Genomic DNA, 64,177 nt, shown 5'->3' on the forward strand with positions numbered 1-64,177 from the left:
AGCTGTAGTGGTGTGTGATCAGATGTGTGTGGGTTCTAACCTTCATCTTCTCTTGTGTTTGTGTGCAGTGAACCGGTGGGGAGGAAGAAATCCGGTACGGAACTTTAATGATTCTTTATTATTAATGTAATGACGTGTTTATGGAGCGGGCGTGGCTCATGGCAGTCTGGGAACTTCAAACATCTCTGAAGCTCCTCATGAGAAAAATGTCACAGTTAATTATATTTATTATTATATAAATATACAAACAGCATCTGTATAGTGGTACAATTTAGTCATATCCAGTTTTTCAATCATATTCCCCCTGTATCGCTGCTGCAGACCTTCACTCCTGACCGAGGAGGGTCGTGACTAACACCGGCCGCTTCTTTTCACCTGCACCGGGCGGGTTCATACGAAGATCCGTATCGCGCACTGATCTCCGTTATCCCCCGTCCCTGTGCAGCACCATCGATCAGCCAGCGGAGGGCGTAACTGCAGCACTTATGAGGAATCCCATTGTTTGCATTCAGTTTTGTTTTTGTTATTTCATCTGACATTCTGTAATGCAGTAATTAAACAGTCTCAGTGTATGATGCTACCACCACCACGCTTCACACTAGGTACTGTGTTTAGATCGAGACACAGCTTCTAGATGAAGGCCGACATGATTTTGATGATTCTGGGGTTTGACCGGGCCGTAGCTGTGACGCACATCGTGTTTTTTTTCCCCCGACCTTGACAGAGAGACGACTCTTCCACCTATTCAGGAACTGTTGAAGTGCCAGAACTGCCATGAAACCCGCTGTTGTTGTTGTTTATTTATTATAAATGCTGTTGGTGTTTGATGTTTATCGGATCTCGTGCTGTCTCCACTTCTCGTGTTGATCTGCTCCCCTCACGCCCCCCTCTCTGCTCCGTTTCTCCTCATCAGGCCTCGTGAGGAGATCCACGTCTTTCCTAAAGCGAGGTAGTGACGCTGGCGTGTGTTTGATCGTGTGCTCCGGTGTCCGAACCCTAATAATAATAATAATAATAATAATAATAATAATAATAATCGTATTAACCCTCCTGTTACGTTCAGCACAGCTGAGTGTTTTAATTACAGAGCAGTACAATTATTACAATATACCACCAAAAGTATGTGGACGCCTGGTCATGAGCTTGACGGACATTCTGGAGTGTGTCTGTGGGAATCGCTGCACAAACTTGCTAAACTTCACTATATGGCCAAAAGTATTTGGACACGACAACGAGCTACTGTAGCTGTGCATCCGTTTTCAAATCAATTGTTGTCATAATCGAGTGATATTATAATCTTTTCAGCTAGAACGGCTTCTCACACGACTTTGAAGTATGTCTGTGGGAATTTGTGCACAAACTTACTTGAGTATTATCTGGTCGGACGTCCTGTTTCAAAATGATATTAAAGCAGAGTGAAGGGTCTGTTTGATCTTTTGAGAATGAGACGCTTCTCACAAGACTTTGAAGTGCGTCTGTGGGGATTTGTGCTCGTTCAGTAGTAGAAAAGATAGACAGCATTTGCATTCGTACGGCTGGGCGCTGATCGATCAGTCGGCGTTCTGGTTCATCCCAGCACAGGAGCCACATACTGAAACATGCTAAAAGAGAAAAGGCCCTTCCCTAAACTGTTGCTGCAAAGTTGGAATCATCATCGATCATTTCCTTTTAATATGATTGATTTATTCCAGCTGTTAGCGACTGTCTTGTCTGAAACACATGAAACTTTGGTCTATATAGTGTGTGACTTTATAGTGTCTGCTTCGTGCACATGGGTTCAGTCCTGAGCTCAGTAATTGAACAGGGTGTCTACATACTTTTGGAAGGTCACAGTGAGCACAATAAACGGGGGGGTGAAGGTAGCCGTGATCAGACCTGGTGATCAGGAGACCTTTAATTTCACTAACGCTCCTAACGGCTGGTGTTCAGATGAGGATCAGATTGATCTGGGTTTTGGGTGAGGAGCCGTGGGGTGGGCGTGTACCCGCCGTGGGTGCCCGGCTGGTGATCTGGTGTTGGGTTTCTGTCCTTCTTCTTCTCTCTCACGTCTTTCACACTAAACACGTCTCTGGTTTCTTATCTAACACGACGTTTGAATCACCTCGGCGCGTTTCTGTTAATCTGTCCGTGTGTTTCCCATCCGAACCCGCAGCCGGAGAGTCGAGCGCCACCGACCCTCTCCTGCTGGATCAGTACGTGGCCGTCACCGACTACGAGAAGCAGGAGAGCTCGGAGATCAGCCTGCACGTGGGACAGATGGTGGAGGTCATCGAGAAGAACGAATCAGGTGAGGTTTTAAAACATCTGAAGTAGCTCAGTGTTAACATACTGGACTAGAACCCGGAAGGTTGGGGTTGCCACTGTTGGACTCCTGAGCACGGCTGTTAACCCTCAATTGTTCAGATTGTACTCAATCACACTTGGCGTCCACTAAATGCTGCAAATGTAAATAAGTTCAGGTTTTTCAGCCACACCACCAATAACAGGTGTATACATGGAATAACAGTATGGGGAAGGTCCTTCAGATTCCTACAGACAGGTGTGTGGAGGCAGGGACAGGTGTCCACATATTTGTGGTTTTAAGTTTGGCGCTGTGTTAAAGAGACCTCTGTGTGTGTGTGTGTGTGTGTGTGTGTGTGTGTGTGTGTGTGTGTGTGTGTGTGTGTGTGTGTGTGTGTGTGTGTGTGTTCCAGGTTGGTGGTTCGTGAGTTCGGAGGACGCTCAGGGTTGGGTTCCAGCCACCTGTCTGGAGGCTCAGGACGATCCTGATGATTTCAGCCTCCCAGCAGAGGAAGGTAGGGGGCGCTCCTGATTCACCGACGTTCTCCTGATCTTCTCTGTACTGAACCTTCTCTTCTGAAACCTGTCTAACATCTCAGGTCCTCCTGACGTCCTTTAGAACAGGGGTTTAGAACCGTTTGGAGCGTTTGCCCCTGTCGAACTGCCGCTCTCTGGATGTTTTCTGTATTATTTTGTGCTGAATCAGGAACCAACCGTGTCTTCTGCAGAGTGCTTCACTGATGGTAGCTGGGGCGCATTTACTTGTCGTATATACGTCTATAGATGTTCAGAGAGGGAGCTGAGAGGGTTAAGGGCCTCAGTCAAGGGGCCCAACAGTTCCACCACTGTCCCAGATTTCCAAACTAACACGTTTTCATTGCTGAAGTTCAGGAGACAGATGATTTTTACACTAAGCTACGTGCTTCAGCGTTTGATAGCGCATCCTGTGAGCTGTTGTTGCTCCTAGATGTTCCCACATCACAAAGAACAATAAAGCAGATATAACAGGACGCAGATTTATTGAGCTGAGCTGTTACGAAAGGTGCAGGTGCCATCCTAAAATGAGAGTTTGCGCCTGTCGAACTGCCGCTCACTGGATGTTTCACGTTTCATTTTGTGTAAAATCTGGAACCAACTGTGTCTTCTGTAAAGGGGTTGATTGAGGGTAGCTGGGGCAGACAGGCGCCTTCATTCGTCATATATACACCTATACATGTTCAGAGCGGGAGCCGAGAGGGTTAAGGGCCTCGGTCAAGGGCCCGACAGTTCCATCACTGTCCCAGACGTAGGCTAGAAGGGCACAGATTTATTGAGCTGAGCTGTTATAGAAGGTGCCATCCTAAAATGAGAGTTGGTGTGTGATGAACTGCCGCTCACTGGATGTTTCGCAGCATTTGACAGGAAAGCAGTTCTGTCTGTACTCATTTTAAATGTAATCATGTGTGTGTGTGTGTGTGTGTGTGCGTGCGCGCGTGTGTGTGCGCTGGAGTGTGCCGGAGGTTCTGGTCACTGCCGAGACTCGGGGGGCGCCGGCGTACGTTAGGCGATCTGTTCTGCTCCAGTTTTAGGCAAGGTGGAGCCACTACTCTTCTCTTTCACCCCGTCCTGCTCTCACCCCCCCCCCCCCCCGTAACCGCTGCACCATGCATGAGGAGCACGCCGCACTCACACGCACGACGCTAGCGCTAACCCCTCCGCTCACGTGACCCGACCCCTCCTGAATGAAGTGCTGGTACGTTCCCGAGCGCGCCTGATTCGGCTGACGGGGGCGCGGGCGTGGCGGTGACCCCACTGTGTGCGCTGTGTTTCAGAGGAGAAGTACGTGGTGATCTATCCCTACTGCGCTCGGGACCAGGACGAGATCGACATCGAGAAGGGAATGACCGTGGAGGTGATCGAGAAAAACCTGGAGGGCTGGTGGAAGATCAGGTACGGTCCGAGATTTCGGAACACGACTGTGGGGATTCACTTCAGTCCGAGTATTGCTTGTTTTCCCATTACTGAACCTAACAGGCGCAGATCTGTATTCCTCCTCCACCATACTTCACAGTTAGCGCTGTGCATGTGGGCAGGTAGTGAACATCAATGGAAGTGAATCCCCACAGTCATGTTCCAAGTATTGGCTGGGATTTCACAGCCAAAATCTGTATTCCTCCTCCACCGTACTTCACAGTTAGAGCTGTACATGTGGGCTGGTATTAAACATGGAACATGACTGTGGGGATTCACTTCCGTTCAAGTGCTCATGCAGTGTAGGACAGATGAACACATGATGTTAGATGTTTTGGTTTGGACCCTCACCCCTCCGTACCCGTGCTGTGCCTGCAGGTCTCAGGGGAGGGAGGGTTGGGCTCCGGCGTCGTACCTGAAGAAATCGGACATCCTGAGCCAGAAGATGTCGGCTCACGCCAGCACCAACGACCTGGACGGAGCCTGTAAACAACAGAGCGGCAACAATGAGAACAAAGAGAACCAGAGGGAACGCTTCACCCCCTTCAGCGAGAACAGGAGGAGTGAGTGTTCCCTCATCCCAAATATCTCATCATCAACATCACCACAAGCACATTCATTATTATTATAAAACTAGAATTAATTTCATTCAGTTTATCAATTAGATTTATCCTGGTCAGGGTCAAGGTGAGCCCAATTCCACCAGGAAACATGTGGGAGTTCATTTATAAAAAATAAATTAATAAAAAATAGAAAAAGTAATACTTAAAAAAATTTAAATTATAATACATATAGTACATATAATTATCAGAAATAAAATAATGAAAATTATAAAGTAATAGTATTTTAATGAAAGTGATCATTTAAATAACACAATTATGATTAACAATTAATTATACAGTTGTTAATAAGAACATGATAATATAACAACATTAAAATAATAATAATTTACACTCACTTTAAGGTACATTTATTTTGACTATTTTTGCTTATCTTTTTTTTTTTTAATTAAAAGAACTTTTTACTGAAACAAAAACATCTAAATATTACATTTATTACTATTTGTTAACTTATTTTTTTTTAATTAGTAATGACATTTTTATTATATTTAATTATTTTATCATAATGTTTTGTTATTAATGTTTAATAATAATTTTGTGTTTTATTTTTAATACTTTTATGTTTGTAATTATAAATGAATGCAACATATTTTATTTGCTGCCTGTGTTTTCATAAATATTTAGAATTATTTAATTTTTAGACATTTAAATATTGATATTAATTATTGTATCACTGTTATTATTCATGTTTATTATTATTATTAGGTATTAAATAATGAATATTAATAAATATATTTATTTTGTAGAGGCGGATGTGAGACAGAGACCCCCACCACGTCGTGATCTCTCTATAGTAAGAATCTTTATTTATATAGTTCTGAAGCTAATGAATTTAATGGTTCAACTGGGATTCAGTTTTTCAGTCTGAGGCTCTTTAAGGGGTCAGAACATCAGAGAAAAATCTGATCTGGTCACTGAGTATAAGAACGAGACGAGAACCTGATCCTGGTTTGGTTCTTGTCCTGATCCTGATCCTGGTTTGGTTCTTGTCCTGATCCTGATCTGGTTCTTGTCCTGATCCTGGTCTTGATCTTGTTGTGTACTGAGCTCATGATGACGTATAATAATTTTTGCTTTTTTGTGGTTCAGCCTCGGGGAGCAAATCTGCCAAAGCCGCCGGTGCCCCCGCTGGTGGAGGAGGAGTATTACACCATCGCTGATTTTCAGACCACCATTCCTGATGGGATCAGCTTCCAGGCTGGAGTTAAAGTGGAGGTGAGAATATTACATATTACAGGAGGCAACAGGTATCAGGAAATGAATGTATTCCAGTCGTGTTCCTCATTCATCCCGCTCTCTGCCCCTCCAGGTGATCGAGAAGAACTCCAGCGGCTGGTGGTACATTCAGATAGATGAGAAGGAGGGCTGGGCACCCGCCAACTACATGGATAAATACAAGAAGTCCAGCAGCACCTCCAGACCAAACTTTCTAGCCCCTTTACCTGGAGAAATGGCTCAGCTGAAGCTGGAGGACACCAACACCAGTTCAGAAGATACCTGGTCCAAACCTCTGCCAGACGAGCCCTCGCCCAGTGCCGACTTCGTCACGCGTCCCAAACTGAGAGACTGGAAGTCCAGCGCTACGAAGAACAGCGTCAGCCCTGCTCCGTTACCCCCGGCGCCGTCCTCCCCTCCCGCCGAGGAGAAACCAGCGCTTCCACCACGCAGGGAATCCATCAACAAGAGCCTCGAGCTGGAGGAGAAGCAGAAGACGGACATTTCCAAACCGCTTCCTCCTAAACCCCCGGCTCCTGGTGTGATCGTGCCCCTGCTTACACCCAAACCGGCTCCGTTCAAGTCCGAAAAAACCCCGGAGCCGAAGCGGGACGACAAGAACAAACCCCTGCTTCTGAAAAATGAGATGGGCCTGGAATGCGGCCACAAGATCTCCGTTAAAGAGGTCAAGAAGTTCAACCTGAAGCCCGTCCCCAAGCAGCCGCCCAAACCCAAACCCGAGAGCCAGGAGGAGAAACCCGACACGCCCGGCCCTGCTCCGTTCCTCAAACCCAAACCCATCCTCAAACCCAAACCGGCACCGGCTGCTAAACCCGAACCTCCGAACAACAAGTCTGAGCTGGACATCACCAACCTGAGGAGCAAGTTACGTCCCTCAAAACCTGCCGAGTTCGAACCCAGCCAGCAAAACGGCACCCAAAACGGCCACGCCCAGGGACAGGAAGCCCCGGAAATCCCTAAACCGCAGGCGCCCTGTCCTAGAGAACCGCCCCAGAGGCCGGGTTCCGCCCCGAGAAGACCTCCTCCACCGAAAAAGGGCGCGGAGCCGGAACCCAAACCCAGTCCTGGAGAGGTCGGAGAGCAGACGCCTCAGAAAGAGGTCCAGGAGAGCAAACCCGCCAGCGTGCCTCAGATCCGACCGCCGCCCCCCAAACCCAAATCCGTCCCCGTTCCAGTGCCGAAAGACAAGCAGGAACCTCCCAAGATGAAAGTTCCGGTGCCGCCAAAACCTCCCATTAAAGCTGATAAACCGCAGCCACCCAGGAACGACCTCCCTCCGCTGATCAAGGACCCGGTGAAGGAGGAGCTGTTCCTGGCGGTGGCGGACTTCGAAGGGGACGATCAGACGCCGGGGTTTAAAGAAGGAGCCGTGTTTGAGGTGCTGGAGAGGAAGAGCACGGGCTGGTGGTTTTGTAAAAGAATCAGTGATGGATTGATGTCTGAGGGCTGGATCCCTTCCAACTACCTGACCAAAAAACCTTAGGTACCTGTTCTTATTTTAGATCTTCTGTTTTACCCGTATTCAGTACTATTTAATTAGCCAGTGTTATTTATGGGTACCTGCTTCTCCCTACATTCCGTTTTAGCTTCTGTTTGTGATTTAGGGAAAAGGGGAACACGTTACAGCTCTGCTAACCTAACAATCTATGCACATTACATTAACCAAACTATTTTTCTATGTTTATCTCTAGCGATATACTGGACTAGAGATCTATAAGAGACGTCTCGCTGTTCCCTCGCCGTCTGTTGTGCCTCTATAATAATAATAATAATAATAATAATAACGAAGCCAAGTTATGAACAGTTTACACCATGAGCAAGATCCAAATACAGATATAGAGATTTAAGATTCATCTGCAGTGAACATTGAGTTTAAATACTTGAAATAAAAGCCGAGGAGCCTTGAGGGCTCGTTTAAAAAAGCCTAAGTGGAGAAACAAGTCGTAATAAAAACCCTGTCCACATAAATACGCATGTTTTTAACAAAATAAAATACAATAGGGCGCCCAGGTGGTGCAGTGGGATATTCCGCTAGCACACCAGCACCGAGATTCTGAACGCCTCGGTTTGAAACTCGGTGTTGCCACCGGTCGGCTGGGCGCCATCTGGCGGGCATAATTGGCAGTGCCTGTAGCAGATACTGATTGGCCACCGTATCTGCAGGGTGGGGGCCGGACTATGTGCGCTGTGTAAGGACCCTGATGTGCAGAAGAGGCGCCTGTGCAGAATGCAGGGCGAGAAGAGGAAGGCTGTACATGTAATACTCGGAGGCGGCGTGCTCTCCTCGGATGCAATCGGGTATCTCTCAGCAGCGGAAGACAAAATTGAGTTACTAAATGGGGAGAAAATGCATTAAAAATAAATAAATACGAACAAAATACAGTAAAAAAGGACCAACTTTAGGAATAAAGTGGTAAAAGTGCTGACATGAGCCTGCCAGCGCACTAGGTGGCGATAACCAGTCGACAGTAAAAACACGTTCACGTGTGCAATAAAAATAAATAAAACAAAATCAGTGAACACAAAATAACGTGGCCTTACGATCAGCAGAATCCAGAAATCCAGATCCAGAAAGGTCCGTAGTCGTGTTTACTGGGCGTGTGGTGATCTGACTCTCTCCATCGGATCGAGAATTAGGGTTACGCGAGCGTCGGGGGATTCACAATCAGGAATTGGTTATGACTAAATCAGATTTGGAGATACGGGGTGGATTCTCGTCTGTTTCTGCCGGCGTGCTCGATTGTCTGAATCATTTCAGTCGGTTTTATCATTTCGATGCTTCACCTTATTGAAGTTGAAGTTCTGATCCTGTAACCGCAGAAGGAAAATGAGGGTGTTGCGGCTGGACGGAGGATCCGTGTGTGCGGGTTTGGCTGCCGACGGCGCTGCGTTTACATTCAGTATTTGACGTGTTTTTCGTGCTTGACTGGTTTCAAGTGTTTTTTAACATGTATTAAGCGCTATTTTATTCTCTGTGTAAACACTACATTTCATATTTTTGTGACTATTATTTTAAGTGTTTTTATTTTGCTTTCGTTAGTTTAAGGACAGTGTTAAATGTTTGCCGACGTGCTCGGAGCCTCTCGGAGTCATTAAATCGTTTATAGAGATTTATTTCACACCACTTTTCTGAAGCGTATTCTCCAGACTACGAGACGTGTGATGGTGACTCGGTCGATCACCACCAGGGTTTTATAAAATATATCAACTCCGGGTGCTCGGGTGGCGCAGCGGTCTGATGATAGTTCGGATCTCAGTGGTCATAGCGATCGGTCGGGGGTCTGCACAGAATAATCGGTTGTGTGTCTGTAGGGTGGAGGGACGAGCGCTGCTGCGATGGCGCCCTCTGCTGGCGCAGTGCACGGCTCTTACGGCCCACATCATACGGGTGAAGAGAAGTGGTCGGTGGTCATGTTATGACTTACTATAAATAAACCAAACCATCAATTTTGAGGACACGCTTTAGCTTTCTGTTCCACTTGTGCACACTCGTGCCTGTGGCCGTCCCGTCATTGGAGTCCTAGATTCTTGATCAGAAGGTCGAGGGTTCCATCCCTACAGCCGCTGACCACGTAGAAAGTTCCAGTAAAAGCTCTAATTCAGACTGAAAACCTTCAGCCAGGAAAGACGTTGGCGGTAGAGGACGTTGAAGGAGACGATCAATCTCCAGGGTTTAATTAAGGAGAGAGGAACACTGCTGCTGGATTGATGTCCAAGGGCTGGATCTCTTCCAACTACCTGACCGAGAAGCAAAGTGTTTTTGTGGCAAACATTTACACTTTTGGGGCACCGTCTGGAGTTTATACACCACGGTGAGACTTCTTTGGGGTGTGGTAACCAAAATATTTTGTTCTCTAATGTGCATCTACGTATAAATAAAAACTCCATATATTATTGGCCATGAGCAAACTTTAAAAAATGACAAGCTGTAAATATCAGCCTTAATGTTCTGATTGTAAGTCACGTTGGGTAAAGAGCGCCTCCAGATACCTGAGCTGGAACTAGAACTTAAGATCCAACAGTCTAGATCACTGCAGATTCTATTTTCCTCCCAATCTAGTCATATCCAGTTCCCTAATTATAACGTCCCGAGGACGGCCGCAGACCGCTTCTTTTCGCTCGCAGAGAGCAGCATAGTGTACGCAGAGTCACGCACTGCCATGCGTGAATTAGCGCTCGTGCAGTCGCCTCAAATTGCCAGCAGAGGCCGCCAGCTTCCACCAGCTGTCCCTCAGGCACAGCCGATCGTGTGAATGCCCGAGAGGATTAGAGCGCTGTGCCACCCGAGCGTCCAAGTCGTCCGGTGTAATATCAGTGGAACTGATGGAGAACAGACTACAGCTGGTGATCTGACTGTAGGTGCTGACTGGACTGGACTGGACTGGACTGGACTGGACTGGACTGGACTGGTGTATCGGTGTGTTTTGTAGTCTGGACAGTACGGTAGGAAATGACACAGCAGCCACGCCGAGGGTTTAACCCGAGTGTTACGATGAACAAAGAACAAAACATTTTCACATAAATAAATAATGGGAGATTTTGGGAGCGCGCACCTTCTGCCGCTCACATTTCTGTATCCTGTACTCTACTCCAATAAAGTGCAATTCTCTTTATTTCTATTAAAACCCTAATAAACATTTCAAATCTACAGAATGTTTTTATTGTGTAAATTCATTTACTGATTCATCTAAACACAACAACAGAGCGTGTGAGGGATCTATTTAGATGTGGATCTGAGGGTGAGGGATCTATTTAGATGTGGATCTGAGGGTGAGGGATCTATTTAGATGTGGATCTGAGGGTGAGGGATCTATTTAGATGTGGATCTGAGGGTGAGGGATCTATTTAGATGTGGATCTGATGGTGAGGGATCTATTTAGATGTGGATCTGAGGGTGAGGGATCTATTTAGATGTGGATCTGATGGTGAGGGATCTATTTAGATGTGGATCTGAGGGTGAGGGTGGGGGATCTATTAAGATGTGGATCTGAGGGTGAGGGATCTATTTAGATGTGGATCTGAGGGTGAGGGTGGGGGATCTATTAAGATGTGGATCTGAGGGTGAGGGATCTATTTAGATGTGGATCTGAGGGTGAGGGATCTATTAAGATGTGGATCTGATGGTGAGGGATCTATTAAGATGTGGATCTGATGGTGAGGGATCTATTAAGATGTGGATCTGATGGTGAGGGTGAGGGATCTATTAAGATGTGGATCTGATGGTGAGGGTGAGGGATCTATTTAGATGTGGATCTGATGGTGAGGGATCTATTTAGATGTGGATCTGATGGTGAGGGTGAGGGATCTATTAAGATGTGGATCTGATGGTGATGGTGAGGGATCTATTAAGATGTGGATCTGATGGTGAGGGTGAGGGATCTATTAAGATGTGGATCTGATGGTGAGGGATCTATTAAGATGTGGATCTGATGGTGAGGGTGAGAGATCTATTTAGATGTGGATCTGATGGCGAGGGTGAGGGATCTATTTAGATGTGGATCTGATGGCGAGGGTGAGGGATCTATTTAGATGTGGATCTGATGGTGAGGAATCTATTTAGATGTGGATCTGATGGTGAGGGTGAGGGATATATTAAGATGTGGATCTGATGGTGAGGGTGAGGGATCTATTTAGATGTGGATCTGATGGTGAGGGTGAGGGATCTATTAAGATGTGGATCTGATGGTGAGGGTGAGGGATCTATTTAGATGTGGATCTGATGGTGAGGGATCTATTAAGATGTGGATCTGAGGGTGAGGGATCTATTTAGATGTGGATCTGAGGGTGAGGGATCTATTTAGATGTGGATCTGAGGGTGAGGGATCTATTAAGATGTGGATCTGATGGTGAGGGATCTATTAAGATGTGGATCTGATGGTTAGGGATCTATTAAGACGTGGATCTGATGGTGAGGGTGAGGGATCTATTAAGATGTGGATCTGATGGTGAGGGTGAGGGATCTATTTAGATGTGGATCTGATGGTGAGAGATCTATTTAGATGTGGATCTGATGGTGAGGGTGAGGGATCTTTTAAGATGTGGATCTGATGGTGAGGGATCTATTAAGATGTGGATCTGATGGTGAGGGTGAGGGATCTATTAAGATGTGGATCTGATGGTGAGGGATCTATTAAGATGTGGATCTGATGGTGAGGGTGAGAGATCTATTTAGATGTGGATCTGATGGCGAGGGTGAGGGATCTATTTAGATGTGGATCTGATGGCGAGGGTGAGGGATCTATTTAGATGTGGATCTGATGGTGAGGAACCTATTTAGATGTGGATCTGATGGTGAGGGTGAGGGATCTATTAAGATGTGGATCTGATGGTGAGGGTGAGGGATCTATTTAGATGTGGATCTGATGGTGAGGGTGAGGGATCTATTAAGATGTGGATCTGATGGTGAGGGTGAGGGATCTATTTAGATGTGGATCTGATGGTGAGGGCGAGGGATCTATTAAGATGTGGATCTGATGGTGAGGAATCTATTTAGATGTGGATCTGATGGTGAGAGATCTATGTAGATGTGGATCTGATGGTGAGGGATCTATTTAGATGTGGATCTGATGGTGAGAGATCTATGTAGATGTGGATCTGATGGTGAGGAATCTATTTAGATGTGGATCTGATGGTGAGGGATCTATTTAGATGTGGATCTGATGGTGAGAGATCTATGTAGATGTGGATCTGATGGTGAGGAATCTATTTAGATGTGGATCTGATGGTGAGGGATCTATGTAGATGTGGATCTGATGGAGGTTCCTCATGGTTCATGTGTTGAAGGCAGCAGATCTGATCAGCATAAAGACCTGAGGGACTTTGATCAGGACCAGGTCGTTATAATCAGACAACTGGGTTGAAGTATTTCCCAAATAGCAAAGGATGGGGGAGGGGAGGGGGGGTTTAATAGGTGGGCGTGGTGAGTCCCCAGGACCTGGACATCAAAGCAACGATGAAGAAAAATACATCATGCAGATGGCCGGACACTGGTGCAAGAGATGCCAATCCACCTGCTGGTAACGTCCTGGTCTGACACTGAGATGTGTCAGTGGGTCAGAACTATTTACACCAGCGCTCCTTTACCTTTTTTGCAGCACGGACCAGTTTCATATAAGATATAATTTCACGGACCGGGAGGATTTAATATAGAATAACTATTGAATGATAAATCAGGGTGAATCCTGAGCTTTACTAACTGCAATGAGACGCTGCTCCCACCTAGTGGTGATTGGAGGCAATAACACCCGAAGAGTTTTGGAAATGTAATTGCTCTTGTAGCGTCTCTAATGAACTATTCTTTCAGTGCAGCCCGGTAATAAACGGCCCGGTGGTTGGGGACCACTGATTAGGACGACATATTTCTGCTCATGAGTGCATGTATGATTAAAAGAAGAGAGAGGAACACAGACGTATAATAAATATCTGATTTATTTGTTAGATTTCTGTACAGAAACGTTTGTTTTAATAAAAGTTCAGGATCCATTTACATGCTGTAGGTTAAAATAAAGAGAAGAAGAATAAAGCTTCGTTCTGGACACACAGAACGACTGCAGTTAAAGCTCGTGTACCCGATTTCACATCCACCTTAAACGATAATAATAATAATAATAATAATAATATAATGAGAGAGATTTGTACGCAGTAGAATAAAGACGTGTTATTGCACTTAGGTGAGGCGTCAGCGCTTCGAATGCAATAATCTATACGGCCAAAAACATGCGGACACCGTTCTAATTACACTCCAGGTGTTTACACATCTGTGCTGGAACAGGAACTGTCGACTACTGAACAGGTTCCCACAGACACCCTCCGAACTCTCAGGTAAACCTTTTAGAAGAAGGCGAGTGGCAAATAACTGATTTACCCCCCCCCCCCCTCTCACCACGTTCTTTGTGAGGTGTCCACATACTTCTGGCCATACAGAGTTCCAACTACTGTTAACTGTTCCTGCTAGTGCATGTAAAAACACCCCGGTCTGTTTATAAGGTATGTACATTCATTGGCCATTTTATGAGCCACGCCCACCACATGGGTGCGCTTTGTGGGTACTGTACACCTACAGCCAGTACAAACAGTGTATTAGAGAAGCAGGTGCAGCAGTGTTGTTGGGATTTTTAAACACACACACACACTACTATGTTATTACTATATTAGTATCAGTGCATCTACACATCATCTAATACACGGGGGGTCTTATGAGGTGAGGGTGACTGTGTGCAGAACAACACGAGCTCCAGTCAGTGATTGTATACAGTATACCCACAGTGTATCTATATGGTAGGCAGCTGTGCTGTGAGTGTTTATGGGAACATTTGGGGGTTTTTTAACTGCCCGAGGGGGTCAGTCATGCATCCAGTGTTGCACTCGACAGTAACTCCGGGACTCGACAACAAAACAAGCGAACGTACCGACGTCCCTCTAACAGCAGCGCATCACATTTACACCAGACTGGAACAGGTTACACTGTTTAAGCATTAAAGTCACGTCCAGGTACAGAAAGAACCCTAAACTTTACATTTATTAGCTTTTCTGTGCAGAAGATTATAAACTTTGGCGTTTTATGAAGGCACACGGACGCTCTTCTATTAGAATCTGTGCTAGGACAGAAGTGCTTGTATTTTATTGCTGAATAAATTCTGTAAATGTATTTTACAAACAAAGTGGAATAAAATCATATTAACAAGAATCATAATAATATAATCATTAAAAATATAATAATAATGATAATAACAATAAGACTGATTACACTTCTGGCTTTGGTAAGTGGCTTCACTGCCGTTTCTCCTTCATCTAAACTTATATTTATATTTTCTCTTTATATGATATTATAAATCTCTTCACTTTTTATATAGATTTCCTCTAATAACGATAAAATAAAACTAATAAAAAATAAAAGCCGGCTTTTCCGGAGCTACAGACAGCCTGAGGCCCCGTGGGCAGGGTCTAAGTGTTGGAGGACTCCGTGTAGGGCAGGAACTTGGTGTATCTGCTGGGCGAGCTGGGGTTCGAACACTCGGAATCTTCACTCCTCCTGAAGAACATCTCCTGCTCGCGCTTCTTCTGGTTCAGCTCGTCCTCCAGGGCCTTGAACACAACACAGGGACCCCGTTACGGAAACGAAAACCCAGCGCCGCGGGTCCACCCCCGATAATAATGAAGGTGATAATGAATGCTGACCATCTTCCTGGGTTTGAGCTGCTCCCTCCAGTCCTTCAGCAGCTGGTTGTGATGTTCATCCAGGGCCTTCAGTCTCTGAGTCTCGTTCTCCACCAGCAGGTGACACTTCTCATTCTGCAGGAGAGGGAGGAAGCAGAAGCGGGTCAGGCACACACCGCCGTACATCTACATGACCGGCGGGGGGGGGGGGTCTGCAGGAATCCACTGACCTCTAGTGTGTGCACTGCGCTTTAGTCAAGCCCTCGACCAAACGGGTGGCTATCGTATAGTAAAGCTACCCCCCCCCCCCCACCCCTAGTTATTTTTCTCCCAATTTAGTCATATCCAATTCCCAAATGTTGTAGTCGCAGCCGCTTGCACAGGAGAGCCGGATCACCACACGTACCTGATGTGTGTGTGTGTGTGTGTGTGTGTGTGTGTGTGTGTGTGAGTTACACACCTGTAGCTGTTGGAGTTCTCGGATGTTGCTCTCACACTGACCCATCATGTCTCTCATCTGGAGTTCATGTTTCTGCTGCAGGTGAAGACGCTCGGCTTTCTGTCTGTTGTCCTCCTGCCTGGAGAACTACACACACACACACACACACACACACACACACACACACACACACACACACACACACACACACACACACTTAGCATAGAAGACATACCAGCCCTCCCCGCAACTAATGACGATCCTTTTTACACGTCCTGGTCCAAAATCCTTCTGGAAACTTTAGAGAGCTGGTGCAGGGTGTCCAATTTTGAACAGCTGGTGAGGTATTTTAGGAATTAGATGAATCAGGTTTTATAAGCGCAGCTTGAACCGTTTGACCTCTGGGTGGCGCTCTGACATAAACCAGATCTAAACCTCTCCCCCCCCCCCGTGTTCTTTCCACCTACATTAACGCTCCCCAGGTTTTGGATAAACGCGGCGGATCCGGAGAAACGAAAATTGGACGACAGCGCGAAACGCAGACGAATTCAGGAGAGCTGAGAATGAGTTCAGAGGGAAGTGGGTACGTCTAATTTACACTAGTATAATAATCTCGAGGTTCGGATTATAAACCGGCGAGTGAAATCACGACACCGTGGACGACAGATCATGAACCACTCAGATTTCTTGTATTATTAGAGACTCGGTGGCCCCGTGGTTGTGGATTCTTACTCCGTCTGACCACCAACAAGAACAGTTTGGACCCCCTTGATCTAGTGTGGAGCAGGAAGTGTCGGGTACTGCCCCTCAGTGGGAGAATGAAGATCTACAGACCGTTAGGAACACGTTACCTGTTTGACCCTCTCCCGATCTTCTGCGGTGCTGCCTGTAGAGTTGATGCGGAGGCTCTTCTTGAACATGGCCATGCGGGTTTTCCCTTCACCGCGCTGGATCTTGGGCAGCCGGTTCCTCTCCTGCTGCTGCCGACCTTTCAGCATCTCCACCATGCGATTGTTGTAGCTCTGCATCTGCAGCAGTTCCTACACACACACACACACACACACACACACACACACAGTGATGACACAAGCATATCACTTCCTTTATATCACCGATGTATCACACCTGTGTGTGTGTGTGTGTGTGTGTGAGATGAGATGAGATGAGATGAAAAACCTTCTCGTGCTTCTTCAGGAGCTGGTGTCTCTGGAGGAAGTATTTCTCCTTCAGTTGACCCTTGAGAAGCTGCCGTCTCTCGTGCAGGTTCTTCTCCTCCAGCTCCCAGATCGCATTTTCTCTCTCTGAACGGCAGAAAAGCACAAACGCATCATTTCTGGATTCAAGCTCGATTTTCTGGTGCTGCTATCGACCTAGCCGGACACCCAAAAAGGCACAAATGGCTTCAGAGACACTTCCACTGGACAATCCAGCCTTATCCTTCTTAGGCAGGGCCAATCGTGCCAGTTAAGGTGGATATTGTGTATATAAATACTTTGTCGGGGTTTTTCCACCCTTATTCAGTCCCAGTGTAGTCGTTTCAAATTCCCACAATAAGCTTCATGTCACATAAACACAGTGGCTGTCCGGCCCCTGGTCCCACAAGCGTGGCTTATTGTGTCTGTGCGTGCGCCTGGCCAGGTCGGCAGCTCTGCACAGATATAAACTGATTTTTCCAAACCCTGGGTCATGACCCATAGGTGGGTTGCGAGCCAAAATAATAATAATGAAATAAACACCCATTGTGGCGGCTTTATGCCACTATTGTGAACCACAGTGGGACCAGATTGCACAGAGCAGAGAGAGAAAGATGCATGGTTTGTGTTGCCCGGGTCACCATTCAAATATATTCTAACCAGACATGACACGGCACTAAAGCAAACACGCAAACCATGATCGCGAGATGCCGAGCGAGCGCCTGTGGTCCTCCTGGCGGTCCGTGACCCCGTGTACGAGGAGCCCTGCTCTACCGTACTGTACGCGTGTGTGTGTGTGTGTGTGCCGGACACCCATACCTCGGATCAGGTTCTGTTTCTTCTCGAGGCAGACGCGCTCTTTATCCGCGATCTCCTGCTTGTTTCGCGCGATGATGTTTTTCAGAGTCGTATCCAGTTGATGTTGCTGATCTGCACGGAACTGCTCCTCCTAGAAGCACCGAGCAGAGAAAAGCATGAGCCCAGGAGCACCGTTAATGCTTTACAGCAGGGGTGTCCAACTCATTTTCACTGAGGGCCACATCTGTATTATGGTGGCCCTCAATGGGGTGATTGTAACGTATCCTGCTGTGATTGCAGTCTGAATTTCAAGTCTTGGACAGTTTGTTGTTTTTCTTGAAGGATAAATTCTGTGTTTGGTGTCAAAATGCCAAATGTACCCTGTATATTTATAATATATCTCTACATTTACTTAAAAAATATTTTATTTATAATGTTTCTCCCCTAATCTAGTCGTGTCCAGTTACCCCGATTGCTCCTCTACACTGATTCGACCCTTCACCGCTGACCGAGGACGCCTCCGGCACGTACAGTCAGTACAGACTGCATCTTTCACCTGCACCAGTCGAGTTCATACACCGACGGGCACCGTGTACGGAGGGCCACGCCCCCATCAGCATCATTCCTCAGCCCTGTGCAGGCGCCATCAGGTTATGAGGACCTACGATCCGACTCTCTAACCCTATAAATAACAGGCAACCGTTGTTCATGCGGCCGCCCCGCGCAGTCGGAAAGGCAGAGCTGAGATTCGATACGATACGATGTATTCGAAACCCCAACTCTGGTGCGCTAGTGTACTTTACTGCTGCGCCACCTGAGCGGCATGTCTACACTTATACTGTCCTCCTTCACCACAGACACGGCCTCATAACGCACGAGACGCACCGCTTTCTCTTCCTGAAGCACTAACTCGTTTTCACGGTCACATCTTTCATTATATTTCCTCCACCGCCTCAGTTAAATGCTGATGTGAAAACACCGCCATCTAGTGGCGGGATGCGGTCACTTTGCGGGATTTTACAGGGTATTTTAATTAGGGCTGTCAAACGAGTAAAAATTGTAATCGCGATTAATCTCAGAATTTCATATAGTTAATCGTGATTAATCTTTTTTTTTTTTTTTTTTTTTTTTTTTTAAAGGTGGTTTTAATGTTATGGCTGATCGGTGTACATACACTAACATACACAAAAACTCATTCACAATCAACACAGTCTTGTTCCCTGGGTTCTGACAACTCACACTAGTGACTATATTACCTGCATCTCTGCACAATATTGCATGTTTTTGCACCTTATTCTCACCTTATTCTACCTGCTGCTATATAAACCCTACGCTGCTAACTGCAGATCAGAATACCTTTTTATTAGGGCTGTCGAAGTTAACGCGATCATAATAATAACGCGTTCCAGTGTTGCCAGATTGGGCGGTTATCCGCCAAATTAATAGCATTTAAATAACACTTCTGTTTAAAAGAAAATATTCAGTTGTAAGAAGCACCAGCATTGTAGAAGGATATTAAAAGTAAAGTCCATTTCAATGCTGATTTGGCTTAATAGTGTTGGTCAGTCTGTATCGAATTCTTGAAATGATAAAGTATTGCAAAGGAATATCTTTGAAATTCTTCCTCATAATGTTAAGGTTGCTATATTTTGGTTTTTCACTTGTCAGGGAAAATTAAGAGAGAAAAAAGCTGATTATTATAATCATGCGTGTGATATACAGTGTATCACAAAAGTGAGTACACCCCTGACATTTCTGCAGATATTTAAGTATATCTTTTCATGGGACAACACTGACAAAATGACACTTTGACACAATGAAAAGTAGTCTGTGTGCAGCTTATATAACAGTGTAAATTTATTCTTCCCTCAAAATAACTCAATATACAGCCATTAATGTCTAAACCACCGGCAACAAAAGTGAGTACACCCCTTAGTGAAAGTTCCTGAAGTGTCAATATTTTGTGTGGCCATCATTATTTCCCAGAACTGCCTTAACTCTCCTGGGCATGGAGTTTACCAGAGCTTCACAGGTTGCCACTGGAATGCTTTTCCACTCCTCCATGACGACATCACGGAGCTGGCGGATATTCGAGACTTTGCGCTCCTCCACCTTCCGCTTGAGGATGCCCCAAAGATTTTCTATCGGGTTTAGGTCTGGAGACATGCTTGGCCAGTCCATCACCTTTACCCTCAGCCTCTTCAATAAAGCAGTGGTCGTCTTAGAGGTGTGTTTGGGGTCATTATCATGCTGGAACACTGCCCTGCGACCCAGTTTCCGGAGGGAGGGGATCATGCTCTGCTTCAGTATTTCACAGTACATATTGGAGTTCATGTGTCCCTCAATGAAATGTAACTCCCCAACACCTGCTGCACTCATGCAGCCCCAGACCATGGCATTCCCACCACCATGCTTGACTGTAGGCATGACACACTTATCTTTGTACTCCTCACCTGATTGCCGCCACACATGCTTGAGACCATCTGAACCAAACAAATTAATCTTGGTCTCATCAGACCATAGGACATGGTTCCAGTAATCCATGTCCTTTGTTGACATGTCTTCAGCAAACTGTTTGCAGGCTTTCTTGTGTAGCGACTTCAGAAGAGGCTTCCTTCTGGGGTGACAGCCATGCAGACCAATTTGATGTAGTGTGCGGCGTATGGTCTGAGCACTGACAGGCTGACCCCCCACCTTTTCAATCTCTGCAGCAATGCTGACAGCACTCCTGCGCCTATCTTTCAAAGACAGCAGTTGGATGTGACGCTGAGCACGTGCACTCAGCTTCTTTGGACGACCGACTCGAGGTCTGTTCTGAGTGGACCCTGCTCTTTTAAAACGCTGGATGATCTTGGCCACTGTGCTGCAGCCCAGTTTCAGGGTGTTGGCAATCTTCTTGTAGCCTTGGCCATCTTCATGTAGCGCAACAATTCGTCTTTTAGGATCCTCAGAGAGTTCTTTGCCATGAGGTGCCATGTTGGAACTTTCAGTGACCAGTATGAGAGAGTGTGAGAGCTGTACTACTAAATTGAACACACCTGCTCCCTATGCACACCTGAGACCTAGTAACACTAACGAGTCACATGACATTTTGGAGGGAAAATGACAAGCAGTGCTCAATTTGGACATTTAGGGGTGTAGTCTCTTAGGGGTGTACTCACTTTTGTTGCCGGTGGTTTAGACATTAATGGCTGTATATTGAGTTATTTTGAGGGAAGAATAAATTTACACTGTTATATAAGCTGCACACAGACTACTTTTCATTGTGTCAAAGTGTCATTTTGTCAGTGTTGTCCCATGAAAAGATATACTTAAATATCTGCAGAAATGTCAGGGGTGTACTCACTTTTGTGATACACTGTATATATCATTTACGTGATTCATGTTACCACTGTGTGTTGTACGTCACTGAGCTGATATGTGTATCAGGTGAGCAGCGGGTAACGGCGTGTTATGTTTAAGTGTGATGCTCCAAGTTGTGGATTAAGCAATAAAGACAAACACCTTCTCCACGAATTTGCGTTAACGGCACTATTTTTTTTTAATCGCGTTAAATTGAGATCGCGTTGATGCGTTATTATCGCGTTAACTTTGACAGCCCTGATTTTAATACAATCATACTGGCGGGCGGGATTTGGCCCACAGGCGACGTCTTGAGTTTGACACGTGTGCTTTACAGCGTTCCTAATAACAGTGTTATTACTGACAGTACGGAAGCTCCTTCAAGAGGACAAAAGGAAACGTAAAATGTGATGTGCTGTAGGGATGTTTGGTTAGTCTGGAGAATGAGGAGCTCCCTCAAAATATCAAACTGACACCCCCCCCCCCCCCCCCACCCCCACCCCCCGCTCACCTCTGTAACTTTCTTCTGCTGGAATTGATTCAAACGTTGTTTTAAACTTTCCTTCCTCTGGTTCCTGGGTAACTTCTCCACTTCATTTTTCACCTGCAACACCAAAACGATTCCATTAACATCATTCACAAACACCTTCACATCTGCACGATTCACATCTACAAAACACCCATCATCATCATCATCATCATCATCATCATCATCATCATCATCATCATCATCATCATCATCATCATCATCAGGTGATCCGAGATGATCATCATCAGTACTCGTTCTGTAGACGCTGAGGTTCAGAAGACGACCTTCACCTCTTTCTTGCGCTGCTTCATCGTCTCCTGGAACCTGTGCAGGGCTCGATCCTGCTCCGCGCGCACGCGCTTGGTTTCCTCGCGCAGATGTACGGCGTGGTCCAGCTCCATCCTCTCGATGGTCTGCTTCTGCTGCTTCTCCAGATTCTCCAGCTCGGTGTCGTAGAACTTCTTCTTCACCTGGAGGCACAGTGTGATGCAGGTTTACGTTTCGGTCAAGAGATTCCACCCAGAATAAATAAACACACACACACACACGTATCTGAATGTATATTATGGGAGGAGAAGTCGGATCTCCATCGTTCAGTTTCTTCTTAATTCATTTGGTTTGTAGCTAAAGTGCTTTTTATTTCAATTAGGCCCTTTTATAATAAATTATTCCTACATTTACTCATCTCAAATGGTCAACTAATGACCACCAAAAGACCAACTCAAACGGACACAGCTTTATTCATTTATTTCTAGTTTCCCTATTTTTCTCCCAATCTAGTCATATCCAATTCCCCAGCTGTATCTCCTCCACTGCTGCAGACTCCCACCCTGGTCGAGGAGGCTGCACCAGGTTCACACGGTGATTAGTATCACAAGAATCACGCACTGCTCTCTATTATTCACTCTCTCTCGAGCAGCCAGCAGAGGCCGCTATAACAACAGTAATAACTCATCCATTTTGCCCTCACACCCTTAGACTGACTTTTACAGGTACTGGTACTGACTGAGTGGTAATCTACTAACTTGTGTGTGTGTGTGTGTGTGTGTGTGTGTGTGTGAGAGAGAGAGAGAGAGATCTTACGTTCATTTCCTGGTCGAAGCGTCTCTGCATGAGCTCTCTCTGACCGTCCAGTTTGGAATTAAGCAGCGTCAGAGCTCGGTGTTCCTCCTTCTGCAGCAAACGGAGCTCTCTCAACTCCTGCCGTCTACACACACACACACACACACACACACTTTACTCTCAACACAGTATCTTCAATATGAAATGTTGATACTCAAGACACCAGGAGGACAAACTGCCATGATGGTGTGATGAGAAGAGCAGAGCAGAAAGGTAGAGATGATATAGAACATTCTGAGCACTGACAGGTGAAGTGAATCACACCGATTACCTCTTCATCACAGCACCTGTTAGTGTGTGTGTGTGTGTGTGTGAGGGGGGGTATATTAGGCAGCAAGTGAACATTTTATCCACAAAGTTGATGTTAGAAGCAGGAAAAATGGGCGAGCGTGAGGATCTGAGCCAGTTTGACGAGGGCTAGACGACCGGGTCAGAGCATCTCCAAAACTGCAGCTCTCGTATGGTGTGTCCCGGTCTGCAGTGGTCAGTATCGGAAGGAACGGTGGTAAACCGGCGACAGGGTCATGGGCGGCCGAGGCTCATTGATACACGTGTGGTCCGATCCAACGGACGGGCTCCTGTAGCTCAAACTGCTGAAGACGTTCATGCTGGTTCTGATAGAAGGGGGTCAGGACACACAGAGCAGCACAGCTGCAGGGCTGTGGCAGCAAAAGGGGGACCAACACAGTATTAGGAAGGTGGTCATAATGTTATGCCTTATCGCTGTGTGTGTGTGTGTGTGTGTGTGATAGAGAAGAAAAATAATAAAAGCAGTCAGGATTGGCAGTGGTTATGACACAATGTAACCGCATGGTGGCAGTAAGGCATCAGGAAAATGAAACGTGGGGATGTTAAACAAGAGCAAAACTAAACCAGCTAGAGATCAGAAAACTGTTGTACCTGAGGAATCTCATCTCCTCGTCCTTCTTCTCATCGTCGCCGATGATCTTGGCGGTGGTGACGCTCACTTCCACACCGTCCACCATAAACCTTCGGGTGCGTCTCAGGGTGCGACTGCAGAAACGAGCGTCCTGAAGAGGGGACAACAAACACATCAGGTACAATCGGCCCGACGGACAGAATGAAACTTATTCCGGGATCTTTCTTCTCTAGTTTTTATCTCATAACTTCAGTAACGATGCTTCTGTTCTGCTGGATGAAAAATCAGAACTCGGGTACACGGGGGTTTTCAAGAAGACGACAATAAAACCACTTTGAGCTGGTGGGCGCTCGGATGGCACGGCAATAAAACTACACCAGGCCACTAGATCCGGGGTTCGGGTTTGGATGGTCGGGCATCTAAACGGGCATGACTGACAGAGCAGCCTAGCCATTAGGAGGTGCACTCGTCAGTGCAGGTCCCAGGACCGGATAGAAATAGGAGGGTTACGTCAGGAAAGGAATTTGGCGTAAAGACTGTGCTGGGCGGCTATATGGACAACCATTGGCCAGGGGAGGGAGCCGGATAGGGAGCTCATAACTGATGCAATTACGCCCTCTGCTGGCTGGCTGATGGCGTCTGCACAGAGTAGAGGAATAATGTCGATCAGGGTGCGGCTCTCCGTGCACAAGGCTGATCTGCATATGAACTCGCCTCGCGCAGGTGAAAAGATGCACACGTGTCGGAGGGGCGCGTCAGTCTCGCTCTCCTCAAGCGAGGCAGGGGTCAGCACCAGTAGAGAGGAAGCGTACTAACGGCTAAAAATCGGGAGAGAACGCATTAAAAAACTCCGCCAGGTCCGTTGTGGCGACGCCTAAATGCAGGCAACCGAAAGATGAAGATCATTCGGCACACTCTGTTCTTACATTAACGATGAGAAAACAGTCGTGTTTGTTTATCAGTGAATAAATATAACCTGCACTAAGAGCTCAAGTACATGAGACTGACTTCATCATCATGTTAAGAGCAGCAGCAGCAGATTTCCACCCGTCGTTACATTTCCAAGCTGCAGCCACGGTTATAAAACATTTACTGTGTTTACATTTTCACGATGGATCACTGATGCCATTTCGAAGCGCTCATGCCCGTTCCTAATAAAGAGCTGCTCCGAGTGCGTGTGATGAGAAACGCCGGTGGTTCGTGTCTGTAAGCAGCTGAGTAAACACACTTCTGTTTGGACTCCGTCTCTGTAACGAGCGAGCGACTGAATTACAGATCAGCCCGGAGCGGCCTCGCCAGCGTCCTGCGCCACGTACCGAGGAGGTGTGCGCCAGTCCACCCACCCGCTACAGAGTGCCAGAGCTGCCGCGGTTCCTGACCCGGTCTCTCCGGTCACTCGTTAGTCTTCACGGCTCCGATGATTCTCGGCATATTTACAATTCCTGACAGACAGTCGCGTAGTGGCACCGACCCAGGAACGAATTACACCCGGAGGATTAAGAAATCAAAGCAGTGAATTACATCAGGGGTATTACATTGGGTGGGTCGCAGACAAAAATAATAATTATTTATTTATTTACATTTTCAGCATTTAGTAGATGCCTTCATTCAAAGCGACTTACAGTACTGTATACAATCTGAGCAACTGAGGGTTAAGGGCCTTGCTCAAGGGCCCAACAGCAGCAACCTGGCAGTGCAGAGGCTTGAACCAGTGACCTTTTGATTACTACTCCAGTACCCCAACCTCTAGGCTACGGCTTAAATTATTTGGGAATTATATTTGGATTCTAATGCCTTGTTTAACACGTACATGTCATTTTATGGCAAGACGGGTATTATGTTTCTGTTCTCTTTATGATTTGGTTTATTTTATATTAAAAGCTGCAAGGTAATTTATTTATTTATTTAAGTTTTAACGCCATTAACACATTGGTGGCATTTAATGGCAGTAATAGGTATTATGTACAGTATGCGTCTTCATATTTTGGTCCATATTATATGTTGATTTTTATTTTTATGGTTGCAAGGTGGTTAAAAGTCTTCTTGTGTTGTCGTGTGTGAGAGTCTCTTTGATAGTTTCTGGCATGTGTGCTTGTTCTCTTTCTTTAGTGTATTTTGTGCACTCTATCCAGATGTGTTTTATTGATACAGGTGTTTGGCAGGTTTCACAGGTTGGGGGGTTTTCTCCTTTTATCAGGTGTTGGTGGGTTATTCTGGAGTGGCCGATTCGGCACCTCGTGTACATGACCTGGTCTATGCGTCGTCCCTGGTGGATTCTTGGCTTGGCTTTAACGTCTGGGTGCATTTCATATCGTTTACTGGTGAGCTGGGTGTTCCATTCATTTTGCCATTTCTCTTTGATGTAGAGATTTATTGATGCTTTTAAGTCGGTTGATGGGATTTTGATGTTGGTTGTATTTTGTCTTGTTTTTCCTCTAGCTACTTGGTCTGCTTTTTCATTTCCTGTAATTCCACTGTGTCCTGGTACCCAGCTGTAAGTCATATTCTTGCTCTGTTAAAATGCTGATTGTCCATTGTATGTTACTAATGCTAGGACGGTCTGGGCGTGGGCTTCCGCACCAGATTGCCACTATTATCATTAATTAAGTATATTTAATTTTGAATAATGATGAGGATTTGATGTGTTGTCTGGGTTGCCTAGAAAAAGCATACAGTAAATGGCCTAAATTTCTCACCAATTACTACATAATGAGCTAAATTAGTCTGGCGGTACAGACTTCGTACTCCGTTAAGACCAGCCTGAGGAATGTCAGGTGATGTGTGATTAAAGGTCTGCAGAAACGAACTCGGTACAGCCCGTCTGAGCCGGGTTTGTGCCTCCCGAGGACAGAAGCGAATGTTCCTCGAGCAGTCGGACAGGCCGTGTAATTAAAAGCACTTTTTCACCCTGTACTCGTGTCTGAAGAACCCAGCGAGTCTCACTGAACACTAAACAATGCTCTGGAAAATATGAGCGTCATCTGAACGACCTGCCGCTCTGGTTAATGAATAGAGTTCCAGTAATGAAAGTCTAACACACACACACACAATGAAGACCCACAGAAAGAACAGGACCGAACACAAAGGAGCGATTGGTGAAAACAACAGACTGGAACAGTGGCTCTCCGTCTGTCTTTGTGAGGTCTGTATTATATGAATCTCTCTCTCACAGTCCCGTCGTGCCTTAAAACCACCGAAAGCGCTCATGTACTGTATAGATGTTAGTATCGGTATTTAGGAAGGTGGAATTACAAAATAAACACTCCTAACTTCCAGGGTAGCAAACGGCAACATCACATCTCAGCCAATCAGAAACAGAAACAGAGATCCAGTCATATAGGCCAGTGTTTCCCAACCTTTTTTTTGCACCGTGGACCGGTTTCATATAAGATATCATTTCATGGACTGGCAGGGGTGGGAGCATTTAATAATATCGCTCACAAACGATGTAAAATGAGCTGGTTTTCGCTGCAACGACACGCTGCTCCCACCTAGGGGTGATAGGAGACAATAACTGCTTTTCTAGCGTCTCTAATTATTCATTCATTCCGAGCGGCCCGGTAACAAACAGCCCACGAACCGGTACCACCTTACCTGCTGTAAATGATCTTTATTGCACAATATTTCTACTTGAAGTCTGTGAGTGTACCGTACTGTACACATTCATTTCACACTTTGATGCTGTACTGTTCATGTCACTGCTATATTATTTATTCTACGTTTATATATAGTGTTTCTTTTCTATTATTTAACCTGATGTATGTGTGTTTTGACGCCTGCACCAAAAGAAATTCCTTGTACATCTGGTACTTGGCGAACAATAAAGATTGTGATCGGTACCGGCCCGGTTGTTGGGGACCACTGATATGGACAATTAAAAAAAGTAAATCACAGCAATCATCAAAACATCAAAGCGATGCTGAAATGATAAAAACACATGCACACTGATCAGCCCTGACATTAAAACTACCAAAACAGCAACGTCAATGTGCTCTTTAATATGTTCTCCTTACTGAAATCCCAGGAGTTTTTTTTTAGTACAAACTCGGTGCGACTGCATTTCAGCTCGGATGAATTCAGACTAATAAATATTGTGTGTGTGTGTGTGTGAGACGTAATAAAGCACAAACACCCCCCCCGAGTACACATCTCTCCTACACACACACACACACGCGTTATTTTCACTCTTTAACACGCCGGGTCCGGGCGGAATTTCTGACCACGGATTCTGCTCCATCGGTCCTGGTACGATTTGTACTTGGCGAGGAAAGATTTAGGGTGTAAGGCCTCGCAGCACACACACACACACACACACACACACACACACACACACAACACAAACTGTCCTCTGTTCAGAGTTCCAGTGTACACACCTCAACTCAGTAGCTCTACTGTACTGCTGAACCTCCACCCACCACCTACTGGAGTCCTGAAGTCTGATGCCACCACCTCCAGCCATACTTCATCACTCACGGTCATTCTGCACTACTATCACTACAGTAGCACAGTGTGAACCATCACCCTCACCCTCACACACACCCTCACACACACCCTCACACACACCCTCACACACACCCTCACACACACCCTCACACACACCCTCACACACACCCTCACCCACACACCCTCACCCTCACACACACCCTCACCCTCACACACACCCTCACCCTCACCCTCACACACACCCTCACACACACCCTCACCCTCACCCTCACACACACCCTCACCCTCACACACACCCTCACACACACCCTCACACACACCCTCACCCTCACCCTCACGAGAAAATCTAGACACGGTTGTGTGCTACTCTGTCTCGCTTGCCAGTCACAGTGAGAAGTGGGCATGTGGTACTGAACACAGTCAGGGATGGTTAGGATACTGGACTAGCAATCGAGAGGTCACTAGTTCAAGCCCCATCACTGCCTGCTGGGCCCTTGAGCAAGGCCTTTAACTCTTAATTGCTTGGACAGTATGTTCAGTGCTACCCACCCAGCCACCACACCTCCCCTGCACTTCAGAAAGGCTTTCCACTACATCCGGGGTGTGGCTGTGGGAACAGCGCCCACTCTGCCACATGCGTCAGGAAAACCTGGAACAAACACGTACCCACATTCACCACGCCCACGCCCACACGTACCCGCACCGTGCCGCTGTCTCTGGTCCCCGAGGCGTTCAGGCTGATATCGATGCTGTCCGAGAGCAGACTGCTGGCATCGGAGCCCCTCTTCGTCGTCTTCCCGTCGGCGTGGCGGGGCGTGTCCGAACACACGCTCCCGTTCCACGCCGCACCAGACTGGCGCCTCACCGAACCCTCGCCGCCGGGTTTGCCCCCTCGCACCTTCCGCTCTCCCGGGTGCGCGGTCTCGATGCCGGGAGGCGGCGAGGACGGCGACTCGGCTTTTCCTTCCTCCTCGGACGTGGGCGTGCTCTTCCCGTCCTCGATCCCCGAGTCGGAGCTGGAGTGCTTGCTTTCGGGTTTGTCGCCGTCCTCGTCGGAGAGCTTCCGCTCCAGCTTCAGCGACTCCGTCTCGGTGGGACTCTCGGGCAGAGGCGCGTCGGGAGCGTGGTCGCCATCCAGACTGGTCTGACTGGTTTCCGACGGGTCTTTGGCAGGAGGCTGAGATATAAAGAGAGTTTTATTTATTAAAAGATTTGATATTGGAAAGGAAATTAGAATGTTATGCTACCAAACAGGCCGGGCTTCTTAGATGAAGCAACTTGAACAGGAATGCTAACGAGCTGGTCGCAACCTAAACATCCGCATTCTTCACATCCAAAACATCTGACTGTAGAGCTGATCAGCACAGGTGAGAAATGTAAACAACAGAATGCGACATTCCTGCCAAGGCGCTGTGCCTGAGGGAGGAAGCTAAACGGGCTCCCGGTTTCTGCTGTAATAGCGGCCTCTGCTGGCTGGTGGAGGCATCGATCATTCGTGATGCTGCTCTCTGCGTGTTATAGGGACAGGACACGTGATAGTCAGCAGCTCTCCTCGGTCAGGGTGGGGCCCTTCAGAAGCCCAAATTAGTGAATAAATACGACTAGATTTAAAGGAAAACTGAAATAAAATGTAAACTATAAGGCCAAAAGTATACGGACACCTGATCATGAGTGTGTCGGACATCCCGCACCAAATCCATGGACATTAACCTGGGCTATTGAAATAGGACTGAAGTGCTGCCATTGTGTTGTCGTGTATTTTTAAAGCGAGTTTATTTTGAACCAAAATGCCAACCAGACCTAAAATAGCAACGCCGAACGCCTATTCTTTCAGAACAGGTTAAAGGAAGTAAAAACAATGAGGGAGACAGGAAGTTTGTTTAATAACACTCACACGGGTCAGACGGCGACCTGCCGACTCTCACCCAGTACATTCAGATCTAATTTACGTTCCCAGTTCAATCTCACCTGACGAGCGAATGGGTCTGGTGTTACGGGGAAACACTTGGCACGAGGCAGGTTTTTGTTTGTTTGTTTTTGTTTATTGCCATTCCAGCTCAATTTGGCTATGTACATGGCTTTATATGTGGGTTCAAAAACCAGGTTTAAGTTCAATCAAAATTGATGTACTATATTTGGTTTTTTATTTTTAGATAATTCAAGAAATTAAGTATTATTTGTGGATTATTGTGTTGGAAAAGATCTTTCATATTAGTGTCTTTGTAATATGTTTTTCTGCTATTGTCGATGGCTTGGCATTCTGTCAGGATATGTTTTATTGATAACTGTGATCCACAGTACTGGCAGTTTGGCGCATCTTCCCCCAAGAGAAGGTGTCTGTGCGTCAAGGCTGAATGTCCTATACGGCATCTCGTTAAAACCGTTCGGTCGTGTCTTTTTATTGGATAATGGGTAGGGGTTCTGTCAAGTTGTGGCTTGATTTCATAAAGTTTGTTGGCTGTGTTGCGATTCACGAGGCAGGTAATAATAACAATAATAATAATAATAATAATAATAATAATAATAATAATACATTGAATTTGTAACACACTTTACATTTGTGTACAAATCTCAAAGTGCCATAAGATAAAAGACATCACTACAAATAATTAATAAATAAATAAAATAGCTGCAATCACTACATAAATTAAAAATTATTCATAGGTTCTGCTAAAAAGAACGGTTTTGAGTCGCTCCTTAAAAGTCCCAATCGCCTGTGGTGCCCTCAAATGGTCGGGGAGGGCATTCCAAAGGCGAGGGGCAGCAGAACAGGAGGCCCGATCACCCACGGTACTGAGCTTGGTTCTTGGGGGGGAGAAGGCGATTCGAGTTGGTAGAGCGGAAGGATCGGATTGAGGTTCGAGTGGTGAGCAGTTCTTTCAAATAGGTGGGAGCATAAGCATAAATACGCTGGTGAGTGAGGAGGGAGACCTCGTATTCAATCCACCTCAGGGCTTCCATTATAGATAATCATGTCTGACAAGAGTAGAGAATCGAACCCCGATCTTAGCAGTGGAAGGCTGGGGTAACAGACCGCTGTGCCACCTGAGCACCTACGCATGGAATCAGATCGGGACCCCCCCTGTATAAAAGACCAGTGTGAGTGCAGAACACTGATGATCAGATAGTAACGTGACTCTTACTGATGTGAGGTCGATGTTCTCGTCCTCGTCTGCGTCCTCGTCCCTCTCGTCCTCCATCTCCTCCATCACTTCAGCTTTAGCCTCGGCCACCAGCTCCGTCAGAGGCCGGTTGGACTTCACCGAGCTCACAAACGGGTGCTGTGGGCCAAAGGAGAGACGAGTACAAGGTTTAGTTTGTTTACTCGGTCCGGTCCATTTTCCCCGACTCTACATCACGTGTGCTGAGATAGGACGTCAGTAAAACCAGCACTAGACAGAAACGTGAGGAAACGGGAGTGGTGCTGCTGCTGCTGCATCGCTGTGTGTACTCCACCTCTGAACGGACGTGTATCTGCTTGTGTAACGTTTCTAATATTAGAAGGTCGTTTTGAGAATGTCGTTATATAGAAGCAGCTGCACAGTGAGCGACATCAATTCATCAGAAGTTAATCAGCAGAAATAAAAACATGAGCCGGTTGGTACACAGGGGTCAGAGCTGTGAATGCACAAATATAACGGACGGAAGGAAGCCACGTTCATGCATTATTCATCCACGGGTTCATCCAATCAGTCCAGCTGGTGAAGGTGAGGAACATAACGGGAGCCAAAAAGTGAGGGAAGCGTTCCAGCAATATTAATGAACTTTGGCGGCGACTCCACTTACACGCCGATCTGTTTAATGCACTTAACAGCACCACAGAGGAAAAACGTTCTTCCTTCTGTACGTGCTGTTTTCATTCCATACTCGAGATTTATATCTGATTAGGAATAACGACTAATTCTGCTTCTGTTCATCGTCTGGGAAATCTTTAACTACGTATTGCAAGTGTTTGTAAAAGGAAAAGGTTCAGTCGTAGTCTGATGCTCATCGTGACTGATAATGAAAGTAGACTGAGGTTAAGAGCTCGTCTGTGGTCTGTAGCTCCAAACAGAAAGCATGCTGACTGCATCACTGCTGCTGTGCAAGTCTAAACAGTTCGGTGTAATACATTTGCATCAGTGTTGTCTTTTCATACAATGACATACAAAAGTTTGTGCACCCCAGGTCAATTGTAATGTGATCATTAAAAAAAGTGTTTACATGAGTTGGATTGGTGCTTGTGGCCCTACTGGAAGCGAGTCGAATATGCTCAAAGCAACTGAACTAAGGGGTCAAAAATAATTGGACACTTTTTTTTTTTAAGAGAGTTGGAATCAGTGCCCATTCTTTCAAAAAGAGGCTTTGTGGCACTGATGTTGAAGACAACATGGACCGAGCGTTTGAGCTCAGGAGCACAGTGATGGTGGTGGAGCTGTAGCGTCTCTTGCTCTGTTGGCACCCGAACACCTTCGTTTGGCAGACCCGTTTGCACCATCATGCAGTACACATGGATATCCCAGTCTGCTCTGCTGGCTGGGCGTGGGTAAATAGTTCGAGCGCTTGTTGCGTGTGGAGGGAAACCACACGTACGCTTCCTGTTAGCCTCTTACAGCGTTTTGAAAGGTGCAGAGGAAAACCTCGAGTCTGGTTAACCTCGTTTCATCTCAGCGCTGCTCTGCTTCACGCCAGAGTTTACAGTTCTGTATCGTCATCATCATCGAATAGATCTACTCTGTGTTTAGCAGAACGTACAAGACACGATAGATTCCTGATCATTGTGATGTACAAATGCTAAGCAGAGTCAAATACACCACATGTATGTGGACACCCTTCCTAATTATTGAGTTCAGGCGTTTTAGCCACACCCGCTGCGAACACGTGCATGAAACGAATGATATAAATTATATGTCTCCAATTTTTTGGCAGCAATTTGGAAAGGTCCACGAGAACAGAATGATCATGGTTTGGTTTGACCAGTTTGGCATCCTGCACTTACACCACTGGAACATCAATCGCAAGCCAGACCTGCACATCTAACATCAGTCAGAGCCCCCAAAAACACTGGACACACACACACACACATCAGACTTTACACTGCGTACACCTGGAAACCATCCAAGCACGAGTGTCGACATTCGGGACAAAAGACCGACGGGACCCTTCACGTGAACACGCTGCACGCATGTCGAGCTGCCACCTAGCAGCTGTTGCCCTCTTCCTGACCGCAGTGTCACCTTACCCCTCTCCATCTACTAACACTCCACCTGTATGCACACAGCACCTGTCTCACATTCAATACCATCACCAGAAGTATGAGGACGCTTCACGACGACCGTGGTGAAAACGCCTCAAACAGACGCATACATTTATTATTATATAAAATTATATGCTTTAAACTTTCTGGCAGCAGTTTGCTGTTGAATCAGAACCTGTTATAAAGCGCATGCTGGCGTTCGGCGGCCTTTCCTCCAAAAAGAAGAAGAAAGCACACTAATGTACCATCATTCCTTTCATCCCCCAAACCTAAACAGGAAGCGGTGACGCCCAGTTTAAAGCAGATTCCTGTTCGGTAGCATTTTTGTCGACAAATTAAAAGAAACGTCTTTACAGCATCAAGAGGATTCAGACCGTTTTAATGTTTTCACAATTTAACTGAACTGGAGCGCGGCAATCGCTCAGCTCATTATTAACCAGCGAGTTAGTGTTTAAACAAAGCCTGTCCCAGAAGAGTCGAGGCTGTTATGACGGCGAGGATGGTGGGACATTGAAACTTGTACACTATCGTTAAAAGTACATGGACGCCCGATAACAAGAGGTACAAACAGAGAAAATAAAAAGGTTATTTACGTCTAGAAGCTGAAGAGCTGATGGTCGTGTCTCGGGGTTCTTATCTAACGCTCGCTTCAGGAAATCCTTGAAGTCCGCCGACCTTCAACACACACACACACACACACACACACACACACACACACACACACACACACACACACACACACACACAAACTGAGATGTCAGCACTACTTCCATGTTTAAATCCTGACAGAGCTACTTATTATACACAATATAAACATGAGAACAGAATGTAAATAAGCTTAAAACTACTTTAAGGGAGGGTGTGTAAACTTATTTTGAGGTGTGAATGTAGAATTTAGATCAGGTTATGACCCGGACTCTTAATGAGCCACTCAAGGACATCAACATTCTGAGCAACATCAATTATATTAAAGACACTCCTAGATCTTTCTCCAGGTCTGTGCTTCTCCATCATTCGGTCCCGGACTTTTTCATTTTCACTCCAAGGTGGAGTTGGTACAGGTGGTGGTTGATGGAGTCAGGCTCCTGATCTAAACAGAGAAACATCTTGAGGCCTGCCAGTCAGCTGAGCACTACTTTAGAACCTAGTCCTGATCCTAACCCGACTCCTCTTGCTCAGTTCCTCTTTCCCTTTAAATGTAATAACGTTAAGCACATCAGGGAACACACACTGCACAAGTTAGCTGGACAGACTTCATATTTGTCATATATTTTAGGTTTAGTGTTTATTTAATGTTTATTGTTGCACCATGGGTCTGAGAGTAATCCTCTGCATGTCCCGTACATATTGCTGTATTGACAATAAAGCAAACTTTGACTTTTTGAAATACGTAATAACTTTTACACCTGATAGTGCCGGGCGTGGCAGAAACACCCGTAATTAGAAGGGATGGCCACATATTTATGGCCCTGTAGTGGATAAAAAAACATACTGAAGTAGTTATTACTCTACAGAGATCAGACATTATGGGCTTGTAATGACAGAGGTACTACGGAGCTGAAACTACACATTCTAGGCAGTGCAGCTCTTATAGGAGCCACATCACACAGCAGAGATGGAACCGTGTGGCCGACACTTCCACACATTACATAAATAAATCATAAATCAATCAGATTTCACTTGTGTTACTTCAGCTTTTAAATGCTTGTGGGACTTGAGGTGTGGAGAAGCAGAAGGTTCGGTACAAGAAATGAAAGTGATGTTGACAGTAACTCGTGCTGATATACTGTGTGTGTGTGTGTGTGTGTGTGTGTGTGTGTGTGTGTGTGTGTGTGTGTGTGTGTGTGTGTTTGGTGAGCCAGTAATCGATGTCTCTCACCATTTGGACGGCTGATCCAGGCTGGGTGGATCAGCTTTAGCGATTTTCAGCAGGACCCTCATGGGGTTGAGCTCGTGGTGCGGAGGTTCGATCTGAGCCAGTTCGATCAGCGTGATGCCCAGAGACCAGATGTCGGCTTTGTAATCGTAGGGAGCGTCCTTCGTGGTCTCGCACATCACCACCTCAGGAGCCATCCTGAAGCACAAGCAACCCCCACACACACACACACACACACACACACACAATAACATGATACACACATTAATATCACACGCTAATCTGCTGTTGTGGTTTAAAGAACGTGTGCAGGAGGTTTGGAGGTCAGCAGGATGGAAAGACGCACGATCACTGGCTTGTACATTCGGTTAAATACCAGCGCATTCACAGAAACATCACCTCTTATATTATACTTATTATTCTAGGGTTATTCATTAAGGCTGGAACATTCTGATCAGGGTCCTGGTGGGTCATAAACCTTTAAACAAGGCATGTAAGCACTGTGGACATGAAGGCAATCCACACACACACACACACACACACACACACACACACACACACACACACACACACACACACACTACCTTCTTTTAGAGCACAAGATCACAGGTCAAACATTAGCAGAGAACACACACACACACACACACACACGCACACACACACGTGTGTATCAGAGTTCAACGTTCACAAGTATTAAATCCTCCCTTTACTGAGAGTCTGACAGAGCTGGATCAGGTCTGGGCTGGTTTACCACAGCATAAGCCACACTTACCAGTACGGAGTCCCAATAAACGAGTCTCTCCTCTGTAAGGTTTTGGTGTTTTTAGCCGACACCCCAAAATCAGCTGTAACAAACAAACAAACAAACAAACAAAAACACTAATTATAAATATACAGAGATAAAGATGAAAACAGATCAAACATTTTCAAACACAGCATCTGTTCCTGAACACACACGACGTACAGATGTGTTTATTATTAACACACGTTCACTTACAGACTAAACAATCAGACACAAACAAACAAACCGAACTGCTAAAAGGATTAACAATCAGACACAGTGACTGCTAGCAGCTCATGCAGACTGGTAACAATCGGGCAAATAAATATAAACAAACATCAGATAGTAGAACAAGACCGAGCGAGCAGCGAACTGGCTATTAAGCTGAGAACTAAGACCTACTAACTAAACTAAACAAGGTTTCAGCAGATTTGTATCATTGGACTGTTTATTTAAACTAGAGTAGGGAAATGTTTACTGTGGAAGCTCTTCTGCAGGTCACGCTGTATAAGAGCGTCTGCTAATGCCGAAAATGTAAATATAAATATAAATATTACACAAACACAGTCAGACCATCAGAGACAAATAAACTATCAGACCGGTAGACAGAAAAGAGAGACGTGAGACAAAATCAGACAGAACAGAAGATGGAATTTTCACCAAGTGCGTACAAACACCGAGAGAACACCGAGAGAACACCGAGAGAACACCGAGAGAACACTCAGAGAACACCCAGAGAACACCCAGAGGACACCGAGAGGACACAGAGAGGACACAGAGAGGACACAGAGAGAACACTGAGAGAACACCGAGAGAACACCGAGAGAACACTGAGAACACCGAGAGAACACTCAGAGAACACCCAGAGAACACCGAGAGGACACAGAGAGGACACAGAGAGGACACTGAGAGAACACCGAGAGAACACTCAGAGAACACCCAGAGAACACAGAGAGGACACAGAGAGAACACTGAGAGAACACCGAGAGAACACCGAGAGAACACTGAGAACACCGAGAGAACACTCAGAGAACACCCAGAGAACACCGAGAGGACACAGAGAGGACACAGAGAGGACACAGAGAGAACACTGAGAGAACACCGAGAGAACACTCAGAGAACACCCAGAGAACACAGAGAGGACACAGAGAGAACACTGAGAGAACACCGAGAGAACACCGAGAGAACACTGAGAACACCGAGAGAACACTCAGAGAACACTCAGAGAACACCGAGAGAACACTCAGAGAACACCGAGAGAACACTGAGAGAACACTCAGAGAACACTCAGAGAACACTCAGAGAACACTCAGAGAACACTGAGAGAACACTCAGAGAACACCGAGAGAACACTCAGAGAACTCAGAGAACACCGAGAGAACACCGAGAGAACACCGAGAGAACACCCAGAGAACACCCAGAGAACACCCAGAGAACACCGAGAGAACACCGAGAGAACTCAGAGAACACTGAGAGAACACCGAGAGAACACTCAGAGAACACTCAGAGAACACAGAGAGAACACAGAGAACACTGAGAGGACACAGAGAACACTGAGAGAACACTCAGAGAACACTGAGAGGACACAGAGAACACTGAGAGAACACAGAGAACACTGAGAGAACACCGAGAGAACACCGAGAGAACACTGAGAGAACACTCAGAGAACACCGAGAGAACACTCAGAGAACACCGAGAGAACACCGAGAGAACACTCAGAGAACACCCAGAGAACACCGAGAGGACACAGAGAGGACACAGAGAGAACACCGAGAGAACACCGAGAGAACACCGAGAGAACACTCAGAGAACACCGAGAGAACACCGAGAGAACACTCAGAACACTGAGAGAACACCGAGAGAACACTCAGAGAACACCCAGAGAACACTCAGAGAACACCGAGAGAACACTGAGAGAACACCGAGAGAACACTCAGAGAACACTCAGAGAACACTCAGAGAACACCGAGAGAACACTCAGAACACTGAGAGAACACCGAGAGAACACCGAGAACACCGAGAGAACACTCAGAGAACACTGAGAGAACACCGAGAGAACACTCAGAACACTGAGAGAACACCGAGAGAACACTCAGAGAACACCCAGAGAACACTCAGAGAACACCGAGAGAACACTGAGAGAACACCGAGAGAACACTCAGAGAACACTCAGAGAACACTCAGAGAACACCGAGAGAACACTCAGAGAACTCAGAGAACACCGAGAGAACACCGAGAGAACACCCAGAGAACACCGAGAGAACACCCAGAGAACACCCAGAGAACTCAGAGAACACTGAGAGAACACCGAGAGAACACCGAGAGAACACCGAGAGAACACTCAGAGAACACCGAGAGAACACCCAGAGAACACCCAGAGAACACTCAGAGAACACCGAGAGAACACCGAGAGAACACCGAGAGAACACTGAGAGAACACTGAGAGAACACTCAGAGAACACCGAGAGAACACCGAGAGAACACCGAGAGAACACTCAGAGAACACCGAGAGAACACTCAGAGAACACTCAGAGAACACTGAGAGAACACAGAGAGAACACAGAGAGAACACAGAGAGAACACAGAGAACACTGAGAGGACACAGAGAACACTGAGAGAACACCGAGAGAACACTCAGAGAACACTGAGAGGACACAGAGAACACTGAGAGGACACAGAGAGAACACCGAGAGAACACTGAGAGAACACTGAGAGAACACTGAGAGAACACTCAGAGAACACCGAGAGAACACCGAGAGAACACCGAGAGAACACTGAGAGAACACTCAGAGAACACCCAGAGAACACTCAGAGAACACCGAGAGAACACTGAGAGAACACTGAGAGAACACTGAGAGAACACTGAGAGAACACTCAGAGAACACCGAGAGAACACTCAGAGAACACCGAGAGAACACTCAGAGAACACCGAGAGAACACTGAGAGAACTCAGAGAACACCGAGAGAACACTCAGAGAACACTGAGAGAACACTGAGAGAACACCGAGAGAACACTGAGAGAACACTGAGAGAACACTGAGAGAACACTGAGAGAACACCGAGAGAACACTCAGAGAACACCGAGAGAACACCGAGAGAACACTCAGAGAACACCCAGAGAACACCGAGAGAACACCGAGAGAACACTGAGAGAACACTGAGAGAACACTGAGAGAACACTGAGAGAACACTCAGAGAACACCGAGAGAACACTCAGAGAACACCGAGAGAACACTCAGAGAACACCCAGAGAACACCGAGAGGACACAGAGAGGACACAGAGAGGACACAGAGAGGACACAGAGAGAACACCGAGAGAACACCGAGAGAACACTCAGAGAACACTGAGAGAACACCGAGAGAACACTCAGAACACTGAGAGAACACCGAGAGAACACCGAGAAAACACTCAGAGAACACTGAGAGAACACCGAGAGAACACTCAGAACACTGAGAGAACACCGAGAGAACACTCAGAGAACACCCAGAGAACACTCAGAGAACACCGAGAGAACACTGAGAGAACACCGAGAGAACACTCAGAGAACACTCAGAGAACACTGAGAGAACACTCAGAGAACACCGAGAGAACACTCAGAGAACACCGAGAGAACACTCAGAGAACTCAGAGAACACCGAGAGAACACCCAGAGAACACCCAGAGAACACCCAGAGAACACCCAGAGAACACCCAGAGAACTCAGAGAACACTGAGAGAACACCGAGAGAACACCGAGAGAACACCGAGAGAACACTCAGAGAACACCGAGAGAACACCCAGAGAACACTCAGAGAACACCGAGAGAACACCGAGAGAACACTGAGAGAACACCGAGAGAACACCGAGAGAACACTCAGAGAACACCGAGAGAACACCGAGAGAACACCGAGAGAACACTCAGAGAACACCGAGAGAACACTCAGAGAACACTCAGAGAACACTCAGAGAACACTGAGAGAACACAGAGAGAACACAGAGAGAACACAGAGAGAACACAGAGAGGACACAGAGAACACTGAGAGAACACCGAGAGAACACTCAGAGAACACTGAGAGGACACAGAGAACACTGAGAGAACACCGAGAGAACACCGAGAGAACACTGAGAGAACACTGAGAGAACACTGAGAGAACACTCAGAGAACACCCAGAGAACACTCAGAGAACACCGAGAGAACACCGAGAGAACATTGAGAGAACACTCAGAGAACACCGAGAGAACACCGAGAGAACACCGAGAGAACACTGAGAGAACACTGAGAGAACACCGAGAGAACACTGAGAGAACACTGAGAGAACACTCAGAGAACACCCAGAGAACACCGAGAGAACACTGAGAGAACACTCAGAGAACACTGAGAGAACACTCAGAGAACACCGAGAGAACACTCAGAGAACACCGAGAGAACACTCAGAGAACACTGAGAGAACACTCAGAGAACACTCAGAGAACACCGAGAGAACACTCAGAGAACACCGAGAGAACACTCAGAGAACACCGAGAGAACACCGAGAGAACACTGAGAGAACACTGAGAGAACACTGAGAGAACACTCAGAGAACACTCAGAGAACACCCAGAGAACACTCAGAGAACACCGAGAGAACACTGAGAGAACACTCAGAGAACACCGAGAGAACACTCAGAGAACACCGAGAGAACACTCAGAGAACACTGAGAGAACACCGAGAGAACACTCAGAGAACACCGAGAGAACACTCAGAGAACACCGAGAGAACACCGAGAGAACACCGAGAGAACACCGAGAGAACACTGAGAGAACACTGAGAGAACACTGAGAGAACACCCAGAGAACACTGAGAGAACACTCAGAGAACACCGAGAGAACACTCAGAGAACACCGAGAGAACACTCAGAGAACACTGAGAGAACACTCAGAGAACACCGAGAGAACACCGAGAGAACACAGAGAACACTGAGAGAACACTCAGAGAACACCGAGAGAACACTCAGAGAACACCGAGAGAACACTCAGAGAACACCGAGAGAACACCGAGAGAACACTGAGAGAACACTCAGAGAACACCCAGAGAACACTCAGAGAACACCGAGAGAACACTGAGAGAACACTCAGAGAACACCGAGAGAACACTCAGAGAACACCGAGAGAACACTCAGAGAACACTCAGAGAACACTGAGAGAACACTCAGAGAACACTCAGAGAACACCCAGAGAACACTCAGAGAACACCGAGAGAACACTCAGAGAACACCGAGAGAACACTCAGAGAACACCGAGAGAACACTCAGAGAACACCGAGAGAACACCGAGAGAACACTGAGAGAACACTCAGAGAACACTCAGAGAACACCCAGAGAACACTGAGAGAACACCGAGAGAACACTGAGAGAACACTCAGAGAACACCGAGAGAACACTCAGAGAACACCGAGAGAACACTCAGAGAACACTGAGAGAACACTGAGAGAACACTGAGAGAACACTCAGAGAACACCGAGAGAACACTCAGAGAACACCGAGAGAACACCGAGAGAACACCGAGAGAACACTGAGAGAACACTGAGAGAACACCCAGAGAACACAGAGAGAACACTGAGAGAACACTGAGAGAACACTCAGAGAACACTCAGAGAACACCCAGAGAACACTCAGAGAACACCGAGAGAACACTGAGAGAACACTGAGAGAACACTGAGAGAACACTCAGAGAACACTCAGAGAACACCCAGAGAACACTCAGAGAACACCGAGAGAACACTGAGAGAACACTCAGAGAACACCGAGAGAACACTCAGAGAACACCGAGAGAACACTCAGAGAACACCGAGAGAACACTCAGAGAACACTGAGAGAACACTGAGAGAACACTCAGAGAACACTCAGAGAACACCGAGAGAACACTCAGAGAACACCGAGAGAACACCGAGAGAACACCGAGAGAACACCGAGAGAACACTCAGAGAACACAGAGAGAACACAGAGAGAACACTGAGAGAACACTGAGAGAACACTGAGAGAACACTCAGAGAACACAGAGAGAACACTGAGAGAACACTGAGAGAACACTGAGAGAACACTCAGAGAACACCCAGAGAACACTGAGAGAACACTCAGAGAACACCGAGAGAACACTCAGAGAACACTGAGAGAACACTCAGAGAACACCGAGAGAACACCGAGAGAACACTGAGAGAACACTGAGAGAACACTCAGAGAACACCGAGAGAACACTCAGAGAACACCGAGAGAACACCGAGAGAACACTGAGAGAACACTGAGAGAACACTCAGAGAACACCCAGAGAACACTCAGAGAACACCGAGAGAACACTGAGAGAACACTCAGAGAACACCGAGAGAACACTCAGAGAACACCGAGAGAACACTCAGAGAACACTGAGAGAACACTGAGAGAACACTCAGAGAACACCGAGAGAACACTCAGAGAACACCGAGAGAACACTCAGAGAACACCGAGAGAACACTGAGAGAACACTGAGAGAACACTCAGAGAACACCCAGAGAACACTCAGAGAACACCGAGAGAACACTGAGAGAACACTCAGAGAACACCGAGAGAACACTCAGAGAACACCGAGAGAACACTCAGAGAACACCGAGAGAACACTCAGAGAACACCGAGAGAACACTCAGAGAACACCGAGAGAACACTCAGAGAACACCGAGAGAACACTCAGAGAACACCGAGAGAACACTCAGAGAACACCGAGAGAACACTGAGAGAACACCGAGAGAACACCGAGAGAACACAGAGAGAACACTGAGAGAACACCGAGAGAACACTGAGAGAACACTGAGAGAACACTGAGAGAACACCGAGAGAACACAGAGAGAACACTGAGAGAACACTGAGAGAACACCGAGAGAACACCGAGAGAACACCGAGAGAACACTGAGAGAACACCGAGAGAACACAGAGAGAACACTGAGAGAACACCGAGAGAACACTGAGAGAACACTGAGAGAACACCGAGAGAACACTCAGAGAACACTGAGAGAACACCGAGAGAACACTGAGAGAACACTGAGAGAACACTGAGAGAACACCGAGAGAACACCGAGAGAACACTGAGAGAACACTGAGAGAACACTCAGAGAACACCGAGAGAACACTCAGAGAACACCGAGAGAACACTGAGAGAACACTCAGAGAACACCGAGAGAACACCGAGAGAACACCGAGAGAACACCGAGAGAACACTGAGAGAACACTCAGAGAACACCCAGAGAACACTCAGAGAACACCGAGAGAACACTGAGAGAACACTCAGAGAACACCGAGAGAACACCGAGAGAACACCGAGAGAACACTGAGAGAACACTGAGAGAACACTCAGAGAACACCCAGAGAACACTCAGAGAACACCGAGAGAACACTGAGAGAACACTCAGAGAACACCGAGAGAACACTCAGAGAACACCGAGAGAACACTCAGAGAACACTGAGAGAACACTGAGAGAACACTCAGAGAACACCGAGAGAACACTCAGAGAACACCGAGAGAACACTCAGAGAACACCGAGAGAACACTGAGAGAACACTGAGAGAACACTCAGAGAACACCCAGAGAACACTCAGAGAACACCGAGAGAACACTGAGAGAACACTGAGAGAACACTCAGAGAACACCGAGAGAACACTCAGAGAACACCGAGAGAACACTCAGAGAACACTGAGAGAACACTCAGAGAACACCGAGAGAACACTCAGAGAACACCGAGAGAACACTCAGAGAACACTGAGAGAACACTCAGAGAACACCGAGAGAACACTCAGAGAACACCGAGAGAACACTGAGAGAACACAGAGAGAACACTGAGAGAACACTGAGAGAACACTGAGAGAACACTGAGAGAACACAGAGAGAACACAGAGAGAACACTGAGAGAACACTGAGAGAACACCGAGAGAACACAGAGAGAACACAGAGAGAACACCGAGAGAACACCGAGAGAACACCGAGAGAACACCGAGAGAACACTGAGAGAACACTGAGAGAACACCGAGAGAACACTGAGAGAACACTGAGAGAACACCGAGAGAACACCGAGAGAACACTGAGAGAACACCGAGAGAACACCGAGAGAACACTGAGAGAACACTGAGAGAACACCGAGAGAACACCGAGAGAACACTGAGAGAACACTGAGAGAACACTGAGAGAACACCGAGAGAACACTGAGAGAACACTGAGAGAACACCGAGAGAACACTGAGAGAACACTGAGAGAACACCGAGAGAACACTGAGAGAACACTGAGAGAACACTCAGAGAACACCGAGAGAACACTGAGAGAACACTGAGAGAACACCGAGAGAACACCGAGAGAACACTGAGAGAACACTGAGAGAACACCGAGAGAACACTGAGAGAACACTCAGAGAACACCGAGAGAACACTCAGAGAACACCGAGAGAACACCGAGAGAACACCGAGAGAACACTGAGAGAACACTGAGAGAACACTCAGAGAACACTCAGAGAACACCGAGAGAACACTGAGAGAACACTCAGAGAACACCGAGAGAACACTCAGAGAACACCGAGAGAACACTCAGAGAACACTGAGAGAACACTGAGAGAACACTCAGAGAACACCGAGAGAACACTCAGAGAACACCGAGAGAACACTCAGAGAACACCGAGAGAACACTGAGAGAACACTGAGAGAACACTCAGAGAACACCCAGAGAACACTCAGAGAACACCGAGAGAACACTGAGAGAACACTCAGAGAACACCGAGAGAACACTCAGAGAACACTGAGAGAACACCGAGAGAACACTCAGAGAACACCGAGAGAACACTCAGAGAACACTGAGAGAACACTCAGAGAACACCGAGAGAACACTGAGAGAACACTGAGAGAACACAGAGAGAACACAGAGAGAACACAGAGAGAACACTGAGAGAACACTGAGAGAACACTCAGAGAACACCGAGAGAACACCGAGAGAACACCGAGAGAACACTGAGAGAACACAGAGAGAACACTGAGAGAACACCGAGAGAACACCGAGAGAACACCGAGAGAACACTGAGAGAACACTGAGAGAACACCGAGAGAACACTGAGAGAACACTGAGAGAACACCGAGAGAACACTGAGAGAACACTGAGAGAACACCGAGAGAACACCGAGAGAACACCGAGAGAACACCGAGAGAACACCGAGAGAACACTCAGAGAACACCGAGAGAACACCGAGAGAACACTGAGAGAACACTGAGAGAACACTGAGAGAACACTGAGAGAACACCGAGAGAACACTCAGAGAACACTGAGAGAACACTGAGAGAACACTGAGAGAACACTGAGAGAACACTCAGAGAACACCGAGAGAACACTCAGAGAACACCGAGAGAACACCGAGAGAACACTGAGAGAACACTGAGAGAACACTGAGAGAACACCGAGAGAACACTGAGAGAACACTGAGAGAACACTCAGAGAACACCCAGAGAACACTCAGAGAACACCGAGAGAACACCGAGAGAACACTGAGAGAACACCGAGAGAACACCGAGAGAACACCGAGAGAACACCGAGAGAACACCGAGAGAACACCGAGAGAACACCGAGAGAACACTGAGAGAACACTGAGAGAACACTCAGAGAACACCCAGAGAACACTGAGAGAACACCGAGAGAACACCAAGAGAACACTCGGAGAACACAGAGAGAACACCGAGAGAACACAGAGAGAACACTGAGCGTATTTAGATGCGTCTCAGTTTCGGGGAGGTGCTGGTGGAACAGAAGTGAGTTCTGTGCCGTTCTTGGCGTGACATTTTAAAAAGCCATTACAGGACACATCCGGGTGCGAGGGCATCACTGCAGCTGCTTCCAGAACTCTGAGCTGTACTGATGAAGCTGGGAATGTGGGGTTCAGTGTTACACTGGGGGTGAGTGGAGAGGAGGTGGTTGTGCTTTAACCACGCCCAGTGTTAACAGGTGTATAACATCAATTATAACACAAATCAAACAAAACGTTCGCCTTCAGCTTTGTTCCCGTTCACAAAACGAGTCCTCCCATCAAGAGATCCCAGTGCTCACAATTATTACTATTATTGTACAAACCCAGTTTGACGTCTCCATCCAGTGTGAGCAGGACGTTTCCAGCCTTCAGGTCTCGATGGATGATTTTCATGCTGTGCAGGTAAACCAAAGCCTCCAGCATCTGCTTACAGATCACCTGGATCTGCTTCTCCGTCAAACCCCGGTCCAGCTCTGAGAGCCATGAACAGGAGAACAGTGTTTCGTTAGCTAAGCTTTTTATTTTTATCGAACTGCACTGTTCTAACTTTTATTTACAATCCTATATGAGATCTACAATCCTATTCATAATGCTATACAGTATATTGAGTACAATTCTCTATATTATATACAGTACACACAGATCAGTCTGATGTTTGATGAGAAGATTAACTGAACTTCTGTTTGTATAATTTTACATTTTGCGCTGCTGCTAGCCGATCGGCTGATTGACCCGGAGAATGATATGAATGCGCAGGTGATTATGATTTCTGTGATTAGATAACCGGAACACACAATTCTTTTCTGAACATGATTTCTGTTGTAGATGTTTTAGATTAATAATATAAAGGTTTAATGTAATATAAAGCCAATCATGAGAGAGAAAAAGGGCACGGGCTTTAAGCACACACCCAAGTAAAGCCTGCATGACTGTGGACAGTGACACTAATGCATTTAAGCAGGTTAATCTTAAAAACATACTAAATTTTTTTTACCATTTTTGGTATTTTTATCTGATCCCAAATAAAGGACAGATCATCCAGAGAACCAACTAAAAAAAGCATCGGTCTCATGGGGCCGGACTCGGATGTAAATAAAGTCTGGAGAATCTGGCGGGTGATGAGATGTGGCGTGATTTTCCAGTCAGAGCCATGCAGTAAAAATAAACAGGATTTTTGTAGGATGGAAAGTGAAGGACGCTGTTAGACATCAGAACTGAGTCAAACGGTAAGTCTATTTCTAGACTTTCTATTTCTTTCTATTTCTATACTCTTAACATGCTTGTGTGCTGAGTTTGAGAGAGGTTGGGGTGTGTTTTTGAAGAACTGGGGGGTGTGGTCGAGCTCGAGTTCGGCCGTTCACAGTGAGAACGGCGTCTGATGTTGTGAGACTGGTAATACGACTGACGTGGGTGGAAGTGATTACAAGCTTCTGTGTGTCTCACCTAGCATGGTGGCGTCCACAGCTCCACCGGGACAGAACTCGATCATGATCTGCAAGAAGAGCGAGATTGTGAGTTCAGGGGTGCGTTTCATACCCATGATGCATAAAGACGTGCTGAACCGGTGACGGGAAGTAAACGGTGACCCTCGCGTCACAGATGTGACTTTTGTCTTTTTGGAAGTTCATGCACAGTTCAGCAGAACCTCAGGAACTCTAGTGGTTACACTGTGAACTAGATCAGCTGATTGTAAGGACTGTAGTGCAGTCTAATCCACACCAGAAGATTCAATAAGCAGACACACATAAGCAGGACAGTGCAGCTTCTCTCAGCCTTATTAGCCACTTTAATTCCGGCATGTCCAGTTCCCTCAGTTCCGTCACACACACAGGAACACACAACACTCCCAGGCATGTGTCAGCACCGTGTTTAAACAGTAGGAGTCGCTGTTGCAGTTAGCCCTCCCTTAGACACAGCCCATGTAATAGCGAGCCCCCACAACCCTGACCATAGTGAGTCGTGGAATCCCTGGATGAACCTTCGCTCAGTTCGGTGTTTAGGTGGAAGTTTAACGTCAGTAAGAATGAAACCACTTTGCCGAGGACGTTTCTAACGACGTGAACTATTTCCAAAGGCCTCGTGTTTCTCAGGCTGCTGAGGAACAGAATAATTCATTCTTCTCTCCCTTCATCGGTCCCGAGATGTGGGCGAGCATGAGGTTCGAACTCCTTAAGCACCAAAGCCTTTTCCTCAGAAGTCAAACATTTAAAGCATCAAGCAGAGCGACTGCATCATCGTGGCCATCAGTTTATCTGACATAAAGGTCGTGCACTGATGCATTCTTCATAAACGTGTTCGGTGAGGTTTGGGGTCAGGGCTTTTTGCAGGCCGCTGCGGTTCCACGTCTTTACAGAGCTCGCTTTATGGTAAACATCGTCAGACGGACTGTCCAGGAAATGAAGCCGGGTTGCCAAGTGGTGCCAAGACACACATGCTTGTAATAATGAGAAGATCCGAGTTCGAGTTCAGCCTTTCATTTCATTTTTTTTTTCGGACTGCTGGAATCTTCTGCATTACACAGATGCCACTGAAGTGAGCTAACTGAGAATGCCAGTTCAACCAGTTAAACAACACACACACACACACACGACATTTCTTCAAGCAAACTAAAACAGGTCCATCCGGAAACAAAGGTGATCGAGACGATTACTGATGTAGTTTCGAGTATTAGAGAGAAAACAGAGCTGAGGGTGTGGTAGATGTGATGGAGGAAGTGAAACAGTTTGTTGGGTTTGCAATTACATATTAGATGAGTAGATTTAGTAGCACCATGTTATTTTATTGTTCAGTTTACTGTGTACAGTGTACTGCAGTGTGTGTGTGTGTGTGCGTGTGTGCGTGGTGTTGTATTTATGTTTGAGTGCCACGTACTCACCCAAACACATGTCTTTTATCTAAGTGTGAGGGTTGTCCTGGAAAGCAGGGTGTTTAAAGACTGTGTGTGTGTGTGTGTGTGTGTGTGTGTGTGTGTGTGTGTGTGTGTGTGTGTGTGTGTGTGTGTGTGTGTGTTAAAAGGGGGCATCCAGAGTCCTTCTCAGTTTGTTATCAAATCTCACAGCTGTAAGTACGACCACATGCAAAGACAAACAGACCTCGTACCATCCATCAAGAAAACATCAAACCTGAAGCTATAAAATAAAGACCAGAAAATTAACTAAAGAAATAATAAATAACCTTTCAGCATCTAAGAGCTTCTAGTGTTTGGTGGTAGAAGTGTTTTACCACTGTAAAAGAAACTTTTTATTGTGTAAAGCTCCACACTGAGATCTTCTCTGTGGTTCTTTATGGATGTAAAAGCGGGACGATAAAAAAGCAGGACAGGAGGAAGATCGATGCCTTTAAACTCTCCCCTTTTTATTATCAGAGGTGTCTGAAAAGTCTTACAATTATTTTTGTGGGATTTTTATTGAGCCAGTAACAATAGGGCCCCATAAAACAGATTCAGAAGCATGAAGCAGCACCAAACAAATGGATCCATGACCAAATCAAACCCGACCTCTCACTCACTGGAAGCTCGAAAGCCTGGAAGTTCCTTTATTTGAAACGCGTGACGAGAAGAACTGATTCACTGGAAACAACAGCTATGCTTGGAAGAGTTGAAGGTAAAAAAAGGAAGAGGACGGCCAGCAACAAAACGGATGAATACAATTAGAGAAAGAATAAACAAACAAATCATTAAAAAGCCTGGAACTCTGGTCACTAGGAATCAGTCACTAGATCACCAGGCTTCTTTCACACCAGCAGCTTCTGGGAACACCCTCATTCTTTTGAAAAGCTTTTGAAAGCCAATCAATCAACTAAACATTTGTGATCCGACACTGGTGTTGCATGAGAAGACCAGACAGGCTCTCCGTCAACATTCTAATTCGTTCCAAATCTATTCAGTGCGAGTGAGGTTTGGATTCAGGACAGGTAACTGTACAAGGAAATTTACTGCTGGAACATCAAACCCAGTATGAAAGGTAAGAAATCGTGCAGGGAGAAATATTCTCACTCACTTGCCGGGGATGAACTGAGGTCTGAGAGGCTGATGACCCTGATAAACCCGAACATCCCACACGTTCTGGAGAAACACTCGGTGCTAGTCATTGCTTCATTCCTCAGAGTATGTAAAAATGATCCTTCATTTCCTGAGGAATTCCAATAACGCCTGAAACAGCGTGCTCTTTAAATACTCGCTCTATAAACTGCAGGCAGAGCGAGAATTCATTTGCTTAACATGATTTAATGCCAAAGCTAGACGAGCACAATGAAGATAAAATCTGGTTTAATTCTTTCTATAAATGACCACTCCCTATAAAAGAGAAAAAGCTGTTTACACTGCAGTGCGAGTCAGTAAAATAACACCAGGATTGTTTTTATTGGTCTGGAAATGCACTTCATTCATAAGTAATGTAACCGTAATAAATCTAAACACTTCATTATAACACAGAATAAACGACCTATTAAGAAAAGACTTGGTGTTAGAGCATTTTCCGGACTAGTGAAAGTGTTCTGTAGTGAGGAGAATACCAGCTCTACCTTGGCACGCTAAACCAAACCAGCCGAGATACTGGTTCTATAAAAAGGCTTTCACAGGGGGGTTGATTTGCAGCATTTGGAGAGTCTCTAAATCTCAAAGCGGTGTTGTGTGTGTGTGTGTGTATTTTTTGTTCACCCTGATAACTTAAAGGTTAGATCCGGAGCTCTGGGAAGTCGAGCGATTCCACAAACGATAGCGAAGACATTTCGGCCGTGATCAGAGAAGTCGGATTTTATGTAGTTCGAATCCAACTTCGTTTTACTCAAATATAAACCACATGAACTTTCAGACTGGACCCAGTCGGACCGGTCAGAACACATTTTGTGTGGCTTTCATGTCACTCGCCGCGTGGCGCTTCTACGCAGCGGATTTGCGACGCCGATTTCATCAGCGGAAGAAAAAAGACGCTCATAACGACGACCAGACTCTCTGCCCTGTGCATGAAGCAAAGTCCATAAAGACGTGGACTGATGAGTGTGTGTGTGTGTGTGTGTGAACGAGCGTCGGTGGCCGTGCTTACACTCATGACTGTAAGATCAGGATGTTTTAATGACGATCAGGTTTAAATCAGCCGTGTAATTTAGTCAGGGTTTCCACAACAGGAACTGGTACACTCGTTTCCTAAACATTTCCTTTGTTATGATTAAAAACGTTGTGATAAATATTTTATTGGTAGCATGCTGCAGGTAAGGTTTATGTTGATGGTCAAACGTTTACATACATTAATAAAATGTATCATGGCAGTTTGGGGATGTCTGCAACTGTTTTATCTGACTGAATGACTAGATTCTGTTTTAGTTGTTTGTTTGTTTATTTATTTGGATTGTAACGTGATGTTTCACACCCTTCAGTTACATCCATGACAGAAACGGTAGTTAGGCTATACCGAACACGCTCATGGACGATTTAGTATCTCCAGTTCACCTCACTTGCATGTTTTCGGACTGTGGGAGGAAACCGGAGCACCTGTAGGAAACCCACACAAACTCCACACAGAAAGGACTCGGACCGCCCCACCTGGGGATCGAACCCAGGACCTTCGTGCTGCGAGGCGACAGTGCTACACATGTATTGCTGGGTCAGAAATATACATACAGCTACTTAGATGATTAGTTTAGAATGTACTGTAGAGTTTTATAATGTCAATGAATCGTTGTGGGATTTTTATTGTGCCAGTATGATTAGGGCACCATAAAACTGTAACCTAATGGTTAAGGTTCTGGACTAGTAACCTAAAGGTCGCTGGTTCAAGCCCCACCACAGCCAGGTTACCAGTGTTGGGCCCTCAATTGCTTAGATAATATACTGTCACAGTGCTGTAAGTCGCTGTGGATAAAAACGTAAATGTAAATAAAACACACACATGAGCATTAGTGTGAACACACATCACTATAAAGTGTATGTATCCGTCGACCGGGAGCTTATTACAGATCGACCTGATCCTCTTATTGAAAATGTATCTCATAGAAATCTGATTGAGTAACAATGCTATTGTCTTTCATCACTCATTCATTCAGTCAGCTGTTCCCTAAAGTCAGGCTTCTATTACAACAGTAAACACCGACACACCCAAACACACACACACACACACACACACACACTATAGAAGCAACACACACACACACACACAGCCGACAGCAGTTCCTCTGATCTTACCCACAGCTTGTTTTCATAATAGAAAGCGTCGAGCAGTTTGACGATGTACTGATGATCACATGAAGCCAGGATTTCGATCTCCACCATGTAATCCTCCAGCTCCTCCTCACTGTTGGTCTCGATCACTTTGGCAGCAGCAAGAACTCTGGTTTCTTTATTCTGGGCCTAAAAAACACAAAGAAATCTTTATTTTACCTCATGTTGACTGAGCTACACCACATGTGCAATATTCACTATTCATAATACTATTATTCTTCTTATTATGGACACGTGTGTACACATGAACTGTTCTATTCAGAAGGAACACAACTAAATACGTTATAGCTGACAAAATATATAAGGGTCATCGGGGAACAAGTACAGAAGTTTGAATGATGGAAAGGCTCGGTTTATACGGGGTGTCTACAGCAATTTTGGGCCGATATAGAAGAAAACAAAGTACATTAATCATCTATCCTAATCGTTTTGTCCTCACATTCACCAGCACTTCTACAGTGGTGATCTATAGAGATCTAAAGTGGGTCCACACAGCACCCATAGGAGCCACATTTACAACCCAAAACTATGTAGACACCCCCTTAATTATTAGGTTCAGGTGTGTCAGGTGTGTTTTGTCTGTATAGTGTACATCTTTCCTCTTGTATCTAGTCATCTCCAGTGGAATCTCGCTGCTACTCCTGCAGGCCGAGGAGGGCTGAGACTATCACGTAGACCGTCTGACATGCACGTAGTCGCAGGACGCATCGTGTCACCTGCTTGTGATAAATTCTTACACAGAAAGCTGTGTTGTGTACAGAGTGACACGCTAAGCCTTCTAGGTCATCCATCGCTACTGCAGGTGACTTAACCAGGCAGGAGAGGCCACAATGCTACGTACAGTCAGTGTACGTCCTGCTTTCCTACAGGCACAGCCAATCGTGCCTGTGTGGGTACGTGACCGGAGACCTCGGCAGTGGTGGGCTAGTGCCTTAGACTCAGTTGAGCGCTTCACATCAACGACTTGGAGAATAATAAATAAAATACATTGATTACAAACTTACAAATAATCCAACCATCCAAATAATCTCAGATGAATTTACCCTAACTAACAGTTGGATCGAGTTCCTCATAAACCAACGCACCATGACACAAACCAACAGGACGCATCATAAACTCTTGGTGCAGGGCAGGGCGTTGTTATGCTGGGATACAACGACAGCATCAACACAGAACCAGAAGCCCAGTGCTTCCTCATCAACTTCCCCTAACGACTCCCAATTAACACCTACATCTGATGAGTGCGCACACGCAACACGCACAGCAAAGTTCAGCTCCGGCGAGTCTCATTTAGCAAGAACATTCAGTACCGAGGCACAGGTGCTCAGTGATTAGCGCTGTTGCCCTACAGCAAGGAGGTCCTGGGTTCAGTTCCCAGGTAGAACGATCTGGGTGCATGTTCTCCCGTGAAGGTGTTTGACACTGAACTTGAACTGATGAATCAGGTGTAACCTGAAACTACCGGTCCTGTCATGAATGACACCAAAGTGGAAACAATCACCTTTAAATCCGTATAAAAACACAAACAAACACATGACGTCAATTTCTTTGTCCTCACGACGTTCACAGTGAGAGAGACACGGCGTAAGAAAGGGACGCAGGGTTAAAAAATGCAAGAAGAAATAATGGAAACCCTGAGTCACAGACACCAGAGGAGAAAAGATCTGATAATGGACAGAGCTGGTATCTGGTTTCCAACCTAAATGTATGATCAGAATCCAATAAATTTAAGACAATAACAAGTGTCTGATTTACGTCTTTTTAGTACAAACTGCATGACAGAAACCTTCCACAGAAACTCTAGTACTTACCACTAACAAAATATATATATAACTTGATACACGGATATTGCAACATAAGAAACTAAGAGGAACTTTGGGTTGTAAGATTCACCTCACCAAAGCAATTATTTAGCTCGCAGAGGTCTTCTAACCTAGCAATCTGATGATCAAACTCTAAATAACCTTCTCAACCCTGGGTCAACAGGAAAAGAAATGCCACACCCTGAGGAACTACTGTAAATGCCTAAAACTGCTGAGAGGTGCATCTTCACAAGGGGTAGAAATACAACTTCCTCTTTATAGAACCCCAAAAAATAACCCCAGTTTTATTTAGAAACAATTCAGGATACTTAGAGATTTACACTTCATATAACACGTCATTATTATTCATTTAATACAACATGATAAAATACACAATAAGAATTCGATTTGTTTTCCCCCAAAGTAGGGGTCTGACCGGCTGATAGCACTTCTGCGATTCAAACCTGGGAGTGGATCACTGCGCCACCCGAGTACCCAAACATAATTATTATTTATATTCAATAAACATGCATTTAATTATCTATATCAAGGTAAAGAGAAACAAATTAATAATGAGACGGCTATTTTAATTGGACTGATACCAAAGCTGCAATGTATCGTCTTAAAATTTGCCTTTAAGTTCATATAATTATAACATCTCACTTTTAAACGAGTTTATTTTATTTAAGTTAAACACACCGAGCTGAAATGAATCAGTGTTACTGCTTAAACCTCACGTTACAGCTGGGTGATGCACAAAGGTTTCACTGTGAAACGTTCTCTTCAACTCTGACTTCGCTGTGTGACGTCATTTATATGAATATGGATCTCTATATGATCCATGAATATAGAGTATGTTCAGAATTCAGCAGCTAGACTTCTTACTCACACTAAACCCTGGGAACACATAACCCCCATACTGCAAAACCTTCACTGGCTCCCTGTTCATTACCGAGTACAATACAAAATACTACTCTTGGTTTATGAATCTCTGCACGGTCTGGCCCCCAGTTATCTTTCTGCCCTGCTCACTCCATACTGTCCTGCACGTTCACTCCGGTCTGCTGATGCCCATTTACTGTCTGTTCCATCAACCAGACTTCGCTCATTTGGTGAAAGAGCGTTTAGTGTGGCAGGTCCTAAATTATGGAACTCTTTGCCACTTTCCCTCCGCACGAGCTCATCACTATCTGTTAAGAAGCACTTAAAAACTCATCTTTATAGGACTGCGTTCCATAGTTTATAGTTTTTATCTTAACCTCTGTACTCTTTTTATTCCTGCTCTCTTAATCTTTTTATTTTCTTATTTTTAAAAGTTATTATATTATTTTATTCCTTTTATACTTGATTCTCTGGCTTGTTGTGCTGTTCTGTGTTCCCTGTATTAATCTGTTATAATGTACCTTATTGGTTGTCATTTGTTTTTGCTCATATTTGAATTGTACAGTGTCCTTGGGTGACCTGAAAGGCGCTTATAAATAAAATTCTATTATTATTATTATTATGATGAAAAGCTCGATTTAAAGGAACTCCAGCGTCCTGGACAGAGCCCTGACCTCAGCCCCACTCAACAGCTCTGGAATTAACTGGAATATCAAGTCAGGCTTTCCTAAGCAACATCATTGTCTGGTGTCTAAATACTTTTGGCCATATAGTGTACAAACCTGTATTACAAAAAACCTTCATGACATAATGATGTGCAACAAAAGGAAGAATAGAATGTGAATGTGAATGCTTGTGAATGTGCGTCAGACTAAACAGGGATTCCGATGGGAAAACATCTGCACAAATACAGCAGCCACGCCCTTTATTTAAAAGAAAAAAAGAAAAGAACTCCGGAAGTATTTGAGGTCGAAGCTGAAAGTCTGGTTATGATAGAAATGTACTACAGAATATTTCTGAGCTGCTGGTATAATCAGATCTGTGATCAGCTGCTTGTGAAGAGTTGGGTCAGTGTCTGATCTGGTGGACACTGAGTGGACCCTTCCAGTCCAAAGTGGGAATAAAGTGCTCTTCTTGACCACAATAACTCTGGTTCCTGAACTAGTTCTGTTCAGCTTCTTAGAACCTTGGTGCTATTCAGAGAACCGAATTGCCACCAGTCTTTACAGTAACCAAGGATCTGGAATCTATGGAATCCGTTTCTTTCTAGTTCCTTTAAAACCTGACACACCCACTGATGGTCACCTTTGGTGCTGAAAAAACTGCTATTGTTTGCTTCTAGATGTGTTTCCAGTTCAAACCTTTTTCAGATTTCGTGAAAATGTGCCAAACAGTTCAAAATTAGATGCGTGAACTGGACTGGAACACATTCTATAATGGTCGATTACGGCTATGAGTGAAATTCATTAATACACAGCCAATATGGCAAATAGATTTAGACACCTGTTTGGTGTGTGATAGGTTAGAAGGGGGTAAAGGTAAATATTCATACCGCTGTTACTTTCATAAATTACGTCAAACTACATATTTTTCTGCAAATATTATATAAAAGATATAGCATAAGGCCTGCAGACACTTTAACATTCAGGTATTACAGCAATAAGCTTTAACTTACAATCGTCTGTTTACCAGCCCAGTAAATTCATGTTCTTTAAATTCTTTAAATTCTGATTCTAATTATAAAAATGTTTCTCATATAATATATCATATAATAAACTGTCAGGGTAAAAATTCAAATGTTGTTTATAACAAACTCAAAAACAAACTTGTTCATAAACAGCTGAACTAGCGTTGCACCATCATAACTCTCACAGTGATAATATGTTGAGCAACTACCAGCTCACATTTCCGGCAATAACCTGTGATTATGAGATACAAAACTTGCTAAGACAATCAAAATGTAGATCTTGTTTGCTTTGACTACAGAAAACAGAATAAATGGACGTTCTTGATGTTGAAATGAGGTGAGGAACTTCCTGTGCTGAATAAGATCGAGCAACGTAACGTCACGATGCCGATACACACACAGGTTATAAACACAGATAAGAGACGAGGTCACGGCCCCGACTCAGTATTTCTATTAAAAGTCAGTTTGATTTAAAAAGCTGCACAAATCAAACAGAAATGAAAATAACTGCATAAAAATATAATGCAGCCTGTTCAGCTGCTCTTCATTATCAGATTCACTTTTCTTTTGACTCACGCTTTACTGATAAAACACTGATTGAAAACATGTGCAGTAATGTAAATTGTAAAAGAATAAATCAGTCATGCAGAAGTAGGGTTAATAACATGGCACTGTGCCATTACATCACTGTCATGAACATGTAATAACATGTTATTAGTTTATAGAACAGCCGGTGAGGAAATGTGACCAGGTGCCGCTGGAGCAGATTCAGCTCCACAAAGCAGCAATAATTAATCTGAATATTTAACTATGTAAGAACTTTTGTACATGAAGCTTTATAATAACACACTGGATTAAACTAGAGAACCAGATACTAGATTTATTCATCACATAACTTAAACAAGAGGCTCTTGGATGATGCAGTGATAAATCGGGCTAGCCCAGTACCACTGGGACTCAGGGTTCGAATCCCCAGCTGTGCCATCGGCCAGTCAGGCATCTACATACAGACATGACTGGGTGTGCCTGGGGGAGGGTTAATGTGGACGAAGCCCTGCGATTGATTACCACCCTGTCCATAAAAACATGGTCACATTTTAATGCTTGTTCTATGGTTTCATATGAAAATCATATAAAATTAGATTCTCTTCACACAAAACAGAACTTTACACTTACAGTTCATTTAAATTATTTTGAATCATCATATTTTCTGGGAAAATTAAATTTTTTGTTGATATATATCTTTCTAATGGTGCTTGTAGAAAATGACTGGAATAATTGAAGTTCTGTATATTAATGAACTGGTGTTACTGATTGTTAAATTTGATCATCCCCTCCCTAGTCTACAATTGAGGAAACTTTACATTCTTAAGCAACAGGATTCTTGCGGCTGAGCGTGACATTTTCACACCCACAGTGGAAACTCTTATCAACACAAAGCCGACACGGCTGAGAATGAACGATTAGCACTTGTTCCTCTCCTATGTTAAAAACATGTGATTTCATCGATATGCTGGATTTTACTTCCCTCAAACTCTGGTTACTCCACATCACACACACACACACTTCCCCAATCTATGGCTTTTACTGAGGTTGGGCCGTACAACCATATAAACCACCTGAACACAGAAATGTGAGATTTTACTCACACCAGACTCCACCTAAACACAACCAGTCTGTAACAGAAATGCACCAGGACTATCAGAAACATACTGTTCAACTTCTGAAAATAAAGTAGCAGTAATCTTGTTATCTCCAGTTCCCAACTAGAATTTCTCACACTGCTTGCACCATAGCATTACAGGTCAAGGAGGTGTTGGAAGAGACACACTATACTCTGTGTGTTCCTCCATCACTTGTGCCAGTACCTCAACAAGACAGTAGAAATCATCATCATCCCTAACAAAGAAATCAATCTGAGCTTATCTTCTCATCCAGCTCCTTCTCTAACCCTCACCAGGCCAAGCAGACAGAATACTGGTGCCCACACTCAGAAGATATTCCGGCAGTAGATCATTCTCAATACAGCAGGGACACCAAAATAAAATGTGTGGCTTTCTAATTTCTCTTTCTGCTAAACTAACATTTTACTACACAAACAGCAAGCACATCACTCTGATCAGGCTGATGCCTGTGGACTTGAGACCATACCAAAGGCTTTGGGTAGCAGACAGGAATAAACCTTGGACCTGGTTCCAATACAGAAGACGGGGGAAATAAAAAAAACAAACACTCACACTTGTGCTCACTTAGGTACACAAGGTAGATTTTTGGCTCTGCTAAATAACTACAGTAACAGAATGAGTTCCCACCAGCAAAATTACAATCTTAGGATGCAAGCCATTTAGCAGGGGAGGCCACCATGTTTTTATTTGTGAGCAGTAAAGACAAGAGTGAAGTGGGGACTCCTGAGGTCTTGTTCTGATCATGTCTAAAAATAGGAATGTAAACAAGCCAGCTTAACTTGTGGTTTACGTAGTATAGTAGGAATGTAGGAAAAGCAAAGTATTGCTGTGCATGTAGTGTAGTGAGTATAAAGCACCAGTGCATGTAGTATAGTGAGTATAAAGCACCAGTGCATGTATTTTGGTGAGTATAAAGCACCAGTGCATGTAGTATAGTGAGTATAAAGCACCAGTGAAGGTAGTATAGTGATTATAAAGCACCAGTGAAGGTAGTATAGTGAGTATAAAGCACCAGTGCATGTATTTTGGTGAGTATAAAGCACCAGTGAAGGTAGTATAGTGAGTTTAAAGCACCAGTGCATGTATTTTGGTGATTATAAAGCACCAGTGAAGGTAGTATAGTGAGTATAAAGCACCAGTGCATGTATTTTGGTGATTATAAAGCACCAGTGAAGGTAGTATAGTGAGTATAAAGCACCAGTGCATGTATTTTGGTGATTATAAAGCACCAGTGAAGGTAGTATAGTGAGTTTAAAGCACCAGTGCATGTATTTTGGTGAGTATAAAGCACCAGTGCATGTAGTATAGTGAGTTTAAAGCACCAGTGCATGTATTTTGGTGATTATAAAGCACCAGTGCATGTAGTATAGTGAGAATAAAACATCTCTGCATGTATTTTGGTGATTATAAAGCACCAGTGAAGGTAGTATAGTGAGTTTAAAGCACCAGTGCATGTATTTTGGTGAGTATAAAGCACCAGTGCATGTAGTATAGTGAGAATAAAACATCTCTGCATGTATTTTGGTGATTATAAAGCACCAGTGAAGGTAGTATAGTGAGTTTAAAGCACCAGTGCATGTATTTTGGTGAGTATAAAGCACCAGTGCATGTAGTATAGTGAGAATAAAACATCTCTGCATGTATTTTGGTGAGTATAAAGCACCAGTGAAGGTAGTATAGTGAGTGTAAAGCATCCGTGAATGCATTTTGGTGATTATAAAGCATCAGTGGATGTAGTATAGTGAGTATAAAGCATCATTGCATGTATTATAGCGATATTAAAGTATCAGTGTGAGGAGTATCGCGGTATGATGATTTTGACACTTCAAAGTATCGTGATCATTTTTGTGTATGACAACCTGCGTATCAGATCTACGGAGTGTAAACTGGTTTATATAAATACTTTACTTTGTTCATGTGATTGTATAAATAATGTTAAATATAAATAAAATATACCTTATAAACTTTTCCGAAAGCTCCGTCCCCCAGCTCTCCCACAATCTCCCACAGCTCAGCCGGGTTCACTTCTCTGTGTACATGTTCATACTGCTTCACTCTCTTCTTATCCAGAGACGGCAGGCGAAAGATCTTACCGAATAACGACATGATGAACAAATCACCGATAAAATATCAACTTAAAATACCGAGATAATCGCTCCCGGTTTCAATCACACAACTTTATCTCTGAGGTAAAACAACAAGGTCCGAACAAAACCCAAAGTGGCGTGTCAAACTATCCGATATTCCACTGTGTCACAGCAAACATCATCCCCGCCGGTTAAAAAACACTTTTAATAAAAAATAAGATCGAAAAATAGAAGAATTTATCAAATAAAAATCTGAGGTAAAAAAAGCCGTTAATTTGAATCAGCCTGAAGTTCACGCGCACACCTGCACTAACTACAGCTCGCGCTCAACTACTCTCACTCACAGGTTCCCGCCCATTTTAACAACTCCTCTCCCGCCCCGCCCACAAACTCGCACAGCATCATGGGATATGTAGTTCTGTATTCTAGCACTCAGATTGTAGTTCCAGCACACATGAAACTGTGACTATGAGCTTGTTGGACGTCCCATATTAAAACGATGAGCAGTAATATGGAAGAACAACCTCACAGAGAATGTTGGACATGAAAGCCGGGATCTCAATCAACATTCCAATACATCCCAAATGTGTTCTGTTAGGAGGAGCTTCTTCTTATCAAATGGACTTCATTGTGTGCAAAAGCTGATAGTCATGCTGAAACAAGAAATGTCCTTCCTCAAACTGTTGGCTGGAACTGTCACTTTCTTAACCACTTATCCCATCAGGGTCGCAGTGGGGGTGGGGGGTGGGGGGTTGCTGGAGCCTATCCCAGCTTTTCAATGGGTGCAAGGCACACAGTAACACCCAGGACGGGTCGGCAGTCCATCGCTGGGCACACACACACACACACACACACGCACACACACACATATACACACACATACACCTATAGGGCAATTCAGTGTCTCCAATTAACCTGACTGCATGTTTTTGGACTGTGGGAGGAAACCGGAGCTCCCGGAGGAAACCCACACAGTCTCAGAGTCTCAGAGGTGCTACCAGCCTGGTCAGGCCCCTAACAGACACAGTTGGACATGTCTGAGGAAGGAAAGGTAACAGTGACCCCTGCTGTTTGGTCAAGAATCCAGTATAAGGGCAGCTGTAGCCTAGCAGTTAAAGTACTGGACTAGTAATCGAAAGGTTGCTGGTTTGAGCCCCACCACTGCCAGGTTGCCACTGTTGAGCCCTTGAGCAAGGCCCTTAACCCTCAGTTGTTCAGACAGTATACTGTCATGGTACTTTGTACGCTTTGTAGGTCGTTAAATGGCAAAATGTAATGTATAAAATGCAAAAATAAGAAGTCAGTGACCACACTTGCCACTTGGAGCGGGTGCTAGTCTGAAGATCTCCTTGGCCAGTGTGGCAGTGGTGCAAGTGGGAGAGGACTTGACTAAACCTGGGCAAAAAAGGGGGACATTGAGATGAAAAATTCAATTAAAAATGTAAAAAAGAAAGGGGGGGGAAAGCCTTAATGAAGCGTCTGAAGTGACCACACCTTATACCATAGCGCCACCTAGTGTCCATCAGGTTAGATCAGCTTAAAATGCTCAAAATACAGAAACTTCATTCTATATTAAACAATTTTAAACCTAAATATATTACATTTATAAAAATGAAGCATTTAAACTCACTGTTGTCCATCAGCTGCTGAACTGGGATTTTATAGACTGTGCATGGAAACTATACACCTACAAAATTATTGGGACGCCCCTTCTAATGATTGAATTTATGTGTTTCAGCTTCACCGGTTGCGAACAAGTGTAATAAATCAATTATATGCATGACTATATGTGTTTCAATCTATGCAGCAACAGTCTGGGGAAGATCCTTTCCTGTTCCAGCAAGCTCTATAAAGACATGAAGAACACCAAGAAAGAACCCTGACCTTAGCCCCACTCAGCAGCTCTGAGATGAATCAGAACATCAGGAGGCTTTCTTGACCATCATTAAGAAATTTCCATACATAGACATAATTATATAGACAAGTCTGTTGTACTAGTTGAGAAGATCACACAGAGGTCATTTTTGGGATATCCAACAAGCTTCTAGTGAGGTGTCCAAACACTTTTGACCATAGGGTGTTTCTACATATTTTCTAGTTCGCATTGATCGTCAATAGATGGCAGTAATCACACACACATCCTGGGCCAAGCTGGTTTCATCTACCGAATGGAAAGCACATGCCAGACATATGAAATAGTTTAGCATCAAGGTACCTATCCCAAGCAACTTACAATCCAAACAACTCAGGGTTATGGGCCTTGGTCAGGGGCCCAAGAGTGGCAACCCAGCAAAGGTGGGGCTTTAACCAGCAGCCCTCTGATTACTAATCCAGTATCTTAACCAGTGAGCTATCATCATCGTACACCGTACAACAATTTGCTGATTTTCCAGGTTCCCCTTGATATCTCAGTGTTTATGTTTGGAATCTAGAGGCATAAGAATGGGTTGCCAGATTGGAATTTGTTTATTGGTTTAACATTTTGGGTGTGTCATTATATGTCAGTCTGGGTTTTAATCTTCTGACTCCATCTGATCAGAAGCTCTGCAGGAACTGGATTGTTTTCTGTTGGAGGAACGTTAGTGAGCTGAAATGACCCGGCGTGTGAAGAAAATGGAGCGTTTACATCCTTCAAGGTCAAGAGTGTTCCTGCTCTGAAATCTGCTCCAAAATACCCCCCCTACACTCACTCCTGCACCGGTGCTGCCAGGGTACACCCCTGTAACAGGACCCCTCTGCGACATGGCGTATCGGTCCACTGCTCGAATGACGTTGACAGAGTGCAGACCTACAGAGCACCAGCCTGTCAGGCGTGAAGGTGCATGAGTGCAAAAACTAAACATTAGGGACACCAGCACTAGTTTATTTGATGGTGGGTGTGTGTGTGTGTGTGTGTGTGTGTGTTCCTTCAAGCTCTCCAAATCTGCTGAGATGGTAAACATCATCTAATAGACCTAACCTAACATAATTATAGTACCAGTGGTGGTCCAGTGGGTGGCACTGTCGCTTATGGCAAGGAGGGCGTGGGTTCGATTCCCCGACTGGGCTGTCAAGGTCCTTTCTGTGTGGAGTTTGCTTGTTCTCCCTGTGTCCATGTGGGTTTCCTCCAAGGACATGCATTTAGGACAATTGGAGCTACTAGCAAATGCACTGTGTGTGTGTGTGTGTGTGTGTGTGTGTGTGTGCTCTGTGATCTTAAATTAGGACACAGGCAGAAGATACAAACCATGGCACATTGAGATGAGGCCTGCAGAACCATCATGCAGCTCCCACCATGCTGGAGAACCATGGCATTTTGGACTAGCTGCAGTTCAACAAAAGCATGTTAACTTCATACAACCTGGTCGAGGAGAGCTGCAGACTAGCACATGCGTCCTCGCTACTCTTCTGCTGCTCATGCTGTACCTCGACCAGACAGCAGGAGTCACTGTTGCTGCAGCGAGGAGGTGAGTATCCACCCGTCCGCCCCTCCTTGGACACGCCTGAGAGAAGACCCTGGATGAAAAGCAGGGGTGCATGAGGAGCGTTTGGAAGTGTGTGAGCACGATGCATCTAATCTAGCTAATCTTCCTGTACTGCCAAGTCTCCACTGCTGATGTGGCCTGAAACTGAAGGCGTTCCAGTGCTTACATTTCTGAAACGACGCCATACGCTCGGCTAAAGAGAGTCATTTGTGGAGGGGGGCCCCATCATCCGGGCCCCATCATTCTGGCACCATCAGGCGTGGGTCCATTTTCCCATTGTGCAGTTTCTGTGACCTCGAGCCCTTTCAGTTAATGAAAGTGGGCTTCAGTGCAGGTCAGGCTGTTCTGTGGTGAGTGGACGGTCCAGCACACTCCAATATTCCTGACTTTTCTTTATAGCAGCACATAAACATTCACTACATGGCCAAAAGTATGTGGACACCTGACCATGTGCTGGTTGGACGTCCCATTCTAAAATAATGGACACTGAAACGATCTCCCTTTTACTGGCCACTTTCCTTTGTTTAGTTTCCTTTGTTTAGTTTCCTTTGTTTAGTTTCATGCCTATTTTATTTTTTTAATAAATAAATGAACAAACAAGCAAATGAATAAATGAATAAGTAATTTATTCATAAATGAATGCATTATTGAATGAGTAAGCAAACGAATAAGTAAACGATTTAATGAATACATGAATAATGAAATTAGTGAAAAATA

At 45.2% G+C, this 64,177-nt stretch overlaps 2 protein-coding genes across 5 annotated transcripts in view; one reads left to right on the forward strand and one right to left on the reverse strand.

Annotated features, from left to right (window-relative positions):
- sh3pxd2b (SH3 and PX domains 2B) overlaps window positions 1-10,743 on the forward strand; it is a 25,583-nt gene extending 14,840 nt beyond the window's left edge. Inside the window, exons 6-15 of one of the 4 annotated variants that reach the window (XM_063011120.1) lie at window positions 69-94; window positions 914-949; window positions 2,153-2,287; window positions 2,694-2,795; window positions 3,770-3,853; window positions 4,092-4,209; window positions 4,609-4,793; window positions 5,597-5,643; window positions 5,940-6,065; window positions 6,160-10,743. In XM_063011120.1, coding sequence (XP_062867190.1) covers window positions 69-94; window positions 914-949; window positions 2,153-2,287; window positions 2,694-2,795; window positions 3,770-3,853; window positions 4,092-4,209; window positions 4,609-4,793; window positions 5,597-5,643; window positions 5,940-6,065; window positions 6,160-7,569 — 2,269 coding nt within the window. In that variant the 3' untranslated portion in view covers window positions 7,570-10,743. The remainder of the gene's footprint in view (window positions 1-68; window positions 95-913; window positions 950-2,152; window positions 2,288-2,693; window positions 2,796-3,769; window positions 3,854-4,091; window positions 4,210-4,608; window positions 4,794-5,596; window positions 5,644-5,939; window positions 6,066-6,159) is intronic. The other 3 variants (XM_063011122.1, XM_063011121.1, XM_063011123.1) reach the window with 3 other exon arrangements.
- A 2,753-nt stretch (window positions 10,744-13,496) lies between these two features.
- On the reverse strand, window positions 13,497-60,260 carry stk10 (serine/threonine kinase 10). Its single transcript, XM_063011226.1, has 19 exons — window positions 59,866-60,260; window positions 51,818-51,982; window positions 47,083-47,131; window positions 45,963-46,112; window positions 35,873-35,945; window positions 35,104-35,298; window positions 33,818-33,899; window positions 31,132-31,269; window positions 28,686-29,165; window positions 23,566-23,696; window positions 22,627-22,750; window positions 21,834-22,013; window positions 21,526-21,618; window positions 17,694-17,823; window positions 16,858-16,982; window positions 16,533-16,721; window positions 15,703-15,828; window positions 15,264-15,377; window positions 13,497-15,170 (listed from the first exon to the last, which is right to left on the reverse strand). Exons 1-19 carry the CDS (start codon window positions 60,013-60,015, stop codon window positions 15,030-15,032), a joined length of 2,835 nt encoding a protein of 944 aa, XP_062867296.1. The 5' UTR covers window positions 60,016-60,260; the 3' UTR covers window positions 13,497-15,029.
- Between the last annotated feature and the right edge of the window lie 3,917 nt (window positions 60,261-64,177).

The sequence above is a fragment of the Trichomycterus rosablanca genome, chromosome 16 (assembly GCF_030014385.1).
Source record: "Trichomycterus rosablanca isolate fTriRos1 chromosome 16, fTriRos1.hap1, whole genome shotgun sequence".
Classification (NCBI taxonomy): domain Eukaryota; kingdom Metazoa; phylum Chordata; class Actinopteri; order Siluriformes; family Trichomycteridae; genus Trichomycterus; species Trichomycterus rosablanca.

Excerpts from the sequence above, each read along its gene's own strand:
- stk10 (XM_063011226.1), bottom strand. The coding sequence starts at position 60,015 with ATGTCGTTATTCGGTAAGATCTTTCGCCTGCCGTCTCTGGATAAGAAG. Across the intron at positions 35,299-35,872 it reads TTTATTGGGACTCCGTACTG|GATGGCTCCTGAGGTGGTGA; the intron begins GTAAGTGTGGCT and ends CTTGTGCTTCAG. Across the intron at positions 15,378-15,702 it reads GAGAACTCCAACAGCTACAG|AATGAGAAGTGTCACCTGCT; the intron begins GTGTGTAACTCA and ends CCTCTCCTGCAG.